The sequence below is a fragment of the Thunnus maccoyii genome, chromosome 8 (genome assembly GCF_910596095.1).
Source record: "Thunnus maccoyii chromosome 8, fThuMac1.1, whole genome shotgun sequence".
In the NCBI taxonomy this organism is placed as follows: domain Eukaryota; kingdom Metazoa; phylum Chordata; class Actinopteri; order Scombriformes; family Scombridae; genus Thunnus; species Thunnus maccoyii.
Window position 1 is genome coordinate 15,212,775 of NC_056540.1, and position 60,948 is coordinate 15,273,722.

Consider the following 60,948-nt stretch of genomic DNA (forward strand, 5'->3'; position numbering starts at 1 on the left):
GAGCAGAAAGTGTTACATTTGTTAATACTGTGAGTAAAGAAGGTGGAAACAGTAAGAAGGTTATGCCAAAGTACAACCTCCATTTAATGTTGAAATATGAATGTTGAATATTGATGCAGGATATAACATTGTTAAGCAAAAACCTGTATGCTTTCAGTTAGGGAGAGGAAGGCAGCTGTACTGTGCTGTATATAATGTGATGGGAGGAACAATGGTACAGAAATGTTAAAAACTAGGAAGTACAGTTAAAGCAGTTGGATTTTGGTATGAAAACACAAGTTTTGTCATGTGGCATTTATTGTTTAGTACGTGTATACTATGACATTTTTAAAAAATAATTCCATTTGATGTCTTTTTCTTCTCTTTTTCTTCTCACAACATTGTGAAAGTGTAACAGCAAGAACTGTTTAAATATGACTGAAATATGATGTTGAGACAGAAGTGTTTAGCCACATCCTGAAGAGAAGCTGCAGACTGAACCACATGACTCATGATCTACAGTTCTTGTACTGCTAAATACAGACGTTGAGCTTTGTCCCTACTTCTCTTGTATTTTGAAACATATGCAAGTCCTAAATTTTAAGACTTTAATATCTTCCTGTTCAGGTCACCTTAAAGAAGAGGCAGAACAAGTGGAACAAATGTAGCAATATAAATTTAGTTTTGTTTCCAAATAAACCGCTGTGCTACTCGTGTGTTGAGGCAATCAGCGTATGCAGTGAAAGAATTTCCCTGTTATCTCTTTCAACACTTCATTGCATTTGTTTTTTCATATGTTAAAGCTGAAGTTTATGTAGGTCTTGCTGTTTGTAAAACATGTTTTGCTGAACATTACAGGAGATCAGTACAGCGGTTTATTGATTTGGTTTGTATTTTCTGTTCATTAGCACTGACCGCAATCACCAATATGTAGAAACATTTCCGCAGAGAAAAGCTTCTTGATAAATTAATGCAGAAGAAATGTACCATTGGTATACATCTACAGTACCTGCCCACAGAATTACTTCACTAATAAAGTAATTTAATAAAGTTATGTCCTGAGATGACCTCATTTTTGAACAAAAATTTTATACAAATTATACAATAAATATGGGCCCCTTTAACAGACCCTCTGTTGACATCAGCTGATCAAACTTGATCCTAAAATATTTATTTTACAATCTGTTGACAAATTCTATGAATATTAAATTATTGGTCACCAAAGCATTTATTCAATCAGAAACTTACATGCTCAGCATTGAAGAATGGGCAGGAGCCACCAGTTTAGGTTTTATAGTTTTATAACATTGGCATGGGAGGAAGCATCACATGACTGTGTCACGACATAAAATGATCAGTTTTTTCAATAGGTAAAATATAAATGTTTAATTGTGGTTCGATCTAACCTTTCAGAGTTCAAGTACAGCAGTTGAATGTCTTTGGATCAAAAGCAGAATGACTGCTGAGCAAGTTGGTCCCCATAAAATAAAATGGCTTTTTGATCAGATGGCAAAAAGATGCCAGATTGTTGGATCAGCTTTATTATCCTGCCTTTATGCTGTCAATTATTTGCTCAATAGATCATGTCAGTCAGAAGTTCAACTGTGTTTTAAGAAGTGGGCTCAACTAAAAGTTTATCTCAGGTTGTTTTAGAACACTACAACTATCATGGGCCATAAACACTTATTTTATGGCACTGTGAATCAGCTGAATGGCATGTCATGGCTGTCAACCTTTAACCCCAAACTCTCACATCAAACCAATCATGTAACCTCTATCTTTGATTAAACCCACAGCAAGTGAACAGCAAAAACTGCTCAGGTTTAATTTAAGCACATGATGTCATTTTAAATTCAAAGAAGAAGAAGAAGAAAATAGCACACACTAGTTGGTAAAGCTCAACTGAAGTTAAAAAGCATTTTAATAAAGAAATAAAATGTGATGAAGAATAACTGCAATGAAATGAACAAAACTAACACTAAGCTAAATTAAATGAAATTTGGTATAATTTATGAAAGACATTTTCTAAAAAGCTTTTTATATAAATGGGTCATGTTTCAGAGGGCGATGCTGAGTTGGAAAAAACAAGAGATCAAAGGTTCGGTCACACCCATGCCAAAAGACTGTTGGCAGATGCAAGGACATTGAGTTTTTACCTGCATCTACTTACAGGTGTGGGAATATTAAATTACTTCTCCAAAATGTTTTCCATAAATTGCTTTCTACATTCAGATTGAAGGAATAAAATTAAAAAAGCAAGAGCTGCAGACAAGTATAGTAACTTTAAGGAAGAGAATATATTTGTTAGTGCCCTCAGTGTTCATTATTTCCTCTTGTGCAGTCAGGCACACCCTCTTCTGGGTTTGAGGAAGTAAGCTGCACAGTAGTTAAAGGGAATTTGGCTAATTTGACACATCAAAGTCTGTTTACAGGTATTGGGGAGGATTACTACATATGTGAAAAACCTGCTCCAGAGGCAGCTACACAAAGTCTGATAAATTTGCCTCAAGTTATGTCTTGGCAATGCCTGAAAACTTTGACAATGTTTGAAACTGAGAAAACCTCTGTGGCTCGCTCCTCATCTCTGCTTGAGATTAGCAGCTCGAGGCTACATTAGCTGCTACTAGCATAACACACCCGACTCTGCACAATCGAGTGAATCAAGTTGAGTTGCGTTGTGAAAACTGCATGGAATAAGAAAGACAACATCTCTGGTTCTGATGCATTTATTTATGTTTTGTTTTTCAAAAATGTTCTTTGTGAGTCAGAAAAGCGCATTTCTAAAGCGGCGGAGACTCTTAAGTTAGAAAAGGTGGGGTCTTCAGAGAAGGCAAGAAAAACAAAGGATATTTATAAGGAATTTGGTAGATATGTATCTACTGTATTTATTAGTTCTTGTTGAGAATATAAGTTTAAAGTGCAGTGAACATTTCCAAAGTAGAGCTGGATTGGAGCTGAGAGCTGAATGTAGCAGGCTAGCACTTCCTCTCTTGGTGTCATGTTATATTTTGTTGTATATTATTGTCTTTGTAAGTCTAATTGACTATTTCAAATCACTTAAACATTGATATTGAGTTGTTTTAAGTGATGAAAGCACTCTTTCAAGTTCTGAAGAGTAGTGGTCAGTTTCCACACATTTGCGAGGTAATAGTTGTTTACAGTATGTAATCGCTGCTATGAATGTGCTCTGTGTTCTAACATTTATCTCACATTCACCTGCACAATAGTAATTAACTAAATACATCAATTTAATTCAAATTAACTTCTGGTTAATACAGGACAACAAGCAATTTAAGTCAGCAACTTAATTAATATAAATATTCAGAATGTGGATTTGTTTCTCCTCCAGATTTGAAAGTTGTAGCTTAAATAACTCAAACTCTGAATTATTCAAATGATTAAATAGTTAAAAAAAATGTTAAGTGTTACTATGGTTGAGTAATATGGATATCTGTCTTTTAGTTTTGTAAGGTACTTTGTTAACTGGAATCCACAAATACAAAGACACATCGGAAGTGCATCAAGCAAAATATAGAAAATGTAACCAGATGGTGTTAACTGATAAACACATCTTGTGATAAGAAACTGACAAGTTGTTAAGTCACTCTCATTTTGAACTACCCCTTCATTTAGCTGTCTCACTTCTCCCCTGTTTCAGTATAACAGAAAAAGAAAAAAATTGTGAACAACACACGCTGCTTTAAAAAGATGTTCCTCTTTTTCTGCTAACTCGCTTTATTAAGAAATCAAATCTCAGAAGCAAAAACTCCATACATTGTAGTTGCAGGCAATTCTGAGATATAATAATGTAATTAGTAATGAAATGACTACATGTTATCTCCATCTACAAATTCCCCCAATGAAGTAACTTTAATGTAAGAGTAAGCAGGACAACACAAACTGTTCATATTCATATGAACACCCTGTAATAAATAAAGGTAATAATGTAGTCTTAAAAAATCTACTGCAAATGATAAAACAATATTGCAAGAATGGAATCTCATGCCTAAGAAAAAGCAGAAGTGTTTATGTAATGGAAACAAATTCATGCTTACTGTGAACTTCTCAAGAGACCAGACATTACATGCAAACTTATCTTTGGTCTTCTAGAGAGCTGAGGGAAGAGGTGTGGCCAAATATGAGATTAAGTCCCAACATGCACAGCACAAAACCTTTCATCAACCAATGTAAGAGCACACTGTGCACTGTGAGTTTTCAGTGTTTTAACAATTAATTAAATGTAAATATGCTTATAAATTAGAAAAGAGTAAAAATAAGGATGTATTACATGATGTAAAGATTAAAAAAGAGGATAAATCAGGGACTACTTGAAAATATATATATTTAAAGAAAATATTTAACATAATACAAAACTAGTCTATAAAAATTTGTCACAGCGTGATTCAAATGATGCACCTGAATGTTTGAGCTCCTTTGACAGGTTTTCATACTGATGCCAGTCATAACCCAGGAGTACATTAAAAATGATGAATAATAATAATATCTGTGAACTTTGATGGCTTGTATTCTTGTCATTGAAAATCTCATGAAATAAAGATAAGAGACCTTTAGGCATCTTAACAAAAACCTCCTCCATCTGCCTTCAGCAGTCTTTGTAAAAATGCTGAACACTGCATATCACCTGCTGTTACGGACCTTAGCGTACACACATTCATCTTCTTTTGGTTGAACAGTTTTCCGAGGTCGCCCTGAAAACTTGACTTGGCCGTACTCCACCTCCATCTCTGTAGTTTGCTGAGGTCGCCCTGAAAACTTGACTTGGCCGTACTCCACCTCCATCTCTGCCTTCTGATGCATCTGCCTCCCCGGCCGCTGCACGATGTTGACATCAGCATAGGTCAATTCTTGGTCATCTTCTTCTGTAGAGTAAAGGGAGGAACACATTAAACACTGCATGACTACACATACTCAGTGCTTACAATGGATTTTTAAGGAAATTCTTTGACATTTTGGGGAGTAGACTTGAAAAGACTAATAGCATTCTCCTGTTTGTACATTAAATATGAAGCGATAGCCAGGAGACGGTTAGCTTAGCTTAGCACAAAGACTGGAAACAGCTAGTCTGACTCTGTCAAAAAGGTTAAAAATCCTCCCACCTCTAAAGTTCACTAATTAACAAGATATAACATGAATCACTGAACTTTAGAGGTGCTGGTAGGCAGATTTTTACACCTTCATATGGAGCCAGGCTGGCTGTTTCCCTGTTTCCAGTTTTTGTGCTAATCTAAGCTAACTTGCTGCTAACTTCATATTTAAAGAACAGTGGAAACGATCCTCTTATCTAACTCTGCAAGAAAGCAAATTAGTGTATTTCCCAAAATGTCAAACTATTCCTTTAATCTATAAGTAGACAAAAACAATGATATTTTAATGCAGTGATGAAAAAAGAAACTTTATACCTTTAGGTTTGTTGTTTTGCTTTTTCCTGTGACTACAGACGACTGCCACCCCGACCATTAACAGAATTACCAGTGCTGAGAGGACACCAGCTAGAACTGGCAAATTCTTCTCTGTTTTAGTAATAAAAGACACAAGAGAAACACAGATCTTTCAGTAACCATGTTCTTAATGAAAGGTGTTTTTATGCACACATACATGGGACAAAAAGAGAAAAAGACATGAATGAATCCACCGCAGCAGAGTTGGTTTTCACTTACTAATGTGACTGTACCATGGGTCATCATTGCTGGAGTTGGTCACAGTTTGATTTGAGGGTTTAATTGACACTATGATGCCAGTCTCCTTACCCGTAGTGTCTGTGATCATGGTAGGGGTTGTTGGATCAATACACAGGGTGTTATTGGCTGAAAACACCCACTGTGATATGTTTGTCCCATTGGATAAGGTGCAGTTGATGAATATGAAACCTACGGACAAACAAACAGATCAACTGTGACTAATGTACAGTGTAATTATCAATTATCAAGCTGATTTCTAGTTATTTTCTATCTTACCACAGGTAGATATCTTCTCTTCTTTTGAGACACTACTGATGTGATTCCTGACAGAGCAGACCAGTCGTCCTGAGACGTCTTGTTTCAGAGTGATGTTGTTGGTCTCTTTATTTCCAGAGAGGAGCTGAATGTCTGTCAGTGTGTGTCCATCCAGAGTCCAGCTGTACTGAGGACTGTCCGCTCCCTCAGAGGAGCAGGACACCCTCATCTCTCCCTGGGACAGACACTCAGAGTCCAGGCGGACAGAGGACACAGGAGCTGAGAGAAACACACTCACATGACTTTTTAATGTGGCCTTAAACATATTCAGTGTTTACAATGTAAATTTATATACAGAAGTACAGAATAAAATGATTCAGGAAATGCAACGCTACACTGTAGTTATGTGGCAGACTTTGAGTATTTCATGTGAAATGTTTGTTTGCAAAGGTAAAATGTAGAAGTAGTATTTGTATAGTAGTATGTGTATTTGTTGAAGTGTATTTACTTGGTTTAATTTTACAAAGTCATTTGTATTTTATTTATTAATTAACCTATAATTCAAATGATAAAGCTGTTTATTATTATGAATAATACAAATTAAATTGTGAGATTAATAATAGCAAAAGTAGTTATTTACCTTGAATAGACAACTGAAGAGTCCACTGTCCTGAATCACGTCCATTTGAATCAAAGATTATAAGGGTATATTCAGCACCATCAGTCCTGATCAGATTATTTATCCTAAATGTTCCATTACTGGGAGTAAAAATGGATCTGTCCTTCATCTCATTAGACACAATCTTATCCTTTCTCCCATGAAGTATTGCTGTTGTTTTGTTTTTATTCCATTGGTATTTAAATATTTCTGAGGCGCTGTCCATCAGCTGGAGCACCACAGTTCCTCCCAGAGCTCCATAACACTGAGTTCTATTCTGTCTGCCATCACAGTAGGTTTCAATACCTGGAAAATAGAAAAATACATTTTTAAAAATGTTATTATTACAATTGTGGTCATTCCATTTCTACTAAATTAATGATTGTGACAATGTTTTATGCAGGTGCAAATATTCATGTTTTAAAATAGAAACAACTCCGTCTCTCTCAGAGCACAGTTAGCATTACACGGACCTGTCAGTTAATAGTAATATTTAGTCACATTTAGTCATTTAGATTAGTCTAGTTTTAGTAAATTAACCTCAAACATTCATTACAAACTCATAATATGTTTTTCACATCCACAGAAATTTATTTTTGGAGATATGAACTTTTCCAAAAATACGAAATTATATGTTTTCGGGGAATTTGTATTAAATAATGCACAACACATCTTAAGTTTAAGTCTTAGTAATTTCTATGGTGCTTCCGATTAAAAAAACATACTGTTTTTATAAGCATGATATTACTGAGTGTTTTTTCTTTGTTTGTTTGTTGTTTATTTTAGCTATTTACTTAAATATCTGAACTCTCAGTGAAGAAGTGTGTTTATCCTAAAAGTTTAATTTAATAGATTCACCTGTAGTAGATAATAACTGTAATTTTTACTGTACATGCACATGGATGTGGAATTGATATCCAGATTTGCTATTGCTCTAAGAAACAACTTTTTGTGACATTTTTTAAAAGCCTGATGAACCAAAGAGAAACAGAAACATCAGTTTCAAACTGCTGCATTTGTCAATTGATTCTTAGAACTGGATTTATCCATAAAAGTGATCATACTTGATCCTACAGCTGCATAAAAAGTCATAGTTTCACAACATGTTATTCATATAATGTTAAATAAATATTATTATGTCAAATAGTGAAACAGCTCACCATGAGAGACTCCGAGCAGCATCACCAACAGTCCAACCACAGCTTCCATGTCTCCTCACTGTTCAGCCTCTGTTGACCCAGTCAGCAGCTTTCAGACAAACTTCTCTACTTTATTGAATAGAAAACATGAACATCCTACACTGAACAGCCTGAAATACAGTCCTGTATGTGATCGGCTTCAGAGGAGAACGTGTGGAAACTTTGACCAAGCAGAGCGTCGTTTCTATTCATCTTTTTATAGACAGAGAGGGGAAAAGGAAGTGGTTCTCGATGTTACTTCTCTTTTTAACCTCCAACATGACAGAGAGCCTTCATATGTGTGATGGACTCAATGGGAGAAAAGGAAACATCCCTCCTTCACACTGAAAGAGGATTTGAGACTGACAGTGTCATTTGTCATCTCTCTGTCTCACCATTGTGACAAAATAAGCATTTATATGATATATTGTGTGTCATCTCTAAATCAAATGATAACAAGTCAAATTTAACTGAAACTTGCTTTCCCAACCTTTCAAACTGCCCTGAATCCACTGACAGGTCATTACTATAACAGCATGTTGAGCTCATAAAAACACAACAAACTGTATTTTAAATTCAGATTAATCATTAAAGTCTCCAGTCATGAAAAAGGCATAGTGCAATATATGCAAAGTGCAAGACAAATATTGTATCTGAGTGATGGAGAATAATATTCAGTTCAACTTAAAAGCTTCATAAGAGGAAATTTCAGGTAAACACTGAAGGTTAAACAGTTAAATATTATGTTAACTGAAAATGAAGGATTGTGAACAACTTAAACACCATTTAGTAATTTTTATCAGTGTGAGGATTTGAGTTTTTATCTTGTGATTTTGAACATTTTGCAGCAATAATGCAATAATTATTACTTTTTTAAACATCATCCTCTAGATACAGTGGCAGAACAGCATATTGTATAGCTTTAGACTTTTTTATTGACCATTTAATTCCCTTGTGTCCTTTACTTGTTGCCTTTATTTTAATAAAGGGTATTTGCAATACTGTCCTTATAAGACCACATAAAATGTTTAATCTCTAAACCAATCTACAGCCACAAGAACGTTGTTATGTCTATTGGCAAATGGAGCTTAGCATAAGTTCAAGCAGGAAGACTATTTATCACTCATTCATTCATTCTCTCTCTCTCTCTCTCTCTCACCGTTTCTCCTGCTCTTGTATCAGCTGATTAGGTGGATTACTTTTAATTAACAAATCAGATTCCGCCACAATTTCTATCAGCCTATCACGTCTTAGCTGACAAACTTGAAATCTGTTCTTCTCTCTGTCGTTGTCATTTCAGGGCGAATCATCACGACCCTCCGCCGCCCCTTTCACCTTCACTTCATCATGTCAGCGCCAGATCCGAGATCACCAGAAGCCCGCTCCTCTCCTCATCATCCAGATCCCAATATTCCCATATTCATCACCACCACCAGTGTCTACAGTCCATCGGGGATATCCTCTTCTACTCACGCCTTAACTTCCCTCCTTATGAACATGATGACATCATGATGGCGTCTAATCGCCAAAGAGTTTTCACATTTTCATCTCATTTTGCATGTTCAATAAAGTCATTGTCACTTAAAAAAATGAAGTCTCCTCTGATTGAAATGACCTCATTTTATGTCCATGAACTACTGAAAAATAAGGTTAAAAAAGCAACAATATGCCATAATTCCTAAATTCATTGACAAACTGAACAATGCATTTTTCTGCCATCAAACTGGGATTTGGTGATGACAACCGTTCAACATCTTGACTATTTATTTATAGTTATGGGGAAATTGATTAGAAGACAATTTAGCACAAGCGAGTCTTTGGATTATTAAAACTGTCAAACCAAACTTCCCCTTAAGACATTTCTGTTTATATAACAGTTGGTGTGAGTGATGGTTGTGGCTGTTGTCATTCACTACCTGGCAAAGAAAGAAGATTATTCAAATCTACTGATTATTTCAGTTTCTCATTTGTTACAGAAAAACACGCAGCAAGGTGCAAAAATAATGACATGCACTATGCTGTTGACCAGTGTAATGGGTTGGAAATGCCACATGTTAAGTTTTTATGTAAACAGACACCCCCTAATTTTTTATTAATTATTTGAACTAATCTAACTCTGTTTATACAGTTTTGACGTCAGGTCAATACTCAAAGATGTCAGTAGGCAGTGCTCTAATGCCACTGTGGATACCTGAGGGAGGTCACTTGTATCTGCTCTGCTCGTGCGCAGCTCAATATTAAATGAGCATCGGCTAGAGCAAGACGCTAACTTTGGCTCTCTCCCTTATTAATCCACAGGTATGTTAAAACTTGCTTTTCTATGATTAGCTCTGTTTACTAACTAATGTAAATGCATTGCAAATCGTTCTCTGAAGTTGTGACATGGTTTAGAGATGTATTTGGAACGTATTTTTGTTGCTGTATGTTTCGTGGGCGCCGCCATTGATAATAGTTACCTCCGTGAATTTCGGTTTTCTACTATTTTGTCAGTGAAAGTTACAGACCTTTGCATGTGGTAACATATGAAAATGTGTTTAAAAGATTGTTTTAGAGTATAAGCCAGTCAGTCGCGAGTTAATGGTAAATAGAGATGCTATATTCAAACCAGTTTCACTTCCGGTCGCTCGTTAAGAGGGCAGAGTCGCGCCATTTTGTTAAGAGGTTAAGTACACGTGCAAAGGAGTGTTATGCTAATGTTGCTGAAAGGTTCTGTGTACGTCATATCAGTGTAGGATGAGTGTAACTGTGGTGTATGTGTTAAAATAGGAGTGATTGTAGTAATGTCAGTAAAGTAAATGTGTGTTTTGGGTGATATAATTTTTGTACTATTATATTTTATACATATATATATATATATATATATATATATATCTTAGATTATATTTTATACATATATGACATTATATTGTAGGTAAGCCTATTCTTATTTATTTAGAAATGTAAGTCATGTTTTAAATTTATGTGAAGTTATTTTTCTTTAGACAAAATGTTTTATTTTGTTTATTGTGAATTTGGTTTCAACATTTATTTTATTTTTGTAACATGTTTTGGTGTGAATGTAAAATATGAACCTTGTAGCTGTAGGTTTCAGGAAACTGACGTAACTGAGAAATATATACAGTTTTATACTGTTGTGTCAATATTAAATGAGCATCGGCTATAGCAAGACGCTAACTTTGGCTCTCTCCCTTATTAATCCACAGTCCACAGACCATGTTTTTATCGGCTACACAGTGCACCCTTGCCTGTGTAACCTTTGCTGCCGGTCCAGATTTCCCCGAGGTCTGGCACCAGTAACACCAGCAGTGGTGTCACAACATTTCTCTGTTATGTTCCTGGTGTGGGAGCAAAGTTACGTTTATGTATGTTTAGTTCGGTAAATAAGTGGAGTCAGTAATTTGTTAAACAGTTTATGTAAATTGAGAAACATAAGTGATTGTTATGTATAAGTCATTGAATAAGTTAATTAATAGTAATTTGTTAAAGTTCAGCTAATAATCATTTGATGAAGTGATGTTGATGTTAGCATGATATTTTGTAAAGGCTGCATTATTTAAGCTTCCTGTTAAAACAGTGAAGTAGGTTACTGTCGCTTTAAGAGATATAGGTCCCTTGTGTTTTACTGGGGTGAACCTGTGGTTTTGAAAAGTTGAGACTCAAGGAAGGACCGAGCCACATAGTTTTCTAACTGTAGTACAGTTTGCTGATTAGGAGAACTTGGCTTTGAATACTCCTGTAAGAAGATACTACAAACTGCAGAATAAATACTTGTTTTATCCTTTTTTACATCAGAGTCTGGTGGAAGTTTTTCCTCCTCAAGCTAATGTACACGAGTTAGGCCCTTGTTGAGCTTCAACCAGCCACACCTGGTGTGAAGCTCACGTTTGTCACATCATCATCATCATCATCATCATCTCTCTCTCTGATCTCATTAGATTATGTCTCCCTACACTGGTAAAATGCAAATGTCAAGTAATACTTAAAGACTTCTGACATTGCACTCACAGCAATAAACATACATACAGTATTTTACACCCAATATTAGAAGGTCATAGAGTTTCAGTAAATTATAATAACTGTATGATGTAGAGTAATGTATTGCTCAGTATGCTCTACTGATCATTATTTTACCTTAAACTGAAGCATGTAAACATTTTATCTATTTTTGCTGGTCTCAGCAGAGTTTTGTGAATCTGAACTGTCCATAAATAATGGTGACGCCTCTGTAAACTAGCAGAGGGAAACCTCACACCTACTTATACTAGTGATGAGACTGGAGGGTTTATTCAGTACTCAGCAGGTATTAAAGGTACAATCTGTGATAAAAATGTCAACAAAAGGGCAGCTCACCCACATTTAAAACACAAAACTGATTTAACTGATACGTTGTTATATTTTAAATTCTGAACACACACAAATATAAATGATGTCACTCTTTTCTGAATTAAACACTTCAGTCATATATGTTCACATGCCAACATTTTATATGTGATAGATTCACATTTTGGGCTTTAATACAAACAATTTTGTCAATAAAAAGCTTTGAATACAAAACTGCAATTTTTTACAATATATGTAGCTACTAAATTCAACATACCTATACAAAAGTGAAAACCATGTATCTCCAAAATATCAACCTTTGACAGTGCATATTTTAATAATCCAGTGTGTTTAAATTGGTTTAATTTAAGAAGTAAGAAAATGTTTTAGATAAACTGAAGGATTAAAGGTGCTGTAAGCATTTTTTTGTTGTTGTTAAAATAAGTGTTAAATAGCTCTACACTGTGATTGCCATCACTGATATAGAGTGTTTGGTCAATAACATGGATCTCCCAGTCCCTCCGCTCTGAAGGAAACAGAAAATAATTTTTTTGGTATCCTGTTTTCACTTTATCCAATCAGGACAGAGAACTCCACAAAGAGGTGGTCTTCTCTGAGCGTTCACAGGCAGGCAGCAGAATTTAAGTGTGACTGACCATGGCAGAACAGGTGAAACAACCAGTTCCAGCATTTTCAGGAACAGCTCACACAACCAAATACACCAAGCAAAAGAAGACAACTGAGGAAAAGAAAGAAGAAAAGAAAGAAGAAAAGAAAGCAGCCAGGAAAAAAAAAGAGACAGGAGTCATACAAGACCTACATTTATGTCAGTGGGGCCTTTGATTGCTGGAAAATCTTGAAAGCAATGCACAGCTAGCCGTACTGCTTCTGCACAGGTAAGCTATGGATATTTGTTAGTCAGCTGCGCTTTCTTACTGCTGTGACTAATATTGTAAGGTGCTGTGGTGAAGACGGCTGTGCGTTCATGTGATTACGTGGGGACGAGGGAGGGAAGTGCTAACTGCAAGAACAGACAGGAAGTTAAACAGAATGACAATATGGCTAACAGCCCCTTTAAGTGTTTTTAATCCCTCTGTTTGTCTAAAAATTTTAAAATCACCAAATCTGGAGATACAAGGTTTTAGCTGGACAGTGAGGATATGGAAATCTACAGTACAATAATTTCCAAATAGCATCAAAATGAGTTTCAGTAATAAAATGATAAAATAAGCTCTATTACCAATGTGACATTTTCCTTTAACATAAATCGACACATTTAGCTCATTTAGACCTAAATGTGTCTTTGATTGTAACTGTAATTCACTTCAGCAGTAATGAAAGAAAAAAGTTTTGTACATTATCAACAGACAGTATCAACTGTAATGTTTCCTCTGTTCTATGATCACAGGCAGAGCCGTGGGGATCTGTAGGCTTTACCACTCTCTAAAGGCAGCAGCACACTGATGATTTCACAACAGGTCTGTTTACTTTTTAAATCTTTAGAAAATATGCACTGAGCCCATCTTTTGCACTGTGATAAATGCAGGAAACACTCACCAAGACTTTTTTCTAAAGGTACTCACAGCGAGCTGCTGAGCTGTGAACACAGTGGCAGAAGAAGTTTTGTAAAGAATAAAAACAGGAGAGAGATTTCACAGTAAATCCTGTCATTTTTATACCTATAAAGACATATGGCCAATCACTGCAGAAGGTGAAAACCATCCTGATGGTTTCACAAAGTTAACATTCAGATGCAGAACTTCACAATTCAACCATTGAGAAGGAGTTCTCTGGATGGTCCTTTATTCGTGGTCTGCTGGAGGTTTCAACTTTGTTGTATTTCTTCTTCTTCCAAGCAAAATAGATGGCAATCCCAACCAACAGAGAAAGTACAACAGCTGCTCGCAAACCGCATACAAGCAGCGAATTATCTGTTCAGATACAGAGACACAAAAATCACGTCAGGTTTGCACTGTGACAGCAAAGTTAATTTTCAATTACCAAAGTACAACAGACGGTACTGGTCTGTGTGATAAGAGTGGAGCGTTTAATGGACACTATAATGTTAGTTAGTTTTCACTTATTAATGTACCATGATTCATCTCTGCTGGAGTTGGTCACAGTTTGATTGTAGAGTGTGATATTAGTGGAGGGTTTTATTGACACAATGATGCCAGTCTCCTTACCCGTAGTGTCTGTGATCATAGTAGGGGTTGTTGTTAGATCAATACACAGGGTGTTAGTGGCTGAAAACACCCACTGTGATATGTTTGTCCCATCGGGTAAGGTGCAGTTGATGAATATGAAACCTACGGGCAAACAAACAGATCAACTGTGACTAAAGTACAGTGTAATTATCAATTATCAAGCTGATTTCTAGTTATTTTCTATCTTACCACAGGTAGATATCTTCTCTTCTTTCGAGACATTACTGACGTGATTCCTGACAGAGCAGACCAGTCGTCCTGAGACGTCTTGTTTCAGAGTGATGTTGTTGGTCTCTTTATTTCCAGAGAGGAGCTGAGCATCTGTCAGTGTGTGTCCATCCAGAGTCCAGCTGTACTGAGGACTGTCCCCTCCCTCAGAGGAGCAGGACACCCTCATCTCTCCCTGGGACAGACACCCAGTGTCCAGCCGGACAGAGGACACAGGAGCTGAGAGAAACACACTCACATGACTTTTTAATGTGGCCTTAAACATATTCAGTGTTTACAATGTAAATTCATATACAGAAGCACAGAATTAAATGATTCAGGAAATGCAACGCTACACTGTAGTTATGTGGCAGACTTTGAGTATTTCATGTGAAATGTTTGTTAGCAAAGGTAAAATGTTGAAATAGTATTTGTATAGTAGTATGTGTATTTGTGTGAATTTACCTAGTTAATTTTCCAAAGTCATTTGTATTTTATTTATTAATTAACCTATAATTCAAATGATAAAGCTGTTGGTTTATTATGAATAATACAAATTAAATTGTAAGATTAATAATAGCAAAAGTAGTTATTTACCTTGAATAGACAACTGAAGAGTCCGCTGTCCTGATTCACGTCCATTTGAATCAAAGATTTTAAGGGTATATTCAGCACCATCAGTCCTGATCAGGTTATTTATCCTAAATGTTCCATTACTGGGAGTAAAAATGGATCTGTCCTTCATCTCATTAGACACAATCTTATCCTTTCTCCCATGAAGTATTGCTGTTGTTTTGTTTTTATTCCATTGGTATTTAAATATTTCTGAGGCGCTGTCCATCAGCTGGAGCACCACAGTTCCTCCCAGAGCTCCATAACACTGAGTTCTATTCTGTCTGCCATCACAGTAGGTTTCAACACCTGGAAAATAGAAAAATAGTTTAAAAAAAATTTATTATCACAATTGTGGTCATTCCGTTTCTACTAAATTAATGACTGTGACAATGTTTTATGCAGGTGCAAATATTCATGTTTTAAAACAGAAACAACTCTGTCTCTCTCAGAGCACAGTTAGCATTACACGGACCTGTCAGCTAATAGTAATATTTAGTCACATTTAGTCATTTAGATCAGTCTAGTTTTAGTAAATTAACCTATTTTTGGAGATATGAACTTTTCCAATTTGTATAAAATAATGCACAACACATCTTAAGTTTAAGTCTTAGTAATTTCTATGGTGCTTCCAATTAAAAAAACATACTGTTTTTATAAGCATGATATAACTGAGTGCATTTTGTTTATTTGTTTGTCATTTATTTTAGCTATTTACTTAAATATCTGAACTCTCAGTGAAGAAGTGCGTTTATCCTAAAAGTTTAATTTAATAGATTCACCTGTAGTAGATAATAACTGCAATTTTTACTGTACATGCACATGGAAGTAGAATTGATATCCAGATTTGCTATTTCTCTAAGAAACAACTTTTTGTGACATTTTTTAAAAGCCTGATGGACCAAAGAGAAACAGAAACATCAGTTTCAAACTGCCGCAGTTGTCAATTGATTATTAGAACTGGATTTATCTATAAAAGTGATCAGACTTGATCCTACAGCTGCATAAAAAGTCATAGATTCACAACATGTTATTCACATAACGTTAAATCCAATATTAATGTGTCAAATAGTGAAACAGCTCACCATGAGAGACTCCGAGCAGCATCACCAACAGTCCAACCACAGCTTCCATGTCTCCTCACTGTTCAGCCTCTGTTGACCCAGTCAGCTGCTTTCAGACAAACTTCTCTACTTTATTGAATGGAAAACATGAACATCCTACACTGAACAGCCTGAAATACAGTCCTGTATGTGATCGGCTTCAGAGGAGAATGTGTGGGAACTTTGACCAAGCAGAGCGTTGTTTTATGTTCATCTTTTTATAAGCAGAGCGGGAAAAAGGAAGTGGTTCTTGGTGTTACTTCTCTTTTTAACCTGCAACATGACAGAGAGCCTTCACATGAATCCACTGACAGGTCATTATTATAACAGCATGTTGAGCTCATAAAAACACAACAAACTGTATTTTAAATTCAGGTTAATCATTAAAGTCTCCAGTCATGAAAAAGGCATAGTGCAATATATGCAAAGTGCAAGACATATATTGTATCTGAGTGATGGAGAATAATATTCAGTTCGACTTAAAAGCTTCATAAGAAGAAATTTCAGGTAAACATTGAAGATTAAACAGTTAAATATTATGTTAACTGAAAGTGAGGGATTGTAATCAACTTAAACACCATTTAGTCATTTCTATCAGTGTGAGGATTTGAGTTTTTATCTTGTGATTTTGAACACTTTGCAGCAATAATGCAATAATTATTACTTTTTTAAACATCATCCTCTAGTTATAGTGGCAGAACAACATGTCGTACAGATTTGAACTTTCTTTATCAACCATTTAATTTATTTGTGTCCTTTAATTGTTGCCTTTATTTTAGTAAAGGCTATTTGCAATAATATCCTTATAAGACCACATAAAATGCTTAATCTCTAAACCAATCTACAGCCACAAGAACGTTGTTATGTCTATTGTCAAATGACTTCATCTCTTGTCCATGAACTACTGAAAAATAAGGTAAAAAAAGCAACAATATGCCATAATTCCTAAATTCATTGACAAATTGAACAACGCATTTTTCTGCCATCAAACTGGGATTTGGTGATGACAACCGTTCAACATCTTAACTATTTATTTATACTTATGGGGAAATTGAGTAGAAAACAGTTTAGCACAAGCGAGTCTTTGGATTATTAAAACTGTCAAACCAAACTTCGCTTTAAGACATTTCTGTTTATATAACAGCTGGTGTGAGTGATGGTTGTAGCTGTTGTCATTCACTACATGGCAAAGAAAGAAGATTATTCAACTCTACTGATTATTTCAGTTCCTCATTTGTTACAGAAAAATACGCAGCAAGGTGCAAAAATAATGACATTCACACTGTGCAGCACTATGCTGTTGACCAGCAGTGATGTCACAACATTTGTCCGTTACGTTCCTGGTGTCAAGCTCAACTTTGTCACATCATCCTCTCTCTCTCTCCTGACATTGCACTCACAGCAATAAACATACATACAGTATTTTACACCCAATATTAGAAGATCAGAGAGTTTCAGTAAAGTATAATAACTCTATGATATAGAGTAATGTATTGCTCAGTATGCTCTAGTGATCATTATTTGAACTTAAACTGAAGCATGTGAACATTTGATCTATTTTTGCTGGTCTCAGCAGAGTTTTATGAATCTGAACTGTCCATAAATAATGGTGACGCCTCTGTAAACCAGCAGAGGGAAACCTCACACCTACTTATACTAGTGATGAGACTGGAGGGTTTATTCAGTTCTCAGCAGGCATTAAAGGTACAATCCATGATAAAAATGTCAACAAAAGGGCAGCTCACCCACATTCAAAATACAAAACTGATTAAACTCATTAATTGTTTCTAAATTTATAACAGCACTAGAAAGCAACTACGTTAAAGCTCTTACTGTTTAATGCTTTGAAAGGTTTGTTTACATCAGTAATGTGTGTAAACATGGGAGCAAATCAGAGGGGTGTTCCATCAACGCAGCTAAAGAAAGCTGCGCGTACTTGATATAGCCTGGATTCAATTAACGTCAACTTTCACTTAAGCCTCAACCCGTTCCACTAACATGATTCAGCCGTGTCTAGTCAAAGCTAAATCTAGCCAGACTTGAACAATCATCATGTGTGCGTGTGCACGGGGTACATAAGCAGCCCCGAACAGTCGAGTGTTGAAAAGACGATGCTATGTTGCAAAAAGAGGGGAAAACGAGAGCGGTGTTCTTTTCAGCAGTGGAACAAACCCTGCTGATGAAATTATAGAAATTATATGAAGAATATAAAGACGTCATCACTGAAAAGGGCAAAACTGTTGCAATCAACAAGGCGGAGATGGCTTGGCAAACATTTGCAGACAGATTAAATGCATAAATTATACAAGCCTACTTATTGTTTCATTTGTATTTATTAATAAATGAACATTCAGATCACTAGATACTTTAAGACTGTGGCTATATAATCAGTAGGCTAGATAACATCAGATATATGTTTAAAACAATGGTATAGGCTATCTTAGGAGAACCGACATAACTACAATGCATTTACTGTTATTTGGTCAGTTTGGTGTAGTGTGTGAAGCTTCTCTGACCTTGTAACCCTTGACCTATATTCATTCTTCACTGTTGCATCTCAACAGGAACAATCTGAATAGCCAAAACAGAACCGGGCAACAAGTCAAAATACAATACAAAAACATTTTCCAGAGTGGTAAGTAGCGTATAATGCAATGTGAAATGTATTTGTTAACATACTTGTTGAGCTGTGAATATATACCTTTGTAGCCACCCAAAAAAACGATGGAAGCCAATGCTACTGGTGGGGGACCTCTGCCAGAGGACCTCACACCTGCAGAGGAGCTGGTGTTGAGCCGCAACAAGGGGCGACCACTAATTGAGGGGACTCCTCAGAAGTCATTCCCCAAGGAGCTCGGGGGACACGTGTACAAGGTATTGTCTGCTACTTTTCCTCCACAGGTATTAGTCTCTCAGTGATAATAACTAACAGTTGGCCTATATCTTTCAGTGAGTGGGGACACGATTTGCCTGCTGGATCCCCCAACTCAAGATGCTGAAGGCCTGACCCATGTGTGAATATGTCTTATCTTTGTCAAAACACTGCATTTTATGTAAATCTGTCTCCTTTCACTTTGACAACTGCAGTGTTCATCTATCTGCAGGGAGATGGCGCCAGCACATCTAGTACCCTTGAAGATGAGGACACAAAGAGCCTTTTTCAAACTAACTCCCACACCCTCTCCCTACCTACTTCCACTCCATTTGCATGTTCATGTGGAGGGTCTGCCATATTAAGTGTCATCCCAAACCAACTAGCGGGGAGTGGAAGTGGGTTATAAATTCCTCCAACAGTGAGCCTGCATCGATGCTGACTTACTGAGCATGTGCAACATCTGTTGTGTTCGTCATAGAAGATGCTTCATACAAATGGAAGTTCCGTGCGACAACCTGTAAACACATTTAATCTTAAACTGCTCAAACTAAGATGGACATTTAATATTGTCATACAGACGTTAACAATGTAAAGGTTATATTGTATTTAGGATCAAATATAGCTGTCTCTAGAGTAGAAAATGTTGTGTTCATTTGACTGTAAAATGTTGTATATTTACAGGGACTGTTGCAAAAACAAAGCAGCTCATACACATCAGAGTGAAAAATGAAAACATGTTCACCAGAAAAAGAAATGCCACCAAAGAAGCTTGGGAGTAAGTTTTATTTGTCTCTATAGGCTTAGGCCTACTGTGGAGTGAATGCCACCTCACTGCCCACACTGTTATAAGTTTATGTAGCCTATTATTAGTGTTGTGTATAAAAGATGATGTTTCTGACCATAACAGTTTCTTCACTATCCTCTCTGACATATTGCTTAACAGGTTCATTATCAAGGAATTAGACCTTGAGGGTGTTGTGTCACCCAAACAAGTCTCAAAGAAATGGGAGAACATCAAAAAGATGTACAAGGTAAATTTGTTGTAACAGAGTGAAATGACTATTGTCTTAAATGCTGTAGTGATTTCTAATATGTGTCACTATTTGCACTAGGAACTGAGAAGGCCTCCCACTGGGTCTGGAACAGACCAGGGGGAGGAAACCCCAGCCACATGGTCATTTTATCTTGACATGCATGAGGCAATGGGGTCCAAGTCATCTGTAACTCCTCCTGTTCTCATTGCCTCATGCATGTCAAGCCCTACTATACTCCCAGGTCCCTCTCCCTTCAGAATGCCCGATTCCAGCCCCAGTGACCCCCTAACCCCATCAGATCCTGTTTCCCTCCCTAGCACATCTTCATCCTCACCTGAACCCCCCCAGCCCCCACCTGCCAAAAAGAAACGTGTGACCACTGAGCTGCTGATTGATTTTTACAGAAAGAAGCGGACAAGGAAGAAGAGCGACGCCAGCAGATTACATAACAAACAGAAAAATGAGTTTATTTGAGGAAATGGTGGACAAAATGTGAAGTCTTTTGGTTTGAATTATTATTTATATATATATATATATATATATATATATATATATATATATATATATATATATATATATATATATATATATATATATAATTTTATTTATCTATGTTCATGTATATATGTATGTGTTTGTTTGTTTAAAATTAGTGATATTATTAATACATAACTTATGTTTCTCCTGTGAAGGAGGGTCTTTATTTCATTTGCAATGAATAAATAATAAATGAACTAAAGAAAATTGACAATCCCTTTGTGTATCCTTCATATCTCCTGAGACAAGAATGTTCACAACCTCTTATTGTTATATCCCAATTACTGTCATGACCTGTATTATCTACACTATACTTCTGACCACAAACTGAGGTGCCATAAAGGAAAAGGTAATCACATTTATTGTTTCAGAGGGAAAACATTAATGTCATTAATGACCACAGATAAATTCTAGTAATGCAAAACAGGCTTTTAGTACTCCACTTATACTTGCAGTGTTAGAGTGTCATTGTATTGGCAGTTACATGCGAAATGTAGTAAATGCAAATATAACCCAGCAAATTGAATGTGGGTAGTAAAGGTAGAAGGAACAAATTTTGAATTATTGCATAACAAGTGTTCTTTAAAAATGGATCTTGACAACGGCATGTCTGCAGAATGGCTTATCTTCACTTGTACAAAAGATGAGTATGCAAGGACTGCACTGATGTGGTCTATCCTACAAATATTAAACAGGTGCAGTTCTAAAGGAGAGTATTTTCCAACATAGGAAATGTCATCATATCCCAGGTGAGACAGCTATGAAGGGCAACAACTGCATGCTAGCATTTTAAATATATTATCTGTATCTGTATATTACATTTGTAAACATGTACAAATTGCAGTGTAAGACAACAGTCATGCCTGACAATTGCATTTATGTTGTTTGGGGTTAGGTGGAAGTGGTATAAGTTAACATATGATGATGTTTCACTTTTGTTATGTAGGGGCCCTACTGACATGCATATTTTGCAGAATATCTTCATGGTCCAACAGTTAGAAAAAAAGTGATTTTGTAGTGCTAAAGATGAAAAGAGTAAACACACAGGTTTATAAGGCCAGTTTGTGCAGTCATTTTTTGTGAAATGATATAAGGCCAGTTTGTGCTGTCATTTTTTGTGAAATGAGAACTGCCCACAACTTAAATACAAGAACACAATAAAAAAGAAACAAAAAAACAGAAAAAACACAGCACAAAATGCACAAAATTCACAAATAATCATGCTCGTGCAAGTGCTGTGGCACCTGGACAGGTGCAGACAGATAGGCAGCAATCCTGTCCCTGATGTGGTTTCCATGCCTTTCCTGTTCACCTGCACCAATGGGAGGAGCATTCTGGGGATCTTCTTTGGGTGAGAGGTCCTCCATCTCTTCCAGAACATCGTTCATGTGGATGCAAAGATTGTGGAGGAATGCACAGCAAACAATGATGTCTGGTGCAAAATGTGGATGGACCTCCAGGGCCTTAAAGAGCGTGGCGCGCCAGCTTGTTTTCATCACTCCAAAAGCTCGTTCAACAACAGAACGAGACCTGGAGTGATGCAAGTTATACCTCTCCTGGACCCGGCCTTGCAGAGGGTGCTTGTATGGTGTTATGATGCCAATTGACTTTTATAGGCAGGGATAGGCACCGCCCCCAAGGAGGTAATAGCCAGCTGGAGGGTATAGGGCCCGGCAGAAGATGAGACTCTTACGCAGAACCCTGGCATCATGTACAGAGCCTGGATAGCCCACAAACACATCCAAGAATCTGCCTCTTGCATTTCATATGGCCTGCATTTGTATGGATGGAAAAAGCTTGTCAGCACGGTGCAGGTTCCCTGGAGCTCTACTACGAATGTGGCATCCATCTATGGCACCAGCAGCATGGGCAAAAGCAGGACTCCATGCAAGTTCACTGAAGCCTTGGGCAATGGTGTGAAGCTCCTGTGGCGATGGCAGTGAAATTACAGTTGAGAGTTTGGCTTTTATGTCCCTGCTGACTCTGTGGATCATATTGTGCACAGTGGTCCAAATGCAGAGCTGAAAACAGAGAGTGATAGCCCATGGGCCAAACTATACAGGAACACAAGAACCTACATCTCCTGGCCCCAACTGCGGTGAGGTAATTAATTGAATCAAGTATGCCACAGTTGTTCGATTCAGACGAAAGTTCTTCTTGAGGCAGACGTCTGGATTACCGTACGACAGCATTATAGGGGTGGCATCATTTAACTGCATATACAGCCCTCTGTCCGTCTGGAAAAAAGAGATAACAGACTAAATGTTATTTGAATACCGTCAATACATCCAACATTTATCCACTTAGGAGATAACATACGTATAGGCCTGTAGAAATGATGTTGCTGCTCTGACATTCTTCAACAATATTCTCCTTGTCTTTGTCTTAATTGAGGACAAACCGTTTTATCACATTACAGTGGAATTAAAATCAATAATGTACTAGGCTACATCTACACAATTCCATTGTTAATCTACAATAAATAATTTATAGAACTTACTAAAGAAGAAGAATATTCTACATAAAGATTAGATATGAATATACCACTGCTACAAAAAAACAACAAAAAAAAAAAAAAAGAAAGAAAAAAGACACAAGTACCTTTCTCTGGTGCATCAACGCTAAAAGGCGCCTTAACGTCCATGCCTTCTGGAGGCTCTGTTCCTCTGATCTTCCAACAGCCAGTGGATCATGGCAACAGTTGCCGCTCCCAAAAGACACTGATAACATTTCTACAAAATGAAAGACAAAGACAGTGACAACCCACAGAGACATTGGGCCTTTTTTCCTACAGGCACGAGGCCGGCACTGGGCAAAAAGCAGTCAGCAGTTATCTCATCTCTCCCTTTGACAGACACTCAGCAGGACAGAGAACAAAGTAGCTGAGAGAAACACACTCAGATGACTTTTAATTATAACACATTCTCAGTCAATCTATACCGTTACTGATGAATAACAAGGCAAACATAAAATAAAAATATACTGTAGGATATCTATCAATATTACTAAATTACCCTGCAGGCAAAAAAGGCTCTTTACCTTGAATGGACAATTGTAGAGTCCGCTGTTCTGATTCATGTCCATCTGAATCAAAGATTTGAAGGGTATATTCACCACCATCAGTCATTCTCAGGTTTTTTTATCCTAAACATCCCATTACTGGGAGTAAAGATGGATCTACCCTCTATCAGATTAGACACAATCTTATCCTTTCTCCCATCAAGTATTTTAAAGTTTTGTTTTTATTTCAATTGGTATTTAAATATTTCTGAGGCTTTGTCCATCAGCTGGAGCACCACAGTTCCTCCCAGATCTCCAAAACACTGCATCTCCATCCTGTCTGCCATCACAGTGGGTTTCAATACCAGGAAAAATAGAAAAATACATTTTTAAAAATGTTCACAACTGTGCTCATTCCATTTCTACAAAATTAAAGACTATGACAATGTTTAAGGTATGTACAAATATTCATGTTTTAAATGGAAAAATTAAACATGTTATGCTTTTTGTGATTTTCTGTCAGTTTTATACTGTTATGATATTGTATGTCCGTGTTAAATATGGTCGAAGTTCCAAAACTTGAGGTTAATGTATATAGAAAAGCTCCCTGCAAGTCAAAATCCAGGGCTTCAGTCTACGCAGTCGCTTTGTTCGTGTTGTTTTTTTCTGGTCGTGTCTAGATGGCAACCATAGATTTGTGAAACCCTCGCCAGAATTGTAAGGAAGTAGTAATTTTAACCAACGCCACATTTCAAATGATCATTTTAACCCAAACAATTATCTTTCCCTAACTCAAGTGGTTTTTGTACCTGAACCTAACCAGAGCTTAACCTTACCGTTGTCACATCATAAAACAGCGAGACAAGAATATTTTGAAGCTACTCTAGAGTGTTTCACTAATCTCGAGTTACCATCTAGACATGACTGTTTTTTCTACCTTAAACTTTTGTTAGTTCCGTACTCTTTGTTGTTAAGGTTGTTGCTAAGGTTTTTCTATGTATTGTTTGTGTTGTTCACTCTCATATTTCAGCTCAGATTTCATCTCCAACATGTACAGATGTATGTAAGAAGTTGACATTTGGAGTAAAGAATGAGAAAAATAAGTGAAATCCAACTACTATAGTTTGTTTCATGGTTTGTTGACGTAGCATCCTGAGATGGCGGAAGTCTGCTACTTCCAAGAGCTGGCCAATCAGAACAGAGTGGGCTCATAAGGAGGGGGTCTTAAGTAAGAAGTTTCTTAACTGTAAAACATGCAAAGATATTCCAGTAAAGCCCCAGATTAAAAATATAAACCTGTAAATGTGTGTCATATGTCCCCTTTAAGTTTGCTGCACTCTGTCTCTCTCAGAGCACATTTAGCATTACATGGGCCTGTCAGTTATAATGTTTCACTGTAGTACATTTAGTTATTTACTTTAGTCTAGTTTGACTAAATTAACCTCTCCTAGTCATTACAAACTCATGCTGTGTTTTTTACTACAGAACTTTAAATCTGAGGTTTTCCAAAGATACCAAATTATATGTTGGAGGAGGAAACTTTGTATAAAATGATACACAAGACATCTGAAGTTCAACTCTCAGTAATTTCTATGGGGCTCCCAATAAAATAATAAAAACATAGTGTTAGTGTTGGCATGATACAACTGAGTGTATTGTTTTTTGTTTTTTACTTGAGAAAAAACTGAAAGGACGAGAGAAAATTAAATATCGGAGGAGAAGAAGTCCTTAAATCCTTAAAGTATAATGTAATACATTCATCTGTAGTGGACAATAATTGTATTTGTTTCTGTACATGCACACTGATGTGGAATTTAATCTCCGTATTCTCTATTGCTCTATGAAACAACTTTTTTTTTAAAAAAAAGGTTTTTTATGTTTATGGTGAATGAAACTCGTCACACAAAGTTTCAGCCGTCTGAGGCTCATTTTGTGTTCGTGCGTGGATGAGGCCAAACTATATCAGTGTTGAACAGGACATAAACGGTGAAAAGGACAAAGTGGTTGGCAGGTTTGCCACTTTGAAGGAGAGGAGGATGAAATTTCTAAAAGGGACTCTGAAACGTACAAAGTTTGTTAAACTGTTCGGATTATTTTGTTCTATGGAGGATATTACACAAATGGTCTAACGTTACACCAAACTACAGCGGTTTGAGCAGGGACAACAACCGGTGAGTGAAACATCCATGATTAGTCTTTATTAACTTAAATTTTAGTTATGAAGAAATCAGTCAGACTATTAGATTTATCTGTTATTTAACTCCTCGTTTGCCGCATCTCAGCACCTGTCTGTGTCACTGCCTGTGGTGTTGTAGACTGTCCACTTTGTATTTGAATAAGTTGTAGACTGCTGTCTCTATTTTATGTTTATGTTATTCCCATGTAAGAAAGACATGGTACTGAGACAGTGCATCTGGCTTGTTGCTGTCTATTGGCGGTGGTGCTGAACTGTTTGTCAATGAATGTATGTAGAGCACCGCATGCTGTCCTCAGTACTGAAACATTTGAACGTGGCTGGCGACCTGTTGTTTGGCTTCACTGTATGTTTTCACAGACATAGGCTTGCTTGGCTCAATGATAATTTGTGATTATGGATAGGATATAGGAATTGATATCCAGATTTGCTATTGCTCTAAGAAACAACTTTTTGTGACATTTTTTAAAAGCCTGATGAACCGAAGAGAAACAGAAACATCAGTTTCAAACTGCCGCAGTTGTCAATTGATTCTTAGAACTGGATTTATCTATAAAAATGATCAGACTTGATCCTACAGCTGCATAAAAAGTCATAGTTTCACAACATGTTATTCATATAACGTTAAATCCAATATTAATGTGTCAAATAGTGAAACAGCTCACCATGAGAGACTCCGAGCAGCATCACCAACAGTCCAACCACAGCCTCCAGGTCTCCTCACTGTTCAGCCTCAGGAGAACGTGTGGAAACTTTGACCAAGCAGAGCATTGTTTCTATTCATCTTTTTATAGACAGAGAGAGAAAAAGGAAGTGGTTCTAAGTGTCACTTTTCTGTTTACCTCCAACATGACAGAGAGCGTTCATATGTGTGATGGACTCAGTGGATGAAAAGAAAACAATCCCTCCCTCCTTCACACTGAAAGAGGATTTGAGACTGACAGCTGACTTTTCTAAAATATCCAATATCAACAGTCACAAAAATAGATCTTCTTATGTCCAGGTGATACTGTAAAATACGTCATCTCTCTGTCTCACCATTGTGACAAAATAAGCATTTATATGATATATTGTGGCTCATAATTCTCATCTCTAAATCAATAATAACAAGTCAAATTTGAACTCACTGAAAGGTCATTATTACAACAGCATGTTGAGCTCATAAAAAATCAGCAAACTGTATTTTAAATTCAGGTTAATCATTAAAGTCTCCAGTCATGAAAAAGGCATAGTGCAATATATGCAAAGTGCAAGGCATATATTGTATCTGAGAGAATAATATTCAGTTCAACTTAAAAGCTTCATAAATTTCAGGTAAACATTGAAGGTTATATAGTGGAAAAGTAACACACATCAAGGGTTGTAGTGAGGTGCTGATCACTGGAAGCAGATTCAAAACCAGGAAAGACATGTTGCACACTCTGGCTCCATATGTATTTCTTTTTCATTATGATGACGTTTTGACCCTCAGGCCTTCATCCATGATTGTTTATCTGAGGCGTCTTGTTTCAGAGTGATGTTGTTGGTCTCTTTATTTCCAGAGAGGAGCTGAATACAAGAGCGGAAGAAGAGGAGAGGGTTAGGTGGTATTTATACGATTGCCGTAAGTAGCGTAGTTGAGGTGTGGTCCTGCTCCTGAAACTTCACTTAATAGCTTCAATAAAATTCTAAACAAAACATGTATAATAATATTACATTTTTAAGTTCTGCTGCAGCCATAAAAACATGGTGTCTTATAGTGTTGAATATTTCAGTCATGGTAAGTGTCATGAAGCTGCATGTGTGTGTGTTGGAACAGTGTCATACAGTATTTTTTTTAGAGGAACTTAAGAAAATGTTGGTGGGACATTCAGTGTTCAATGGGTCAGCTAATGATATCAAATTTTAAATGAATTTTTAAAATTAAAATATAAAAATATCATGATGATATTCGACCTGTTATGTTTTAAGTCGTTATGTTTTAACATCAAATCATTTACTGGCAGTCGATCACAGCTCTAAACTATCACTAAACTATGTGTTGTGTGTCATACTCAGTAATGAACAAGCTATGCATGTGAAACTAATCCCTGAAATCCTAGTTGTCAGTTGATTCTTGTTTGTTAAAAGTATTTATTTGGTCAAAGCTGTTTTCTAGCCTGGAACAGTATTTAAGCTGCATCAGTTAGGATGATGTCAAACTTTACTTATTGACTAAAAGTGATCTTGTGGATGCATAAAATCAACAATAATGATTTCTAATTTAACATAAAACATCTTTTTGCACAATATCAAATCCAACATTAACATAATAGTGAAACAGCTCACTATGAGAGACTCCGAGTAGCATCACCAACAGTCCAACCACAGCTTCCATGTCTCCTCACTGTTCAGCCTCTGTTGACCCAGTCAGCAGCTTTCAAATAAACTTCTCTACTTTATTGAATAGAAAACATGAACATCCTACACTGAACAGCCTGAAATCTCTTCTGTTAGAGATCAACCTCAGAGAAGAAGGTGTACAAAAAGTGTTGAATTCAGCTACAGGGTTTATAGGTGGAGAGATGGAAAGGAAGTGAAACTTGACACGGTCGCTACTTACAAGAAAGAAAACCAGGCACCAACTTCCTCCTGTGGTCTTTATGTTGTCATGACTTCCTCATCTCCTCCAATCTTTTTATACTACTCAACAGTCACAGACATATCATTAATCCTGTGACAAACAAAACTCTGATACTATACTTTAGACTAACCTTACATTTAATTTGGCAGACAATGAGGTACAATTCAAGCCACAGGTGACAGTGATGCTTCATGTCAGTCATGCAGTACCAACCTAGCAGCTGTTGTCTGCTGTATTGTAGTGATTGATCAATCTTTTAATACACAGAAAAAACATTATCGATTCAATAAAGGAGGCTGTATTCTACCATCAAACTGGGATTTTAGAATGACAGCTGGTAGTTCAACATGTAAATTATGTATTTGTGCTCATGGGGAAAAGATTAAAGGCCAGTTTAGCACAATTATGTCTCTGGATCATCACGTCTGTATCACAGCTGAATTTGAAATGTATTATCCTCACTGCAATGTAAATCATTGACTCCTTCAAACTGTAAAATTCCACCTTCAAAGCTTTTTTTACAAATGTTGGTTTATGTGATGTTGGTTTGAATGATGGTTGTTGTTTCAGACTCACAGGTCCAGTTCCTCATTTATAACAGAAACACTTGTGCTAAAAAAAAAAAATGCTCACACTATGCTCCAAAAAGTCCTTGTGAGACGCTCAGACGTGTCCTGTTGGTCCGGTTGATGCAAGCTTGTTTGAAGTTCACCACTTAACTCTGTCATATCATCCTCTCTCTCTCTCTTTGTGTTTCTCAGTAGATTCTGTTACTCTCAAATTTCATGTACAACAACCAGAGTGTGGACTCAAACTAGAAAACAGAGTCAGTGGCCTTAACGGGCCCCCTGTTGACGTCAGCTGATCAAACTTGATCTTAAAATATTTATTTTATGATCTATTGATAAATTCTATGAATATTAAATTATTGGTCACCAAAGCATTTATTCAATCAGAAACTTACATGCTCAGCATTGAAGAATGGGCAGGAGCCACCAGTTTAGGTTTTATAGTTGTATAATGTTGGCATAGACGGTAGCATCACATGACTGTGTCACAACATAAAATGACAAGTTTTTTTAATAGGTGAAAAATAAATGTTTAATCGTGGTTCAGTCTGATCTTTCAGAGTTCAAGTACAGCAGTCGAATGTCTTTGGATCAAAAGCAGAATGACTGCTGAGTAATTTGATCCCCATAAAATAAAATGGCTTTTTGATCAGATGGTAAAAAGATGCCAGATTGTTGGATCAGCTTTATTATCCTGCCTTTATGCAGTCAGAAGTTCAACTGTGTTTTAAGAAGTGGGCTCAACTAAAAGATTATCTCAGGTTTTTTTAGAACACTACAACTATCATGGGCCATAAACACTTATTTTATGGCACTGTGAATCAGCTGAATGGCATGTCATGGCTGTCAACCTGTAACCCCAAACTCTCACACCAAACCAACCTCTATCTTTGATTAAACCCACAGCAAGTGAACAGCAAAACTGCTCAGGTCAAATTTAAGCACATGGTGTCATTTTAAATTCAAAAAAGAAGAAGAAGAAGAAGAAAATAGCACACACTAGTTGGTAAAACTCAACCAACGTTAAAAAGCATTTTAATAAAGACGTAAAATGTGATGAAGAAGAACAACACTAAAATGAACAAAACTAACACCAAGCTAAATTAAATGAAATAATATAATTTATGAAAGACATTTTGTAAAAAGTTTTTTATAAAAATGGGTCATGTTTCAGAGGGCGATGCTGAGTTGGAAAAAAGAGAGATCAAAGGTTTGGTCACACCCATGCCAAAAGACTGTTGGCAGATGCAAGGACATTGAGTTTTTACCTGCATCTACTTACAGGTGTGGGAATATTAAATTACTTCTCCAAAATGTTTTCCATAAATTGGTCCAAAGTTAGGTTGTAAAAAATAGGCAATAAATGAAAAGTGCAAAGCAAGAATCGCCTTTCAAGTTCTTCCCTACACGTAACACAGAGTGTTGTCTCTGTGTTATGGGTGTATAAATAGGTAGAGGTCTGTCTGCAATGAGGCGATGAGTAAAGTTTCAGTTCAGTAGTCAGTGCAGTCGTCTATGATCTGGGAGACTCCAGTTCAAGACTCAGTTTGTGGACCTCCTTCCTGAGGTAGTTTATTTATGAACACTTATTGTAACACTTTAAGTTTCTAAAATTGAAAGTGTAATAAAAACAAAACCAGGATTTTTAAGCCTCTCTCCACTTTTATTCAAATACAATTAATTTTGCTGCTTCAACAAATATAGATACAAATACAAATACTGGGCTTTCTGCACATCCCTAGTAGATATATATCTACTGTAATTCTATTATTTCTTGTTGAGAATATAAGTTTAGAGTGCAGTGAACATTTCCAAAGTAGAGCTGGATTGGAGCTGAGAGCTGAATGTAGCAGGCTAGCACTTCCTCTCTTGGTGTCATGTTATATTTTGTTGTATATTATTGTCTTTGTAAGTCTAATTGACTATTTCAAATCACTTAAACATTGATATTGAGTTGTTTTAAGTGATGAAAGCACCTTTCAAGTTCTGAAGAGTAGTGGTCAGTTTCCACACATTTGCAAGGTAATAGTTGCTTACAGTATGTAATCGCTGCTATGAATGTGCTCAGTGTTCTAACATTTATCCTACATTCACCTGCACAATAGTAATTAACTAAAAACATCAATCTAATTCAAATTAACTTCTGGTTAATACAGGACAACAAGCAATTTAATTCAGCAACCTACTTAATATAAATATTCAGAATGTGGATTTGTTTCTCCTCCAGATTTGAAAGTTGGAGCTTAAATAACTCAAACTCTGAATTATTCAAATAATTAAATAGTTAAAAAAATGTTCAGTGTTACTATGGTTAAGTAATATGGATATCTGTTTTTTAGTTTTGTAAGGTACTTTGTTAACTGGGATCCACAAAGACAAAGACACATTGGAAGTGTATCAAGCAAAATATAGAAAATGTAACCAGATGGTGTTAACTGATAAACACATCTTGTGATAAGAAACTGACAAGTTGTTAAGTCACTCTCATTTTGAACTACCCCTTCATTTAGCTGTCTCACTTCTCCCCTGTTTCAGTATAACAGAAAAAGAAAAAAATTGTGAACAACACACGCTGCTTTAAAAAGATGTTCCTCTTTTTCTGCTAACTCGCTTTATTAAGAAATCAAATCTCAGAAGCAAAAACTCCATACATTGTAGTTGCAGGCAATTCTGAGATATAATAATGTAATTAGTAATGAAATGACTACATGTTATCTCCATCTACAAATTCCCCCAATGAAGTAACTTTAATGTAAGAGTAAGCAGGACAACACAAACTGTTCATATTCATATGAACACCCTGTAATAAATAAAGGTAATAATGTAGTCTTAAAAAATCTACTGCAAATGATAAAACAATATTGCAAGAATGGAATCTCATGCCTAAGAAAAAGCAGAAGTGTTTATGTAATGGAAACAAATTCATGCTTACTGTGAACTTCTCAAGAGACCAGACATTACATGCAAACTTATCTTTGGTCTTCTAGAGAGCTGAGGGAAGAGGTGTGGCCAAATATGAGATTAAGTCCCAACACGCACAGCACAAAACCTTTCATAAACCAATGTAAGAGCACACTGTGCACTGCGAGTTTTCAGTGTTTTAAAAATGAATTAAATGTAAATATGCTTATAAATTAGAAAAGAGTAAAAATAAGGATGTATTACATCATGTAAAGGTTCAAAAACAGGATAAATCAGGAACTACTTGAAAATATATATATTTAAAGAAAATATTAAATATTATACAAAACTAGTCTATAAAAATTCATCACAGTGTGATTTAAATGATGCACCTGAATGTTTGAGCTCCTTTGACAGGTTTTCATACTGATGCCAGTCATAACTCAGGAGTACATTAAAAATAATGAATAATAATAATATCTGTGAACTTTGATGGCTTGTATTCTTCTCATTGAAAATCTCATGAAATAAAGATAAGAGACCTTTAGGCATCTTAACAAAAACCTCCTCCATCTGCCTTCAGCAGTCTTTGTAAAAATGCTGAACACTGCATATCACCTGCTGTTACGGACCTTAGCGTACACACATTCATCTTCTTTTGGTTGAACAGTTTTCCGAGGTCGCCCTGAAAACTTGACTTGGCCGTACTCCACCTCCATCTCTGTAGTTTGCTGAGGTCGCCCTGAAAACTTGACTTGGCCGTACTCCACCTCCATCTCTGCCTTCTGATGCATCTGCCTCCCCGGCCGCTGCACGATCTTGACATCAGCATAGGTCAATTCTTGGTCATCTTCTTCTGTAGAGTGGAGGGAGGAACACATTAAACACTGCATGACTACACATACTCAGTGCTAACAATAGATTTTTAAGGAAATTCTTTGACATTTTGAGCAGTAGACTTGAAAAGACTAATAGCACTCTCCTGTTTGTACATTAAATATGAAGCAATAGCCAGGAGACGGTTAGCTTAGCTTAGCACAAAGACTGGAAACAGCTAGTCTGACTCTGTCAAAAAGGTTAAAAATCCTCCCACCTCTAAAGTTCACTAATTAACAAGATATAACATGAATCACTGAACTTTAGAGGTGCTGGTAGGCAGATTTTTACACCTTCATATGGAGCCAGGCTAGCTGTTTCCCTGTTTCCAGTTTTTGTGTTAATCTAAGCTAACTTGCTGCTAACTTCATACTTAAAGAACAGTGCAAACGATCCTCTTATCTAACTCTGCAAGAAAGCGAATTAGTGTATTTCCCAAAATGTCAAACTATTCCTTTAATCTATAAGTAGACAAAAAACAATGATATTTTAATGCAGTGATGAAAAAAGAAACTTTGTACCTTTAGGTTTGTTGTTTTGCTTTTTCTTGTGACGACAGACGACTGCCATCCCGACCATTAACAGAATTACCAGTGCTGAGAGGACACCAGCTAGAACTGGCAAATTCTTCTCATGTTCTTAATGAAAGGTGTTTTTATGCACACAAACATGGGACAAAAAGAGAAAAAGACATGAATGAATCCACTGCAGCAGAGTTGGTTTTCACTTACTAATGTAAATGTACCATGGGTCATCATTGCTGGAGTTGGTCACAGTTTGATTTGAGGGTTTAATTGACACTATGATGCCAGTCTCCTTACCCACAGCGGAGGTCGTAGTGTCTGTGATCATGGTAGGGGTTGTTGTTGGATCAATACACAGGGTGTTATTGGCTGAAAACACCCACCGTGATATGTTTGTCCCATCGGGTAAGGTGCAGTTGATGAATATGAAGCCTTTGGACAAACAAACAGATCAACTGTGACTAATGTACAGTGTAATTATCAATTATCAAGCTGATTTCTAGTTATTTTCTATCTTACCACAGGTAGATATCTTCTTTTCTTTTGAGACACTACTGACGTGATTCATGACTGAGCAGACCAGTCGTCCTGAGACGTCTTGTTTCAGAGTGATGTTGTTGGTCTTTTTATTTCCAGAGAGGAGCTGAGCGTCTGTCAGTGTGTGTCCATCCAGAGTCCAGCTGTACTGAGGACTGTCCGCTCCCTCAGAGGAGCAGGCCACCCTCATCTCTCCCTGGGACAGACACTCAGAGTCCAGCAGGACAGAGGACACAGGAGCTGAGAGAAACACACTCACATGACTTCTTAATGTGGCCTTAAACATATTCAGTGTTTACAATGTAAATTTATATACAGAAGTACAGAATAAAATGATTCAGGAAATGCAACGCTACACTGTAGTTATGTGGCAGACTTTGAGTATTTCATGTGAAATGTTTGTTTGCAAAGGTAAAATGTTGAAATAGTATTTGTATAGTAGTATGTGTATTTGTGTGAATTTACCCAGTTTAATTTTCCAAAATGATTTGTATTTTATTTATTAATTAACCTGTAATTCAAATGATATAGCTGTTGGTTTATTATGAATAATACAAATTCAATTGTAAGATTAATAATAGCAAAAGTAGTTATTTACCTTGAATAGACAACTGAAGAGTCCGCTGTTCTGATACAACTCCATTTGAATCAAAGATTATAAGGGTATATTCAGCACCATCAGTCCTGTTCAGGTTATTTATCCTAAATGTTCCATTACTGGGAGTAAAAACGGATCTGTCCTTCATCATATTAGACTCAATCTTATCCTTTCTCCCTGTAAGTATTGTTGTTGTTTTGTTTTTTTGCCAGTTGTATCTCAATATTTCTGAGGCGTTGTCCATCAGCTGGAGCACCACAGTTCCTCCCAGAGCTCCATAACACTGAGTTCTATTCTGTCTGCAATCACAGTAGGTTTGAACACCTGGAAAATAGAGAAATAGTTAAAAAAAAATAATTATTATCACAATTGTGGTTATTCCATACCAACTAAATTAATGACTGTGACAATGTTTTATGCAGATGCAAATATTCATGTTTTAAAACAGAAACAACTCCGTCTCTCTCAGAGTACAGTTAGCATTACACGGACCTGTCAGTTATTAGTGATATTTAGTCACCTTTAGTCATTTAGATTAGTCTAGTTTTAGTAAATTAACCTCAAACATTCATGACAAACTCATAATATATTTTTCACATCCACAGAAATTTATTTTTGGAGATATGAACTTTTCCAAAAATACGAAATTATATGTTTTCGGGGAATTTGTATAAAATAATGCACAACACATCTTAAGTTTAAGTCTTTTAAGTTTAAGTTTAAGTAATTTCTATGGTGCTTCTGATTAAAAAAACATACTGTTTTTATAAGCATGATATAACTGAGTGCAGTTTGTTTATTTGTTTGTTGTTTATTTTAGCTATTTACTTAAATATCTGATCTCTCAGTAAAGAAGTGCGTTCATCCTAAAAGTTTAATTTAATAGATTCACCTGTAGTAGATAATAACTGCAATTTTTACTGTACATGCACATGGAAGTGGAATTGATATCCAGATTTGCAATTGCTCTAAGAAACAACTTTTTGTGACATTTTTTTAAAGCCTGATGAACCGAAGAGAAACAGAAACATCAGTTTCAAACTGCTGCATTTGTCAATTGATTCTTAGAACTGGATTTATCTATAAAAGTGATCAGACTTGATCCTACAGCTGCATAAAAAGTCATAGTTTCACAACATGTTATTCATATAATGTTAAATAAATATTATTATGTCAAATAGTGAAACAGCTCACCATGAGAGACTCCGAGCAGCATCACCAACAGTCCAACCACAGCTTCCATGTCTCCTCACTGTTCAGCCTCTGTTGACCCAGTCAGCAGCTTTCAGACAAACTTCTCTACTTTATTGAATAGAAAACATGAACATCCTACACTGAACAGCCTGAAATACAGTCCTGTATGTGATCGGCCTCAGAGGAGAATGTGTGGGAACTTTGACCAAGCAGAGCGTCGTTTCTATTCATCTTTTTATAGACAGAGAGGGGAAAAGGAAGTGGTTCTCAGTGTTACTTCTCTTTTTAACCTCCAAAATGACAGAGAGCCTACATATGTGTGATGGACTCAGTGGGAGAAAAGGAAACATCCCTCCTTCACACTGAAAGAGGATTTGAGACTGACAGTGTCATTTGTCATCTCTCTGTCTCACCATTGTGACAAAATAAGCATTTATATGATATATTGTGTGTCATTTCTAAATCAAATGATAATAAGTCAAATTTAACTGAAACTTGCTTTCCCAACCTTTCAAACTGTCCTGAACCCACTGACAGGTCATTATTATAACAGTTTTTTAAACATCATCCTCTAGATACAGTGGCAGAACAGCATATTGTATAGCTTTAGACTTTTTTTTTATCGACCATTTATTTCCCTTGTGTCCTTTACTTGTTGCCTTTATTTTAATAAAGGGTATTTGCAATACTGTCCTTATAAGATCACATAAAATGTTTCATCTCTAAACCAATCTATTATAGATTGTTATGTCTATTGGCAAATGGAGCTTAGCATAAGTTCAAGCAGGAAGACTATTTATCACTCATTCATTCATTCATTCTCTCTCTGTCTCTCTCTCTCTCTCTCTCTCTCTCTCACCGTTTCTCCTGCTCTTGTATCAGCTGATTAGGTGGATTACTTTTAATTAACAAATCAGATTCCGCCACAATTTCTATCAGCCTATCACGTCTTAGCTGACAAACTTGAAATCTGTTCTCATCAAGACCCTCCGCCGCCCCTTTCACCTTCACTTCATCATGTCAGCGCCAGATCCGAGATCACCAGAAGCCCGCTCCTCTCCTCATCATCCAGATCCCAATATTCCCATATTCATCACCACCACCAGTGTCTACAGTTCATCGGGGATATCCTCTTCTACTCACGCCTTAACTTCCCTCCTTATGAATATGATGACATCATGATGGCGTCTAATCGCCAAAGACTTTTCACATTTTCATCTCATTATGCATGTTCAATAAAGTCATTTTCACTTAAAAAAAATGAAGTCTCCCCTGATTGAAATGACCTCATTTTATGTCCATGAACTACTGAAAAATAAGGTTAAAAAAGCAACAATATGTCATAATTCCTAAATTCATTGACAGACTGAACAACGCATTATTCTGCCATCAAACCGGGATTTGGTGATGACAACCGTTCAATATCTTGACAGTTTAGCACAAGCGAGTCTTTGGATTATTAAAACTGTCAAACCAAACTTCACTTTAAGACATTTCTGTTTATATAACAGTTGGTGTGAGTGATGGTTGTGGCTGTTGTCATTCACTACATGGCAAAGAAAGAAGATTATTCAACTCTACTGATTATTTCAGTTCCTCATTTGTTACAGAAAAACACGCAGCAAGGTGCAAAAAGTAATGACATTCACACTGTGCTGCACTATGCTGTTGACCAGCAGTGGTGTCACATCATTTGTCCGTTACGTTCCTGGTGTCAAGCTCAACTTTGTCACATCATCCTCTCTCTCTCTCCTGACATTGCACTCACAGCAATAAACATACATACAGTATTTTACACCCAATATTAGAAGGTCAGAGAGTTTCAGTAAAGTATAATAACTCTGTGATGTAGAGTAATGTATTGCTCAGTATGCTCTATTGATCATTATTTTACCTTAAACTGAAGCATGTAAATATTTGATCTATTTTTGCTGGTCTCAGCAGTTTTATGAATCTGAACTGTCCATAAATAATAGTGACGCCTCTGTAAACCAGCAGAGGGAAACCTCACACCTACTTATACTAGTGATGAGACTGGAGGGTTTATTCAGTTCTCAGCAGGCATTAAAGGTACAATCTGTGATAAAAATGTCAACAAAAGGGCAGCTCACCCACATTCAAAATACAAAACTGATTTAACTGATACGTTGTTATATTTTAAATTCTGAACACATACAAATATAAATGATGTCACTCTTTTCTGAATTAAACACTTCAGTCATATATGTTCACATGCCAACATTTTATATGTGATAGATTCACATTTTGGGCTTTAATACAAACAATTTTGTCAATAAAAAGCTTTGAATACAAAACTGCAATTTTTACAATATATGTAGCTACTAAATTCAACATACCTGTACAAAAGTGAAAATCATGTATCTCCAAAACATCAACCTTTGACAGTGCATATTTTAATAATCAAGTGTGTTTAAATTGGTTTAATTTAAGAAGTAAGAACATGTTTTAGATAAACTGAAGGATTAAAGGTGATGTAAGCAATTTCTTTTTGTTAAAATAAGTGTTAAATAGCTCTACACTGTGATTGCCATCACTGATATAGAGTGTTTGGTCAATAACATGGATCTCCCAGTCCCTCCGCTCTGAAGTAAACAGAAAATATTTTTTTTGGTATCCTGTTTTCACTTTATCCAATCAGGACAGAGAACTCCACAAAGAGGTGGTCTTCTCTGAGCGTTCACAGGCAGGCAGCAGAATTTAAGTGTGACTGACCATGGCAGAACAGGTGAAACTACCAATTCCAGCATTTTCAGGAACAGCTCACACAGCCAAATACACCAAGCAAAAGAAGACGGCTGAAGAAAAGAAAGAAGAAAAGAAAGCAGCCAGGAAAAAAAAAAGAGACAGGAGTCATACAAGACCTACATTTATGTCAGTGGGGCCTTTGATCGCTGGAAAAACCTGAAAGCAATGCACAGCTAGCCGTACTGCTTCTGCACAGGTAAGCTATGGATATTTGTTAGTCAGCTGCTCTTTATTGCTGCTGTGACTAATATTGTAAGGTGCTGTGGTGAAGACGGCTGTGCGTTCATGTGATTACGTGGGGAGGAGGGAGGGAAGTGCTAACTGCAAGAACAGACAGGAAGTTAAACAGAATGACAATATGGCTAACAGCCCCTTTAAGTGTTTTTAATCCCTCTGTTTATCTAAAAATTTCAAAATCACCAAATTTGGAGATACAAGGTTTTAGCTGGACAGTGAGGATATGGAAATCTACAGTACAATAATTTCCAAATAGCATCAAAATGAGTTTCAGTAATAAAATGACAATATAAGCTCTATTCACAATGTGACATTTTCCTTTAACATAAATCGACACTTTCAGCACATTTAGACATTAATGTGTCTTTGATTGTAACTGTAATTCACTTCAGCAGTAATGAAAGAAAAAAGTTTTGTACATTATCAACAGACAGTATCAACTGTAATGTTTCCTCTGTTCTATGTTCACAGGCAGAGCCGTGGGGATCTGTAGGCTTTACCACTCTCTAAAGGCAGCAGCACACTGATTTCATAACAAGTCTGTTTACTTTTTAAATCTTTATAAAAGATGCACTGAGCCCATCTTTTGCACTGTGATGAATGCAGGAAACACTCACCAAGACTTTTTTGTAAAGATACTCACTGCGAGCTGCTGAGCTGTGAACACAGTGGCAGAAGTAGTTTTGTAAAGAATAAAAACCGGAGAGAGATTTCACAGTAAATCCTGTAATTTTTTATACCTATAAAGACACATGGCCAATCACTGCAGAAGACGAAAACCATCCTGATGGTTTCACAAAGTTAACATTCAGATGCAGAACTTCACAATTCAACCATTGAGAAGGAGTTCTCTGGATGGTCCTTTATTCGTGGTCTGGTGGAGGTTTCCACTTTGTTGTATTTCTTCTTCTTCCAAGCAAAATAGATGGCAATCCCAACCAACAGAGAAAGTACAACAGCTGCTCGCAAACCACATACAAGCAGCGAGTTATCTGTTCAGATACAGAGAGAGAAACACAGATCTTTCAGTAACCATGTTCTTAATGAAAGGTGTTTTTATGCACACATACATGGGACAAAAAGAGAAAAAGACATGAATGAATCCACTGCAGCAGAGTTGGTTTTCACTTACTAATGTAAATGTACCATGGGTCATCATTGCTGGTGTTGGTCACAGTTTGATTTGAGGGTTTAATTGACACTATGATGCCAGTCTCCTTACCCAGAGAGGAGGCTGGTTTGTCTGTGATCAGACACTACGGCCCCGGACAAACAAACGGACAAACAAACAGATCAACTGTGACTAATGTACAGTGTAATTATCGATTAGCTGATTTCTAGTTATTTTCTATCTTACCACAGGTAGATATCTTCTTTTCTTTTGAGACACTACTGATGTGATTCCTGACTGAGCAGACCAGTCGTCCTGAGACGTCTTGTTTCAGAGTGATGTTGTTGGTCTCTTTATTTCCAGAGAGGAGCTGAGTGTCTGTCAGTGTGTGTCCATCCAGAGTCCAGCTGTACTGAGGACTGTCCGCTCCCTCAGAGGAGCAGGACACCCTCATCTCTCCCTGGGACAGACACTCAGAGTCCAGCAGGACAGAGGACACAGGAGCTGAGAGAAACACACTCACATGACTTCTTATTGGGCCTTAAACATATTCAGTGCTTACAATGCAAATTCACATACAGAAGTACAGAATTAAACGATTCAGGAAATGCAACGCTATACTGTAGTTACGTGGCAGACTTTGAGTATTTCATGTGAAATGTCATTGCAAAGGTAAAATGTTGAAATAGTATTTGTATAGTAGTATGTGTATTTGTGTGAATTTACCCAGTTAATTTTCCAAAGTCATTTGTATTTTATTTATTAATTAACCTATAATTCAAATGATAAAGCTGTTGGTTTATTATGAATAATACAAATTAAATTGTAAGATTAATAATAGCAAAAGTAGTTATTTACCTTGAATAGACAACTGAAGAGTCCGCTGTCCTGATTCACGTCCATTTGAATCAAAGATTTGAAGGGTATATTCAGCACCATCAGTCCTGTTCAGGTTATTTATCCTAAATGTTCCATTACTGGGAGTAAAAACGGATCTGTCCGTCATCATATTATACACAATCTTATCCTTTCTCCCATGAAGTATTGTTGTTGTTTTGTTTTTTTTCCATTGGTAACTAAGTATTTCTGAGGCGTTGTCCATCAGCTGGAGCACCACAGTTCCTCCCAGAGCTCCATAACACTGAGTTCTATTCTGTCTGCCATCACAGTAGGTTTCAACACCTGGAAAATAGAAAAATAGTTTAAAAAAAAAAATTATTATCACAATTGTGGTTATTCCATACCAACTAAATTAATGACTGTGACAATGTTTTATGCAGGTGCAAATATTCATGTTTTAAAACAGAAACAACTCCGTCTCTCTCAGAGCACAGTTAGCATTACACGGACCTGTCAGTTAATAGTAATATTTAGTCACATTTAGTCATTTAGATTAGTCTAGTTTTAGTAAATTAACCTCAAACATTCATTACAAACTCATGCTGTGTTTTTTCACATCTACAAGACTTTATTTTGGAGATATGAACTTCTCGAAAAAAGTACAAATTATATGTTTGGGGGGAAACACATCTTAATTTAAACTCACAGTAATTTCAATGATGATTCCAATTAAAAAAACATACTGTTAGTATAAGCATGATATAACTGAGTGTTTTCTTGTTCATTTTTTGTTTAGTTTTTCTGAACTCTCAGTGAAGAAGAGCGTTCATCCTAAAAGTTTAATTTAATAGATTCACCTGTAGTAGATAATAATTGTAATTTTTACTGTACATGCACATGGAAGTGGAATTGATATCCAGATTTGCTATTGCTCTAAGAAACAACTTTTTGTGACAAGAAACAGAAACATCAGTTTCAAACTGCTGCATTTGTCAATTGATTCTTAGAACTGGATTTATCTATAAAAGTGATCAGACTTGATCCTACAGCTGCATAAAAAGTCATAGTTTCACAACATGTTATTCACATAACATTAAATCAATATTAATGTGTCAAATAGTGAAACAGCTCACCATGAGAGACTCCGAGCAGCATCACCAACAGTCCAACCACAGCTTCCATGTCTCCTCACTGTTCAGCCTCTGTTGACCCAGTCAGCAGCTTTCAGACAAACTTCTCTACTTTATTGAATAGAAAACATGAACATCTTACACTGAACGGCCTGAAATACAGTCCTGTACGTGATCGGCTTCAGAGGAGAACGTGTGGAAACTTTGACCAAGCAGAGCGTTGTTTTATGTCCATCTTTTTATAAGCAGAGCGGGAAAAAGGAAGTGGTTCTTGGTGTTACTTCTCTTTTTAACCTCCAACATGACAGAGAGCCTTCACATGAACCCACTGACAGGTCATTATTATAACAGCATGTTGAGCTCATAAAAACACAACAAACTGTATTTTAAATTCAGGTTAATCATTAAAGTCTCCAGTCATGAAAAAGGCATAGTGCAATATATGCAAAGTGCAAGACATATATTGTATCTGAGTGATGGAGAATAATATTCAGTTCGACTAAAAAGCTTCATAAGAAGAAATTTCAGGTAAACACTGAAGGTTAAACAGTTAAATATTATGTTAACTGAAAATGAAGGATTGTGATCAACTTAAACACCATTTAGTCATTTCTATCAGTGTGAGGATTTGAGTTTTTATCTTGTGATTTTGAATACTTTGCAATAATAATGCAATAATTATTACTTTTTTAAACATCATCCTCTAGATATAGTGGCAGAACAGCATATTGTACAGGTTTGAACTTTCTTTATCAACCATTTAATTTCTTTGTGTCCTTTAATTGTTGCCTTTATTTTAGTAAAGGCTATTTGCAATAATATCCTTATAAGACCACATAAAATGCTTAATCTCTAAACCAATCTACAGCCACAGGAACATTGTTATGTCTATTGGCAAATGACTTCATCTCTTGTTCATGAACTACTGAAAAATAAGGTTAAAAAAAGCAACAATATGCCATAATTCCTAAATTCATTGACAAACTGAACAACGCATTTTTCTGCCATCAAACTGGGATTTGGTGATGACAACCGTTCAACATACTGACTGTTTTTTTGTACTTATGGGGAAATTGATTAGAAGACAGTTTAGCACAAGCGAGTCTTTGGATTATTAAAACTGTCAAACCAAACTTCCCCTTAAGAGATTTCTGTTTATATAACAGTTGGTGTGAGTGATGGTTGTGGCTGTTGTCATTCACTACATGGCAAAGAAAGAAGATTATTCAAATCTACTGATTATTTCAGTTCCTCATTTGTTACAGAAAAACACGCAACAAGGTGCAAAAATAATGACATTCACACTGTGCAGCACTATGCTGTTGACCAGCAGTGGTGTCACATCATTTCTCTGTTATGTTCCTGGTGTCAAGCTCAACTTTGTCACATCATCCTCTCTCTCCCTCCTGACATTGCACTCACAGCAATAAACATACATACAGTATTTTACACCCAATACTAGAAGGTCAGAGAGTTTCAGTAAAGTATAATAACTCTGTGATGTAGAGTAATGTATTGCTCAGTATGCTCTACTGATCATTATTTGAACTTAAACTGAAGCATGTGAACATTTGATCTATTTTTGCTGGTCTCAGCAGAGTTTTATGAATACAGAACTATTCATAAATAATTGTGATGCCTCTGTAAACCAGCAGAGGGAAACCTCACACCTACTTATACTAGTGATGAGACTGGAGGGTTTATTCAGTTCTCAGCAGGCATTAAAGGTACAATCTGTGATAAAAATGTCAACAAAAGGGCAGCTCACCCACATTCAAAATACAAAACTGATTAAACTCATTAATTGTTTCTAAATTTATAACAGCACTAGAAAGCAACTACTTAAAAGCTCTTAATGTTTAATACTTTGAAAGGTTTGTTTACATCAGTAATGTGTGTAAACATGGGAGCAAATCAGAGGGGTGTTCCATCAACGCAGCTAAAGAAAGCTGCGCGTACTTGATATAGCCTGGATTCAATTAACGTCAACTTTCACTTAAGCCTCAGCCTGTTCAACTAACATGATTCAGCCGTGTCTAGTCAAAGCTAAATCTAGCCACGCTTGAACAATCATCATGTGTGCATATGCACGGGGTACATAAGCAGCCCCGAACAGTCGAGTGTTGAAAAGACGATACTATGTTGCAAAAATAGGGGAAAAGAAGAACTGCGTTCTTTTCAGCAGCGGAACAAACCCTGCTGATGAAATTATAGAAATTATATGAAGAATATAAAGATGTCATCACTGAAAAGAGCAATACTGTTGCAATCAACAAGGCGGGGGAGATGGCTTGGCAAACAATTGCAGACAGATTAAATGCATAAATTATACAAGCCTACTTATTGTTTCATTTGTATTTATTAATAAATGAACATTCAGATTACTAGATACTTTAAGACTGTGGCTATATAATCAGTAGGCTAGATAATATCAGATATATGTTTAAAACAATGGTATAGGCTATCTTAGGAGAACCGACATAACTACAATGCATTTACTGTTATTTGGTCAGTTTGGTGTAGTGTGTGAAGCTTCTCTGACCTTGTAACCCTTGACCTATATTCATTCTTCACTGTTGCATCTCAACAGGAACAATCTGAATAGCCAAAACAGAACCGGGCAACAAGTCAAAATACAATACAAAAACATTTTCCAGAGTGGTAAGTAGCCTTTAATGAAATGTGAAATGTATTTGTTAACATACTTGTTGAGCTGTGAATATATACCTTTGTAGCCACCCAAAAAAACGATGGAAGCCAATGCTACTGGTGGGGGACCTCTGCCAGAGGACCTCACACCTGCAGAGGAGCTGGTGTTGAGCCGCAACAAGGGGCGACCACTAATTGAGGGAATAGAGGGGGAAACTCCTCAGAAGTCATTCCCCAAGGAGCTCGGGAGACACATGTACAAGGTATTGTCTGCTACTTTTCCTCCACAGGTATCAGTCTCTCAGTGATAATAACTAACAGTTGGCCTATAACTTTCAGTGAGTGGGGACACGATTTGCCTGCTGGATCCCCCAACTCAAGATGCTGAAGGCCTGACCCATGTGTGAATATGTCTTATCTTTGTCAAAACACTGTATTTTATGTAAATCTGTCTCCTTTCACTTTGACAACTGCAGTGTTCATCTATCTGCAGGGAGATGGCGCCAGCACATCTGGTGCCCTTGAAGATGAGGACACAAAGGGCCTTTTCCAAACTAGCTCCCACACCCTCTCCCTACCTACTTCCACTCCATTTGCATGTTCATGTGGAGGGTCTGCCATATTAAGTGCCATCCCAAACCAACTAGCGGGGAGTGGAAGTGGGTTATAAATTCCTCCAACAGTGAGCCTGCATCGATGCTGACTTACTGAGCATGTGCAACATCTATTGTGTTCGTCATGGAAGACGCTCCATACAAATGGAAGTTCCGTGCGACAACCTGTAAACACATTTAATCTTAAACTGCTCAAACTAAGATGGACATTTAATATTGTCATACAGTAGTTAACAATGTAAATGCCACCAAAGAAGCTTGGGAGTAAGTTTTATTTGTCTCTATAGGCTTAGGCCTACTGTGGAGTGAATGCCACCTCACTGCCCACACTGTTATAAGTTTATGTAGCCTATTATTAGTGTTGTCTATAAAAGATGATGTTTCTGACCATAACAGTTTCTTCACTATCCTCTCTGACATATTGCTTAACAGGTTCATTATCAAGGAATTAGACCTTGAGGGTGTTGTGTCACCCAAACAAGTCTCAAAGAAATGGGAGAACATCAAAAAGAAGTACAAGGTAAATTTGTTGTAACAGAGTGAAATGACTATTGTCTTAAATGCTGTAGTGATTTCTAATATGTGTCACTATTTGCACTAGGAATTGAGAAGGCCTCCCACTGGGTCTGGAACAGACCAGGGGGAGGAAACCCCAGCCACATGGTCATTTTATCTTGACATGCATGAGGCAATTGGGTGCAAGTCATCTGTAACTCCTCCTGTTCTCATTGCCTCATGCATGTCAAGCCCTACTATACTCCCAGGTCCCTCTCCCTTCATGTCCGAGTCCAACCTCAGTGACCCCCTAACCCCATCAGATCCTGTTTCCCTCCCTAGCACATTTTCATCCTCACCTGAACCCCCCCAGCCTCCACCTGCCAAAAAGAAACGTATGACCACTGAGCTGCTGATTGATTTTTACAGAAAGAAGCGGATTACAAGCGGAGCAGATTACACAACAAACAGAAAAATTCCTTAGTTTATTTGAGGAAATGGTGGACAAAATGTGAAGTCTTTTGGTTTGAATTATTATTTATATATATATATATATATATATATATATATATATATATATATATATATATATATATATATATATATATAATTTTATTTATCTATGTTCATATATATATGTATGTATATTGTTTGTTTAAAATTAGTGATATTATTTATACATAACTTATGTTTCTCCTGTGAAGGAGGGTCTTTATTTCATTTGCAATGGATAAATAATAAATGAACTAAAGAAAATTGACAATCCCTTTGTGTATCCTTCATATCTCCTGAGACAAGAATGTCCACAACCTCTTATTGTTATATCCCAATTAGTGTCATGACCTGTATTATCAACACTATACTTCTGACCACAAACTGAGGTGCCATAAAGGAAAAGGTAATCACATTTATTGTTTCAGAGGGAAAACATAAATGTTATTAATGATCACAGATGAATTCTAGTAATGTAAAACAGGCTTTTAGTACTCCACTTATATTTGCAGTGTTAGAGTGTCATTGTATTGGCAGTTACATGCGAAATGTAGTAAATGCAAATATAACCCAGCAAATTGAATGTGGGTAGTAAAGGTAAAGGGAACAAATTTTGAATTATTGCATAACAAGTGTTCTTTAAAAATGGATCTTGACAATGGCATGTCTGAAAAATGTCTTATCTTCACTTGTACAAAAGATGAGTATGCAAGGAGTGCACTGATGTGGTCTATCCCCCAAATATTAAACAGGTGCAGTTCTAAAGGAAAGTATTTTCCAACATAGGAAATGTCATCATATCCCAGGTGAGAAGGCTATGAAGGGCAACAACTGCATGCTAGCATTTTAAATATATTATCTGTGTATCACATTTATAAACATGTACAAACTGGAGTGTAAGACAACAGTCATGCCTGACAATTGCATTTATGTTTGGGGTTAGATGGAAGTGGTATAAGTTAACATATGGTGATGTTTCACTTTTGTTATGTAGGGCCCCTGCTGACATGCATATTTTGCAGAATATCTTCATGGTCCAACAGTTAGAAAAAGTGATTTTGTAGTGCTAAAGATGAAAAGAGTAAACACACAGGTTTATAAGGCCAGTTTGTGCAGTTTTAATGGGCTATTTGGCCAATTAACAAAATCAGGACTGTCATTTTTTGTGAAATGAGAACTGCCCACAACTTAAATACAAAAACACAATAAAAAAGAAACAAAAAAACAGAAAAAACGCAGCACAAAATGCACAAAATTCACAAATAATCATGCTCGTGCAAGTACTGTGGCACCTGGACAGGTGCAGACAGATAGGCAGCAATCCTGTCCCTGATGTGGTTTCCATGCCTTTCCTGTTCACCTGCACCAATGGGAGGAGCATTCTGGGTATCTTCTTTGGGTGAGAAGTCCTCCATCTCTTCCAGAACATCGTTCATGTGGATGCAAAGATTGTAGAGGAATGCACAGCAAACAATGATGTCTGGTGCAAAATGTGGATGGACCTCCAGGGCCTTAAAGAATGTGCCTCGCCAGCGTGTTTTCATCACTCCAAAAGCTCGTTCAACAACAGAACGAGCCCTGGAGTGATGCAAGTTATACCTCTCCTGGACCCGGCCTTGCAGAGGGTGCTTGTATGGGGTTATGATGCCAATTGGCTTTTCTAGGCAGGGATAGGCACCGTCCCCAAGGAGGTAGTAGCCAGCTGGAGGGTATAGGGCCCGGCAGAAGATGGGACTGTTACGCAGAACCCTAGCATCATGTACAGAGCCTGGATAGCCCACAAACACATCCAAGAATCTGCCTCTTGCGTTTCATATGGCCTGCATTTGTATGGATTGAAAAAAGCTTATCAGCACAGTGCAGGTTCCCTGGAGCTCTAATACGAATGTGCCATCCATCTATGGCACCAGCAGCATGGGCAAAAGCAGGACTCCGTGCAAGTTCACTGAAGCCTTGGGCAATGGTGTGAAGCTCCTGTGGCGATGGCAGTGAAATTACAGTTGAGAGTTTGGCTTTTATGTCCCTGCTGACTCTGTGGATCATATTGTGCACAGTGGTCCTGGGAATCCCAAATGCAGAGCTGACCACAGAGAGTGATAGCCCATGGGCCAAACTATACAGGAACACAAGAACCTCCATCTCCTGGCCCCAACCGTGGTCACTTGGTGAGGTAATTAATTGAATCAAGTATGCCACAGTTGTTTGATTTAGACAAAAGTCCCTCTTGAGGCAGATGTCTGGATTACCGTACAACAGCATTATAGGGGTGGCATCATTTAACTGCATGTACAGCCCTCTGTCCGTCTGGAAAAAAAAGAATAACAGACTAAATGTTATTTGAATACCGTCAATACATCCAACATTCATCCACCTAGGTGGGCCTGTAGAAATGATGTTGCTGCTCTGACATTCTTCAACAATATTCTCCTTGTCTTTGTCTTAATTGAGGACAAACCGTTTTATCACATTACAGTGGAATTAAAATCAAGAATGTACTAGGCTACATCTACACAATTCCATTGTTAATCTACAATAAATAATTTATAGAACTTACTAAAGAAGAAGAATATTCTACATAAAGATTAGATATGAATATACCACTGCTACAAAAAACAACAAGAAAAAAAAAAGAAAAAAGATGCAAGTACCTTTCTCTGGTGCATCAACGCTAAAAGGCGCCTTAACGTCCATGCCTTCTGGAGGCTCTGTTCCTCTGATCTTCCAACAGCTGGTGGATCATGGCAACAGTTGCCGCTCCCAAAAGACACTGATAACATTTCTACAAAATGAAAGACAAAGACAGTGACAACCCACAGAGACATTGGGCCCTTTTTTCCTACAGGCACGAAGCCGGCACTGGGCAAAAAGCAGTCAGCAGTTATCTCATCTCTCCCTTTGACAGACACTCAGCAAGACAGAGAACAAAGTAGCTGAGAGAAACACACTCAGATGACTTTTAATTATAACACATTCTCAGTCAATCTATACCGTTACTGATGAATAACAAGGCAAACATAAAATAAAAATATAGCCTACTGTAGGATATCTATCAATATTACTAAATTACCCTGCAGGAAAAAAAGGCTCTTTACCTTGAATGGACAATTGTAGAGTCCGCTGTTCTGATTCATGTCCATCTGAATCAAAGATTCGAAGGGTATATTCACCACCATCAGTCATTCTCAGGTTTTTTATCCTAAACATTCCATTACTGGGAGTAAAGATGGATCTGTCCTCTATCAGATTAGACACAATCTTATCATTTCTATTCTATTTCTAATCTAGAGTTACCATCTAGACATGACTGTTTTTTCTATCTTAAACTTTTGTTAGTTCCGTACTCTTTGTTGCTAAGGTTGTTGCTAAGGTTTTTCCATGTATTGTTTGTGTTGTTCACTCTCATATTTCAGCTCAGATTTCATCTCCAACATGTACAGATGTATGTAAGAAGTTGACATTTGGAGTAAAGAATGAGAAAAATAAGTGAAATCCAACTACTATAGTTTGTTTCATGGTTTGTTGACGTAGCATCCTGAGATGGCGGAAGTCTGCCACTTCCAAGAGCTGGCCAATCAGAACAGAGTGGGCTCATAAGGAGGGGGTCTTAAGTAAGAAGTTTCTTAACTGTAAAACATGCAAAGATATTCCAGTAAAGCCCCAGATTAAAAATATAAACCTGTAAATGTGTGTCATATGTCTCCTTTAAGTTCGCTGCACTCTGTCTCTCTCAGAGCACATTTAGCATTACATGGGCCTGTCAGTTATAATGTTTCACTGTAGTACATTTAGTTATTTACTTTAGTCTAGTTTTACTAAATTAACCTCTCCTAGTCATTACAAACTCATGCTGTGTTTTTTACTACAGAACTTTACATCTGAAGTTTTCCAAAGATACCAAATTATATGTTGGAGGAGGAAACTTTGTATAAAATGATGCACAAGACATCTGAAGTTCAACTCTCAGTAGTTTCTATGGTGCTCCCAATAAAATAATAAAAACATAGTGTTAGTGTTGGCATGATACAACTGAGTGTATTGTTTTTTGTTTTTTACTTGAGAAAAAACTGAAGGGACGAGAGAAAATTAAATATCAGAGGAGAAGAAGTCCTTAAATCCTTAAAGTATAATGTAATACATTCATCTGTAGTGGATAATAATTGTAATTGTTTCTGTACATGCACACTGATGTGGAATTTAATCTCCGTATTCTCTATTGCTCTGCGAAACAACAAGTTTTTTTATTTTTATGGTGAATGAAACTCGTCACACAAAGTTTCAGCCGTCTGAGGCTCATTAAGAGTTATTTGTGTTCGTGCGTGGATGAGGCCAAACTATATCAGCGTTGAACAGGACATAAACAGTGAAAAGGACAAAGTGGTTGGCAGGTTTGCCACTTTGAAGGAGAGGAGGATGAAATTTCTAAAAGGGACTCAGTTTGTTAAACTGTTCGGATTATTTTGTTCCATGGAGGATATTACACAAATGGACCAACGTTACACTAAACTACAGCGGTCTGAGCAGGGACAACAACCGATGAGTGAAACATCCATAATTAGTCTTTATTAACTTAAATTTTAGTTATGAAGAAATCAGTCAGACTATTAGATTTATCTGTTGTTTAACTCCTTGTTTGCCGCATCTCAGCACCTGTCTGTGTCACTGCCTGTGGTGTTGTAGACTGTCCACTTTGTATTTGAATAAGTTGTAGACTGCCGTCTCTATTCTATGTTTATGTTATTCCCATGTAAGAAAGACATGGTACTGAGACAGTGCATCTGGCTTGTTGCTGTCTATTGGCGGTGGTGCTGAACTGTTTGTCAATCAATGTATGTAGAGCTCCGCATGCTGTCCTCAGTACTGAAACATTTGAACGTGGCTGGCGACCTGTTGTTTGGCTTCACTGTATGTTTTCACAGACATAGGCTTGCTTGGCTCAATGATAATTTGTGATTATGGATAGGATATATCAGCTATATTTTACAGCTGTGAATTTTAAAATGACTTTATTAGAAGGGCCCCTTGAGAATGCTTCGCCCCCCCTGTGCTGAGAGTCTAGCTCCGCCCCTGTCAAGACCCCACAGGTGGATTCCAGTTCATTTGAGCTGCATAACACGTCATTGAAGAACTACTCACTATACTTGATCCTACTTGACAAAATGTCACAGTTGCACAACATGTTACTCACATAACGTTAAATCAATATTAATATGTCAAATAGTGAAACAGCTCACCATGAGAGACTCGGAGCAGCATCACCAACAGTCCAACCACAGCTTCGAGGTCTCCTCACTGTTCAGCCTCAGGAGAACTTGTGGAAACTTTGACTAAGCAGAGCGTTGTTTCTATTCATCTTTTTATAGACAGAGAGAGAAAAAGGAAGTGGTTCTAAGTGTCACTTTTCTGTTTACCTCCAACATGACAGAGAGCCTTCATATGTGTGATGGACTCGGTGGATGAAAAGAAAACATCCCTCCTTCACACTGAAAGAGGATTTGAGACTGACAGCTGACTTTTCTAAAATATCCAATATCAACAGTCACAAAAATAGATCTTCTTATGTCCAGGTGACTGTAAAACGTGTCATCTCTCTGTCTCACCATTGTGACAAAATAAGCATTTATATGATATATTGTGGCTCATAATTCTCATCTCTAAATCAATAATAACAAGTCAAATTTGAACTCACTGAAAGGTCATTATTACAACAGCATATTGAGCTCAAAAAAATCAGCAAACTGTATTTTAAATTCAGGTTAATCATTAAAGTCTCCAGTCATGAAAAAGGCATAGTGCAATATATGCAAAGTGCAAGGCATATATTGTATCTGAGTGATGGAGAATAATATTCAGTTCAACTTAAAAGCTTCATAAATTTCAGGTAAACATTGAAGGTTATATAGTGGAAAAGTAACGCACACCAAGGGTTGTAGTGAGGTGCTGCTCACTGGAAGCAGATTCAAAAGCAGGAAAGATGTGTTGCACACTCTGGCTCCATATGTATTTCTTTTTCATTATGATGACGTTTTGGCCCTCAGGCCTTCATCCATGATTGTTGATCTGAGGCGTCTTGTTTCAGAGTGATGTTGTTGGTCTCTTTATTTCCAGAGAGGAGCTGAATACAAGAGCGGAAGAAGAGGAGAGGGTTAGGTGGTATTTATACGATTGCCGGAAGTAGCGTAGTTGAGGTGTGGTCCTGCTCCTGAAACTTCACTTAATAGCTTCAATAAAATTCTCAACAAAACATGTATAATAATATTACATTTTTAAGTTCTGCTGCTGCCATAAAAACATGGTGTCTTATAGTGTTGAATATTTCAGTCATGGTAAGTCTCATGAAGCTGCATGTGTGTGTGTTGGAACAGTGTCATACAGTATTTTTTTTAGAGGAACTTAAGAAAATGTTGGTGGGACATTCAGTGTTCAATGGGTCAGCTAATGATATCAAATTTTAAATGAATTTTTAAAATTAAAATATAAAAATGTCATGATGATATTCGACCTGTTATGTTTTAAGTGTTAAACAGATCACAGTACTCAGACAGGAAATTGGTCTGTACACAGATATGTGACCACAAAATATTTCCTTATATGCACAAACTAAAATTCGCTCTTCCCATACAAGCAAATACAGTAAAACTATATTTCTGGAGTCATTGTGATAATTATTACTCAACAGCATTGTGAGATGTTTTCATTCTTCCTCACAGATTCAGTGAGAATACAAAAGATATTGCATATCTCCAGGTTTCTTAAGATTTAATTATGATCATTTAGTCAGTTCTGATCTTTGGTTAGTGGAGAAATTAGTCCATTTTTGTGTAAGTCAGTGATCACACTAACTTGGAACAAGCCACTGGTTTATTACATCTAAAAAAACAAATCATATGAACAGAGAGCCTACATGTAAGACTGCCCTAGACAGAGCATAGAGCGCGTTGATTGGTTTAGCCGTAAACACATCTACAGGTACGATGGCTCATAATGAACAAACAGAACAATTATCTAACTAAATGATCTACAGTAAGTGAGAGGGTTTCCACTGTTCAAATTAAATTGAATTAATTTTGTGCTCTCAACTGATATTTGTAAAATTCTTTCATTTGGATCTCACTTTCAAAAATTTCATTAGCATTTACTTGCTCCACAACCTGTGATTTCAAACTTAACCCACCGGAAGCTTTCAGATTGTAACAACATCAAACCGTTTACTGGCAGTCGATCGCAGCTCTAAACTATCACTAAGCTATGTGTTGTGTGTCATACTCAGTAATGAACAGGCTATGCATGTGAAACTAATCCCTGAAATCCTAGTTGTCAGTTGATTCTTGTTTGTTAAAAGTATTTATTTGGTCAAAGCTGTTTTCTAGCCTGGAACAGTATTTAAGCTGCTTCAGTTAAGATGATGTCAAACTTTACTTATTGACTAAAAGTGATCTTGTGGCTGCATAAAATCAACAATAATGATTTCTAATTTAACATAAAACATCTTTTTGCACAATATCAAATCCAACATTAACATAATAGTGAAACAGCTCACTATGAGAGACTCCGAGTAGCATCACCAACAGTCCAACCACAGCTTCCATGTCTCCTCACTGTTCAGCCTCTGTTGACCCAGTCAGCAGCTTTCAGACAAACTTCTCTACTTTATTGAATAGAAAACATGAACATCCTACACTGAACAGCCTGAAATCTCTTCTGTTAGAGATCAACCTCAGAGAAGAAGGTGTACAAAAAGTGTTGAATTCAGCTACAGGGTTTAAAGGGGGAGAGATGGAAAGGAAGTGAAACTTGACACGGTCGCTACTTACAAGAAAGAAAACCAGACACCAACTTCTTCCTGTGGTCTTTATGTTGTCATGACTCCTTCATCTCCTCCATCTTTCTTATACTACTCAACAGTCACAGACATATCATTAAGCCTCAAAACTCTGATACTATACTTTACACTAACCTTACATTTCATTTGGCAGACGATGAGGTACAATCCAAGCCACAGGTGACAGTGATGCTTCATGTCAGTCATGCAGTACCAACCTAGCAGCTGTTGTCTGCTGTATTTCAGTTCCCTTCCATGATGCTCAAAAGACGTCAGGACAACTGAAAACTTAAGACACAAACTGCAAAACAAGTGATTGATCAATCTTTTAATACACAGAAAAAACATTATCGATTCAATAAATGAGGCCGTATTCTACCATCAAACTGGGATTTTAGAATGACAGCTGGTAGTTCAACATGTAAACTGTGTATTTGTGCTCATGGGGAAAAGATTAAAGGCCAGTTTAGCACAACTATGTCTCTGGATCATCACGTCTGTATCACAGCTGAATTTGAAATGTATTATCCTCACTGCAATGTAAATCATTGACTCCTTCAAACTGTAAAATTCCACCTTCAAAGCTTTTTTACAGGTGTTGGTTTATGTGATGTTGGTGAGGTCTGTCTGCAGTGAGGCGATGAGTAAAGTTTCAGTTCAGTAGTCAGTGCAGTCGTCTATGATCTGGGAGACTCCAGTTCAAAACCCGGTTTGTGGACCTCCTTCGTGAGGCAGTTTATTTATGAACACTTATTGTAACACTTTAAGTTTCTAAAATTGAAAGTGTAATAAAAACAAAACCAGGATTTTTAAGCCTCTCTCCACTTTTATTCAAATACAATTAATTTTGCTGCTTCAACAAATATAGATAAAAATACAAATACTGGGCTTTCTGCACATCCCTAGTAGATATATATCTACTGTAATTCTATTATTTCTTGTTGAGAATATAAGTTTAGAGTGCAGTGAACATTTCCAAAGGAGAGCTGGATTGGAGCAGGCTAGCACTTCCTCTCTTGGTATCATGTTATATTTTGTTGTATATTATTGTCTTTGTAAGTCTAATTGACTATTTCAAATCACTATTTCAAACATTGATATTGAGTTGTTTTCGGTGATGAAAGCACTCTTTCAAGTTCTGAAGAGTAGTGGTCAGTTTCCACACATTTGCGAGGTAATAGTTGCTTACAGTATGTAATCGCTGCTATGAATGTGCTCAGTGTTTTAACATTTATCCCACATTCACCTGCACAATAGTAATTAACTAAAAACATCAATTTAATTCAAATTAACTTCTGGTTAATACAGGACATTAAGCAATTTAATTCAGCAACTTAATTAATATAAATATTCAGAATGTGGATTTGTTTCTCCTCCAGATTTGAAAGTTGGAGCTTAAATAACTCAAACTCTGAATTATTCAAATGATTAAATAGTTAAAAAAAAAAGTTCAGTGTTACTATGGTTGAGTAATATGGATATCTGTCTTTTAGTTTTGTAAGGTACTTTGTTAACTGGAATCCACAAAGACATAGGAAGTGCATCAAGCTAAATATAGAAAACGTATTTTGATGGTGTTAACTGATAAACACATCTTGTGTTAAGAAACTGACAAGTTGTTAAGTCACTCTCATTTTGAACTACCCCTTCATTTGGCCTCTCACTTCTCCCCTGTTTCAGTATAACAGAAAAAGAAAAAAAATTGTGAACAACACATCCTGCTTTAAAAAGATGTTCCTCTTTTCCCGCTAACTCGCTTTATTAAGAAATCAAATCTTAGAAGCAAAAACTCCATACATTGTAGTTGCAGGCAATTCTGAGATATAATAATGTAATTAGTAATGAAATGACTACATGTTATCTCCATCTACAAATTCCCCCAATGAAGTAACTTTAATGTAAGAGTAAGCAGGACAACACAACCCATTCATATACACATGAACACCCTGTAATAAATAAAGGTAATAATGTAGTCTTAAAAAATCTACTGCAAATGATAAAACAATATTGCAAGAATGGAATCTCATGCCTAAGAAAAAGCGGAAGTGTTTAAGCAATGGAAACAGATTCATGCTTACTGTGAACTGTGTCAAGAGACCAGACATTACATGCAAACTTATCTTTGGTCTTCTAGAGAGCTGAGGGAAGAGGTGTGGCCAAATATGAGATTAAGTCCCAACATGCACAGCACAAAACCTTTCATAAACCAATGTAAGAGCACACTGTGCACTGTGAGTTTTCAGTGTTTTAACAATGAATTAAATGTAAATATGCTTATAAATTAGAAAAGAGTAAAAATAAGGATGTATTACATCATGTAAAGATTAAAAAAAGAGGATGAATCAGGAACTACTTGAAAATATATATATTTAAAGAAAATATTTAACATTATACAAAACTAGTCTATAAAAATTAGTCACAGTGTGATTAAAATGATGCACCTGAATGTTTGAGCTCCTTTGACAGGTTTTCATACTGATGCCAGTCATAACCCAGGAGTACATTAAAAATAATGAATAATAATAATATCTGTGAACTTTGATGGCTTGTATTCTTTTCATTGAAAATCTCATGAAATAAAGATAAGAGACTTTTAGGCTTCTTAACAAAAACCTCCTCCATCTGCCTTCAGCAGTCTTTGTAAAAATGCTGAACACTGCATATCACCTGCTGTTACAGACCTTAGCGTACACACATTCATCTTCTTTTGGTTGAACAGTTTTCCGAGGTCGCCCTGAAAACTTGACTTGGCTGTACTCCACCTCCATCTCTGTAGTTTGCTGAGGTCGCCCTGAAAACTTGACTTGGCCGTACTCCACCTCCATCTCTGCCTTCTGATGCATCTGCCTCCCCGGCCGCTGCACGATGTTGACATCAGCATAGGTCAATTCTTGGTCATCTTCTTCTGTAGAGTGGAGGGAGGAACACATTAAACACTGCATGACTACACATACTCAGTGCTAACAATAGATTTTTAAGGAAATTCTTTAACATTTTGGGCAGTAGACTTGAAAAGACTAATAGCACTCTCCTGTTTGTACATTAAATATGAAGCAATAGCCAGGAGACAGTTAGCTTAGCTTAGCACAAAGACTGGAAACAGCTAGTCTGACTCTGTCAAAAAGGTTAAAAATCCTCCCACCTCTAAAGTTCACTAATTAACAAGATATAACATGAATCACTGAACTTTAGAGGTGCTGGTAGGCAGATTTTTACACCTTCATATGGAGCCAGGCTAGCTGTTTCCCTGTTTCCAGTTTTTGTGCTAATCTAAGCTAACTTGCTGCTGACTTCATATTTAGAGAACAGTGCAAACGATCCTCTTATCTAACTCTGCAAGAAAGCAAATTAGTGTATTTCCCAAAATGTCAAACTATTCCTTTAATCTATAAGTAGACAAAAAACAATGATATTTTAATGCAGTGATGAAAAAAGAAACTTTGTACCTTTAGGTTTGTTGTTTTGCTTTTTCCTTTGACTACAGACGACTGCCACCCCGACCATTAACAGAATTACCAGTGCTGAGAGGACACCAGCTAGAACTGGCAAATTCTTCTCTGTTTTAGTAATAAAAGACACAAGAGAAACACAGATCTTTCAGTATCCATGTTCTTAATGAAAGGTGTTATTATGCAGACATATGCAGGACAAAAAGAGAAAAAGACATGAATGAGTTGGTTTTTACTTACTAATGTAAATGTACCATGGGTCATCATTGCTGGAGTTGGTCACAGTTTGATTTGAGGGTTTAATTGACACTGTGATGCCAGTCTCCTTACCCACAGGGGAGGCCGTAGTGTCTGTGATCATGGTAGGGGTTGTTGTTGGATCAATACACAGGGTGTTATTGGCTGAAAACACCCACTGTGATATGTTTGTCCCATCGGGTAAGGTGCAGTTGATGAATATGAAGCCTTCGGACAAAAAAACAGATCAACTGTGACTAATGTACAGTGTAATTATCAATTATCAAGCTGATTTCTAGTTATTTTCTATCTTACCACAGGTAGATATCTTCTCTTCTTTTGAGACACTACTGATGTGATTCCTGACAGAGCAGACCAGTCGTCCTGAGACGTCTTGTTTCAGAGTGATGTTGTTGGTCTCATTATTTCCAGAGAAGAGCTGAGTGTCTGTCAGTGTGTGTCCATCCAGAATCCAGCTGTACTGAGGACTGTCCGCTCCCTCAGAGGAGCAGGACACCCTCATCTCTCCCTGGGACAGACACTCAGAGTCCAGCCGGACAGAGGACACAGGAGCTGAGAGAAACACACTCACATGACTTTTTAAAGTGGCCTTAAACATATTCAGTGTTTACAATGTAAATTTATATACAGAAGTACAGAATAAAATGATTCAGGAAATGTAACGCTACACTGTAGTTATGTGGCAGACTTTGAGTATTTCATGTGAAATGTTTGTTTGCAAAGGTAAAATGTTGAAATAGTATTTGTATAGTAGTATGTGTATTTGTTGAAGTGTATTTACTTGGTTTAATTTTCCAAAGTCATTTGTATTTTATTTATTAATTAACCTATAATTCAAATGATAAAGCTCTTGGTTTATTGTGAATAATACAAATTAAATTTTAAGATTAATAATAGCAAAAGTAGTTATTTACCTTGAATAGACAACTGAAGAGTCCGCTGTTCTGATTCACGTCCATTTGAATCAAAGATGTGAAGGGTATATTCAGCACCATCAGTCCTGTTCAGGTTATTTATCCTAAATGTTCCATTACCGGGAGTAAAAACGGATCTGTCCTTCATCTCATTAGACACAATCTTATCCTTTCTCCCTTTAAGTATTAGTGTTGTTTTGTTTTTATTCCATTTGTATATAGATATTTCTGAGGCGTTGTCCATCAGCTGGAGCACCACAGTTCCTCCCAGAGCTCCATAACACTGAGTTCTATTCTGTCTGCCATCACAGTGGGTCTCAACACCTGGAAAATAGAAAAATAGTTAAAAAAAAATTATTATCACAATTGTGGTCATTCCGTTTCAACTAAATTAATGACCGTGACAATGTTTTATGCAGGTGCAAATATTCATGTTTTAAAACAGAAACAACTCCGTCTCTCTCAGAGCACAGTTAGCATTACACGGACCTGTCAGTTAATAGTAATATTTAGTCACATTTAGTCATTTAGATTAGTCTAGTTTTAGTAAATTAACCTCAAACATTCATTGCAAACTCATAATATGTTTTTCACATCCACAGAAATTTATTTTTGGAGATATGAACTTCAAATAAATACGAAATTACATATTTTCGGGGAATTTGTATAAAATAATGCACAACACATCTTAAGTTTAGGTCTTAGTAATTTCTATGGTGCTTCCGATTAAAAAAACATACTGTTTTTATAAGCATGATATAACTGAGTGCAGTTTGTTTATTTGTTTGTTGTTTATTTTAGCTATTTACTTAAATATCTAAACTCTCAGTGAAGAAGTGTGTTTATCCTCAAAGTTTAATTTAATAGATTCACCTGTAGTAGATAATAACTGTAATTTTTACTGTACATGCACATGGATGTGGAATTGATCTCCGGATTTGCTATTGCTCTAAGAAACAACTTTTTGTGACATTTTTTAAAAACCTGATGGACCAAAGAGAAACAGAAAGTTTCAAACTGCCGCAGTTGTCAATTGATTATTAGAACTGGATTTATCTATAAAAGTGATCAGACTTGATCCTACAGCTGCATAAAAAGTCATAGTTTCACAACATGTTATTCACATAACGTTAAATAAATATTAATATGTCAAATAGTGAAACAGCTCACCATGAGAGACTCCGAGCAGCATCACCAACAGTCCAACCACAGCTTCCATGTCTCCTCACTGTTCAGCCTCTGTTGACCCAGTCAGCAGCTTTCAGACAAACTTCTCTACTTTATTGAATAGAAAACATGAACATCCTACACTGAACAGCCTGAAATACAGTCCTGTATGTGATCGACTTCAGAGGAGAACGTGTGGAAACTTTGACCAAGCAGAGCGTTGTTTCTATTCATCTTTTTATAAGCAGAGAGGGGAAAAGGAAGTGGTTCTCGGTGTTACTTCTCTTTTTAACCTCCAACATGACAGAGAGCCTTCATATGTGTGATGGACTCAGTGGGAGAAAAGGAAACATCCCTTCTTCACACTGAAAGAGGATTTGAGACTGACAGTGTCATTTGTCGTCTCTCTGTCTCACCATTGTAATAAAATAAGCATTTATATGATATATTGTTTGTCAACCCCAAATCAAATGATAACAATTCAAATTTAACTGAAACTTGCTTTCCCAACCTTTCAAACTGCCCTGAACCCACTGACAGGTCATTATTATAACAGCATGTTGAGCTCATAAAAACACAACAAACTGTATTTTAAATTCAGGTTAATCATTAAAGTCTCCAGTCATGAAAAAGGCATAGTGCAATATATGCAAAGTGCAAGACATATATTGTATCTGAGTGATGGAGAATAATATTCAGTTCGACTAAAAAGCTTCATAAGAAGAAATTTCAGGTAAATACTGAAGGTTAAACAGTTAAATATTATATTAACTGAAAATGAAGGATTGTGATCAACTTAAACACCGTTTAGTAATTTCTATCAGTGTGAGGATTTGAGTTTTTATCTTGTGATTTTGAATACTTTGCAGCAATAATGCAATAATTGTTACTTTTTTAAGCATCATCCTCTAGATACAGTGGCAGAACAGCATATTGTATAGCTTTAGACTTTTTTTATCGACCATTTATTTCCCTTGTGTCCTTTACTTGTTGCCTTTATTTTAATAAAGGGTATTTGCAATACTGTCCTTATAAGACCACATAAAATGTTTCATCTCTAAACCAATCTACAGCCACAAGAACGTTGTTATGTCTATTGGCAAATGGAGCTTAGCATAAGTTCAAGCAGGAAGACTATTTATCACTCATTCATTCATTCTCATTCTCTCTCTCTCTCTCTCTCTCTCTCTCTCTCTCTCTCTCTCTTCCTCATCGCTTCTCCTGCTCTTGTATCAGCTGATTAGGTGGATTACTTTTAATTAAATCAGATTCCGCCACAATTTCCATCAGCCTATCACGTCTTAGCTGACAAACTTGAAATCTGTTCTTCTCTCTGTCGTTGTCATTT

The 60,948-nt window shown here is 36.7% G+C and overlaps 5 protein-coding genes across 11 annotated transcripts; 1 reads left to right on the forward strand and 4 right to left on the reverse strand.

Annotated features, from left to right (window-relative positions):
- Positions 1–4,296: 4,296 nt before the first annotated feature.
- Positions 4,297–8,592, reverse strand: LOC121902027. 2 transcript variants are annotated; one of them, XM_042419193.1, is made up of 6 exons: positions 7,752–8,592; positions 6,574–6,897; positions 5,955–6,212; positions 5,748–5,867; positions 5,400–5,510; positions 4,297–4,859 (listed from the first exon to the last, which is right to left on the reverse strand). In XM_042419193.1, exons 1-6 carry the CDS (start codon positions 7,798–7,800, stop codon positions 4,618–4,620), a joined length of 1,104 nt encoding a protein of 367 aa, XP_042275127.1. In that variant the 5' UTR covers positions 7,801–8,592; the 3' UTR covers positions 4,297–4,617. The 2 variants fall into 2 exon arrangements, with proteins under 2 accessions (XP_042275127.1, XP_042275126.1); XM_042419192.1 differs by having other exon boundaries at positions 5,658–5,867.
- A 4,968-nt stretch (positions 8,593–13,560) lies between these two features.
- Positions 13,561–17,599, reverse strand: LOC121902351 (T-cell surface antigen CD2-like). The gene is made up of 5 exons (XM_042419619.1): positions 16,201–17,599; positions 15,101–15,424; positions 14,486–14,743; positions 14,276–14,398; positions 13,561–14,020 (listed from the first exon to the last, which is right to left on the reverse strand). The coding sequence occupies exons 1-5, from the start codon at positions 16,247–16,249 to the stop codon at positions 13,851–13,853; spliced, it is 924 nt and encodes a 307-aa protein (XP_042275553.1). The 5' UTR covers positions 16,250–17,599; the 3' UTR covers positions 13,561–13,850.
- A 14-nt stretch (positions 17,600–17,613) lies between these two features.
- LOC121902354 (serine/arginine repetitive matrix protein 2-like) lies at positions 17,614–20,606 on the forward strand. The gene is made up of 5 exons (XM_042419623.1): positions 17,614–19,092; positions 19,169–19,230; positions 19,323–19,868; positions 20,037–20,124; positions 20,206–20,606. The coding sequence occupies exons 3-5, from the start codon at positions 19,828–19,830 to the stop codon at positions 20,599–20,601; spliced, it is 525 nt and encodes a 174-aa protein (XP_042275557.1). The 5' UTR covers positions 17,614–19,092; positions 19,169–19,230; positions 19,323–19,827; the 3' UTR covers positions 20,602–20,606.
- Positions 20,607–32,234: 11,628 nt separating this feature from the next.
- On the reverse strand, positions 32,235–59,858 carry LOC121902348. Of its 5 annotated transcripts, none has more exons than XM_042419611.1 (6): positions 41,747–42,459; positions 40,632–40,955; positions 40,020–40,277; positions 33,538–33,762; positions 33,328–33,438; positions 32,235–32,786 (listed from the first exon to the last, which is right to left on the reverse strand). In XM_042419611.1, exons 1-6 carry the CDS (start codon positions 41,793–41,795, stop codon positions 32,545–32,547), a joined length of 1,209 nt encoding a protein of 402 aa, XP_042275545.1. In that variant the 5' UTR covers positions 41,796–42,459; the 3' UTR covers positions 32,235–32,544. The 5 variants fall into 5 exon arrangements, with proteins under 5 accessions (XP_042275545.1, XP_042275544.1, XP_042275547.1 ...); XM_042419610.1 differs by lacking the exons at positions 33,328–33,438; positions 33,538–33,762; positions 40,020–40,277; positions 40,632–40,955; positions 41,747–42,459 and adding exons at positions 57,259–57,369; positions 57,502–57,726; positions 57,814–58,071; positions 58,434–58,757; positions 59,604–59,858 and having other exon boundaries at positions 32,236–32,786; XM_042419613.1 differs by lacking the exons at positions 32,235–32,786; positions 33,328–33,438; positions 33,538–33,762; ... (1 more) ...; positions 40,632–40,955; positions 41,747–42,459 and adding exons at positions 56,170–56,717; positions 57,259–57,354; positions 57,592–57,726; ... (1 more) ...; positions 58,434–58,757; positions 59,604–59,858.
- LOC121902352 lies at positions 46,607–51,478 on the reverse strand. Of its 2 annotated transcripts, XM_042419621.1 has the most exons (4): positions 51,225–51,478; positions 49,086–49,130; positions 48,642–48,772; positions 46,607–48,297 (listed from the first exon to the last, which is right to left on the reverse strand). In XM_042419621.1, exons 1-4 carry the CDS (start codon positions 51,244–51,246, stop codon positions 47,749–47,751), a joined length of 747 nt encoding a protein of 248 aa, XP_042275555.1. In that variant the 5' UTR covers positions 51,247–51,478; the 3' UTR covers positions 46,607–47,748. The 2 variants fall into 2 exon arrangements, with proteins under 2 accessions (XP_042275555.1, XP_042275554.1); XM_042419620.1 differs by lacking the exon at positions 51,225–51,478 and having other exon boundaries at positions 49,086–49,315.
- Positions 59,859–60,948: the final 1,090 nt, after the last annotated feature.

What these genes read in the sequence shown, in the direction of transcription:
- LOC121902027 (XM_042419192.1), bottom strand. Translation starts at nt 7,800, where the DNA reads ATGGAAGCTGTGGTTGGACTGTTGGTGATGCTGCTCGGAGTCTCTCAT. An exon ending in TCTTCAGTTGTCTATTCAAG is followed by an intron (nt 6,213 to 6,573) that starts GTAAATAACTAC and finishes TGTTTCTCTCAG; the next exon opens with CTCCTGTGTCCTCTGTCCGC. An exon ending in GCAAAACAACAAACCTAAAG is followed by an intron (nt 4,860 to 5,399) that starts GTATAAAGTTTC and finishes TTTACTCTACAG; the next exon opens with AAGAAGATGACCAAGAATTG.
- LOC121902351 (XM_042419619.1), bottom strand. Translation starts at nt 16,249, where the DNA reads ATGGAAGCTGTGGTTGGACTGTTGGTGATGCTGCTCGGAGTCTCTCAT. An exon ending in GCTGCTCGGAGTCTCTCATG is followed by an intron (nt 15,425 to 16,200) that starts GTGAGCTGTTTC and finishes TCTATTTTCCAG; the next exon opens with GTGTTGAAACCTACTGTGAT. An exon ending in TCTTCAGTTGTCTATTCAAG is followed by an intron (nt 14,744 to 15,100) that starts GTAAATAACTAC and finishes TGTTTCTCTCAG; the next exon opens with CTCCTGTGTCCTCTGTCCGG.
- LOC121902354 (XM_042419623.1), top strand. Translation starts at nt 19,828, where the DNA reads ATGTTCACCAGAAAAAGAAATGCCACCAAAGAAGCTTGGGA. An exon ending in GCCACCAAAGAAGCTTGGGA is followed by an intron (nt 19,869 to 20,036) that starts GTAAGTTTTATT and finishes ATTGCTTAACAG; the next exon opens with GTTCATTATCAAGGAATTAG. An exon ending in ACATCAAAAAGATGTACAAG is followed by an intron (nt 20,125 to 20,205) that starts GTAAATTTGTTG and finishes TATTTGCACTAG; the next exon opens with GAACTGAGAAGGCCTCCCAC.
- LOC121902348 (XM_042419611.1), bottom strand. Translation starts at nt 41,795, where the DNA reads ATGGAAGCTGTGGTTGGACTGTTGGTGATGCTGCTCGGAGTCTCTCAT. An exon ending in GCTGCTCGGAGTCTCTCATG is followed by an intron (nt 40,956 to 41,746) that starts GTGAGCTGTTTC and finishes TCTATTTTCCAG; the next exon opens with GTGTTGAAACCTACTGTGAT. An exon ending in TCTTCAGTTGTCTATTCAAG is followed by an intron (nt 40,278 to 40,631) that starts GTAAATAACTAC and finishes TGTTTCTCTCAG; the next exon opens with CTCCTGTGTCCTCTGTCCTG.
- LOC121902352 (XM_042419620.1), bottom strand. Translation starts at nt 49,197, where the DNA reads ATGTTTAGGATAAAAAACCTGAGAATGACTGATGGTGGTGAATATACC. An exon ending in TCTACAATTGTCCATTCAAG is followed by an intron (nt 48,773 to 49,085) that starts GTAAAGAGCCTT and finishes TTCATTTTGTAG; the next exon opens with AAATGTTATCAGTGTCTTTT. An exon ending in CGTTGATGCACCAGAGAAAG is followed by an intron (nt 48,298 to 48,641) that starts GTACTTGCATCT and finishes TTTTTTTTCCAG; the next exon opens with ACGGACAGAGGGCTGTACAT.